At 36.7% G+C, this 72,089-nt stretch overlaps 1 protein-coding gene, 1 long non-coding RNA gene and 1 other non-coding gene across 3 annotated transcripts; all 3 read right to left on the bottom strand.

Moving 5' to 3' along the window:
- Positions 1-17,069: 17,069 nt before the first annotated feature.
- Positions 17,070-46,339, bottom strand: LOC145613869 (uncharacterized). Its single transcript, XM_081668911.1, has 7 exons — positions 45,934-46,339; positions 45,492-45,588; positions 45,269-45,384; positions 43,393-43,437; positions 18,596-18,621; positions 17,632-17,767; positions 17,070-17,510 (listed from the first exon to the last, which is right to left on the bottom strand). Exons 1-7 carry the CDS (start codon positions 46,298-46,300, stop codon positions 17,398-17,400), a joined length of 900 nt encoding a protein of 299 aa, XP_081525037.1. The 5' UTR covers positions 46,301-46,339; the 3' UTR covers positions 17,070-17,397.
- On the bottom strand, positions 30,126-30,231 carry LOC145626009 (small nucleolar RNA R71). The gene has a single exon (XR_014110894.1). It is a non-coding gene; the product is annotated as a small nucleolar RNA R71 (small nucleolar RNA).
- Positions 46,340-47,671: 1,332 nt separating the features above from the next.
- On the bottom strand, positions 47,672-48,667 carry LOC145613865 (uncharacterized). Its single transcript, XR_014107021.1, has 2 exons — positions 48,482-48,667; positions 47,672-48,029 (listed from the first exon to the last, which is right to left on the bottom strand). It is a non-coding gene; the product is annotated as an uncharacterized LOC145613865 (long non-coding RNA).
- Between the last annotated feature and the right edge of the window lie 23,422 nt (positions 48,668-72,089).

Below are 72,089 nucleotides of genomic sequence, written 5' to 3'. Positions count from 1 at the left end.
TTTTTACGCATTTTTAAAATTGCGATAACTTTTGATCAGTAACTCAGAATAAGTCATATAATATATCATTGGTAATATTATCGAGTCTACTTTCCAACCCAATTAAAATCAAGTCATAATTATTTATAGATTTTAAGATATGACTGTTTTAGTAGAAGGGTGTCGGTTTTGGGCCGAGTTTAGTGTTTGGCTCATATCTTCTTCGTTTTAAATTGGAATTGGGCTTATGATATATTTTTGGAAAGCTTATTTCAAGGCCTATCCAACAAAATAATAATTGGATCAAAATTATAAGACCAAAAAATCAGTTTCTCTCGGTTTTGCAATGTGGACACGAAAAGTGGAAAACAAGTTATGGTTTAGGGAAATGAGCTAGGAAATGGATTGGTTTATGAAATGTATTTGATAGAACATGGATTTAAGCACTCCAAGATTAAATACTCAACCCTACCAGTAATGGCAGTGAAAGGTTGTTCATCATCGGGTTTGTTTTAGGGAGACATTTTTAGGTGTCTACAATCATACTATTCAGTTTTTGAAATTAGGCTAAACATGCTTGGAGTCATAGGGATTGCAGTATTCGCTCATAAATTAATAGAGACCAACTTTTCAAGGAGTGACGTACTTTAATTATATCAAACTTTTCTATAGTATTTAGGAAAATTTGTGTGGAAGGACCTTTTAAGTAGACCTTTTTGTGACAAAGGCCCTTTTATATTAAATAAAAAAATTAAAAAAAAAAAAGGTGGCACAAAAGGTTTTTATATCATGTTTAGGTTGTGAGGAGGGTCCTTTGACCATTTTCCGGCGTTGACTTTTTTTTTCCTGCCAAAATAAGTCTCATTTAAGTTCCCTTTTTTCTCCCTTCTCTTTTCCCTCGTTTTTCCCTTTTTCCTCCTATTAAATCCTAATTTATGAAAACAATTAATACTAAAACTTCAATTGTTATCCCATAAATTAAAATTGAAGGCTATTCAAAGTAATTTTAGGCTAATCCTTCCCACAATGAAAGAAAACAGGGAAAAAAGGGAAATTAATAAGTTACGTACTTTACACGTAGCTTTTTTTGGCCGGAAAATAAAAAAGTTAACGCCGGAAAATGGTCGAAGGACCCTCCTCACAACCCAAACATGATATAAGACCTTTTATGCCACCTTTTTTATTTATAGTAGGTTGTACTATTTATAGTCTCACTCTGGGAGTTATAGATGGCTAGAAGTACACGATTTTTAGGGAAGAAACTTCTACATCAAAGATAATACATTCCAGAATTACATTTGCTCTACAATAATTTTTGACTTTTCAAGGAATGAAAATTCTTCCCTCTCTTTTCAGCATCCGCCAATGATTGCCTCTTCAACACCGCTAGGCTTTAACTGAAGGAAATGTGTCCTCGACTCTTGTGCAATTACTAATATAATATGGATCGTATTATTGAGATAATAAATTCGTTTAGTTGGGTCGTCTTTACGTCTTGCTAGAGACCAATATTGATCATTGAGTTAAACCAATGACAACTAAATGGATCCTATGAGGTCACACGTTACAGTGTTAGGTCGAACATGAATACCGAGTCCAAAAGTTGGGCTTATTGAATGACTGGCCATAAGGAGTAAGATAGGAATAAGTCTTGCCCTAATTAGATAATATGATTATATATAATAAAAGGCTTGGGGAAAAATAGAACAGACGTTCAACTCTCAAAAAGAAACAACGTAATATTTTTCCCTTCCTCTCTCTCTCTACAACCGGTTAGAAGTTCTCCATAGAAGAGGAGATTAATCTCTCCCGTCCAACTAGCATTGGTGGAGGTTCGATCTACACTTGTGGACCAATATTAGAGGAGCAACAACTGGGGCTCTAATTTCCGCAAGAACGTAGAAGAAAGCTTGGGAATTCACGCACCAAAGGTTAATTCTAAACTATTATGTGATCCTTTATTTGTATATGCATGAGATCCTGTTTAGGTGCGTATGAATGAGATTCATGAAATTCCGCTAAGAGTACCTAAAACCCTACAGTGGTATCAGTTAGCCTCTTGCATATAATTTACTGGTCACAATAATATGATTATTTTGATGTGTGAATTAGGTTAATTTTAATTTGATTAAGGGGAGGAATTGAATTATGGATTAAAATAACCTTATTAAAATATGATTTTTAATTGATTGGAATAGATTAAATTGTGAATTTAATTGCTCAAATAGCCTCTAACCATATTTTTTTTAAGAACCCTTAAGCCCCAAAATTTCGAATTTGATGGTTATGAACCCTAATTTTCGATTTTAATTGTAATTAGATCACCAAAATTATTTTTGCAAAAGTTGTAAAATTAATTTAACTCAAAAAAAAAATTAAATAGCTTGAAGGGGAGCAGCCACGGCTGGGTGGCAGAACCACCCGTTGATGGTCCACCGTGGCTGCTCCGGTGGTCGTTTGGGGCGGAGGGCAGCAGGAGTCAGTGTGGGCAGGGGCAGAGCTGAACGTGCAACTGTTGCACGGTTCCAGCTCTGCTCGGCTGGTTGGCGTGTTGGTGCGCCAGCCAGCGCTGCTGTGGCTGGGCAGCTGCCTAGCTGCGGCTGCCAGTTGTTGCGGTGGCTGGGCTCCGGCCTGGCTGCTGCTGCGGCTGTGACGTGGCTGGGAAGCAAGCTCAGTCACGGCAGCCCTGTTTTTCAATTTAAAAATTAAATAAAAAATTTTGATAAAAATAAATTAAAAAAAAATTCTGATTTATTTATTTTGGATAATATTGAAAAACTGATTTTAAGGGGATATTGAGCAATTCCAATTAAGGTTGTTTTGAATTGATTATAAGATAATTACATAATTTGATTTTTTAATCTAATTAAAATTAGTTGGTTAGCTTATTTTAGGATAAAATCTTTTAAGTAGTTAGGATTCCAGTTTATCAAATATGATTTATATTCTAGGTTTTCCTAATTAATTTATTTATCCACTTACCATAATTAAGAATATCTGATATTTTGATTATTGGTAAGTATAATATGTGATTATCCATAATTTGATTTTTTAATCAAATTAAATTAGATGGTTAACTAATGATTAGGATGGAATTTTAAATTGGTTAAGATAATCCTGGAATATAAATGTGATTTATTTTCTTAGATTATATATTTATTTGATTTCATCTCATTCCTAATTTAAATATATGATATTTTAATTATGGGAATGAATAATATGGAGATATTATCTAATCGTGTCCTAAAATATGTGATATTTTGAAATATACGTTGCCTTAATTAAGAATATCTGATATTTTAGTTTAGGCAAAGTATGCTATGTGATTTGTTATGTGGCCATTGTATGTTATATATGATATATTATTATTTCTATAAGTGACTAGTATGGCCCAAAGTTTAAATTAGAAAATACGATGTGCGTATCGTTGTGTATTTTTGTAATTTAAATACGATCTGCGTATCGTTAAGTATTTTTGTAATTTATTTTAATTATGAATTAGTTTAATTATTTAAATACTTAATTAATCCAAAGAAGAGCCCAAGATAAGAAGACCCATGATGAAAATGGATGGAGATCCATGAAGAGTTCAAGGAGGTGCCTAATCCAGCTTAGTTCTTAGGATTAGGGGCCATACTAGCTCATATTTAATTTTATTCATTTTATTATTATTCTTAAAATGTTTATAAAGTTATTGAATGTTGTTATCAAATGCGCTAGAGTTCACTGATTTATAACAACATAATAAACTTAAGTCCCACAATATTGAGGCTCGCTTTTCCAAATATAAAGTACTTATTAAACACTTCATTAATAGTAATGGGTCATGCCTCCGCGGGGCATTATTATTAATCTTGGGAGGTAAGGTGAAATTGCGAATTTTGCACACTTAATTTGGTCATCCTCAACAAAATCATCAAAAGCGTTTTGGATTTTGAAGCAAGGGGATAGTTGAACATATGATGTTATCTATCCAACCAAGAATTACAAGAAGTTGTAATTAGTAAAGGAGTTTACTTACCTTGAAAATGTAACCTTAAGGAAGGGACTCCGTCCGCTTAATGCTACATAGGGATAGGATCTTGGAATCACGTTATTCATGAAGGGACACAAAATGAATATAGTGTAAAGTAGCTAAAATGATTTCAAAGGATGTTTGAATCATAAACTACTTCGATAAACATAGTTGAACTTTGTAATTATTTGCAAATATTATGTCTTTATTGATTAATTTCCGTGTTATGAATATCTCCTCGATTGAAAGAAACATTGAGAAACGTTCTAAAAACTAAAAGAGTATCCATAAACCATTATCCATGCTTTGCTAAAAGGGTTTTAAAGGCTAAAAGGAGTGTTAAAACCTATTTAATAATGTCACATGTCTAATGATAGCTTCCAAGAACTCAAAAAGTTTGAATAATTGAATGGATCCACCATTGACTCATTTTGAAAACGTTTCAAGTGATTGGACTCGATGCACTAGTAGAAAAAAAGCATTAGGCACCCCCCATATGGCACCGGTTCAGCCTAAACCGGTGCCAAAAACCGGTCTAGAATTGGGCGGCTTTTTACCAAAAGAGAAAAGGCACCGGTTCAGCCTGAACCGGTGCCAAAAATCAAAAAGGCACCGGTTTGAACCGGTGCCTTTCAAACCGGTGCCATATTCAAAACAAAAAAAACCGCGTCTTTCCTCTTTTCTTCCTCTCTTTCTCTTTCCTTCCCTTCCCTTCCCTTCATTCGTATTCATCCCTTAGCTTCTTTGTCGTGCCTCCACCTTTTCCCTCCACCACAGCCGCCACCTTCACCGGCGCTTTCAGGTGTCGAAAACCACCGTCGTGAATCTCCCTGCCCTCCACAACCTTTCTCTGTGCGAAACAAACAACAGCTGCAGCGCGCACCGCCTCCACCTCCACCAGCGCGCACCGCCTCCACCTCCACCAGCGCGCACCGCCTCCACCTCCACCAGCGCGCACTGCCTCCACCTCCACCAGCGCGCACCGCCTCCTCCACTAGCGAGGGTCTTTTCATAAACAAACAAACAACAACAACTGCAGCACGCACCGCCTCCACCTCCACCAGCGTGCACCGCCTCCGCCTCCACCTTTACCAGCGCGCACCGCCTCTACCTCCACCAGCGCGCACCGCCTCCTCACAGCGAGGGTCTTCTTCCACCTCCAACTAATTTAGGGTAAGTTCATCTTTTCAATTTAATGGGTTCATCTTATTTTATTTAGATTAAAATTGTGCTTAGATTGTATATGAAATGCAAAGAAAATTAATGGGTTCATCTTATTTTAGATTAAAATTGTGCTACATTGTTGGGATTAAAATTGTATGTTTGTGCTACATTGCTGGCTGTGAAATTTGTTTATGATGCCTTGTTTTGGGGAGTTTGGTTTTTGATAATTGAATCAGTTTAAGGATTTATTACTGAATTTTGTTGCTTGGATTCGATTTCAGCTGAATTCTGGCAAAGTTCTTGCTGTTGGACCTGGCCTTCGTGACAAGACGGGGAATCATATTCTTGTTGCTGTCAAAGAAGGGGATACCGTGAATACGGAGGAACTACAGTGAAGCTTGGTGAAAAAGAGTGAGTTTATTTTTCTCCATGCACTTTTCTTTTTGTTCCAGATGGTGATTTCTTAGTCAAATTATTGTGATTGAATGCTTTGACTCTTGATCCTCGATTGAATATATTAGTAATTTTGCATTACCTTGTTCCTTAGTCGAGTTTTTGTATGTTTTAATGTGTATATTAGTGACCTTGCTTCTAATTAGTTGTGATTACATTATAGATTTGTGAATAATTTAGAGAATTGTGATTAAATTAGAGAATTGTGCATAAATTAGAGAAATAGTGATATTGCCACTTAATTAGTTGTGAATAAATTAGAGAATTGTGAATACATTAGAGATTTGTGAATATATTAGAGAATTAGTGACGTTGCTAATTTTTGTTTTTTTAATATATAGATTCATATGTGAATTGAAGCAAGAGTTTAATTAGCTTGAGGACTACGTACATATTGAGCTCAAGTGGGTAGTTGCTATATTGGTATGACTACTAAACTTTACTTAGCTATATTTCTTTCTATTCATCCATTTAATAAAAGTTTATTCATGAAATTGCAACTTGTGTATTGTTTAATTGCAAATAAATACAACAATATATAGAATACTTGAATTGCATCATCATATGCCTAGATACCCGTTCAAGGCTTTCTCATTAGGAGAAAGTCTTGAATAGTCCCCGGTTGGGACTGTTCTTGAATGTGTACTCTCACTTAGGTGGTGAATATATGTTTTCTTTTCGATTTTAAGGAACATCTCGGCTTACCATTTCCTCACTATGTTCTCTGGGTACATATGTGGGTAATTAATTATCTACATCGTGTACTTGGAGAACTAGGGCGAAATGCTGCCGGATTTTCCTTAAAATTGGAAAGTTGACATACATTCACTAGTGAGAGTAGACATTCAAGGATGGGTTAGGTTGGAGTGATAAGGAACCTTTGGAAACATGCATTTTTTCACTATATGAATGGTATATTCACGTTTTGTACTTGAATTTGATTTACATAAAATATGTAGCACTTACACATTATAATTATATGGTGCTATATATATATGTTTAGAGACAATTTACTAAATGGAGAAGGATCGTGGTTGGATGTATGGTAGACGCGATACATTGGAATTTTGGAATGGGGTTCAAGAGTTTTGCGAGAGGGCTTTAGCTTATCAACGCACACTGGGAGGCAAAGGCCTTTATTGTCCTTGTGTTGATTGTAATTGTGTGAATGTGGTCGATAGTGTTGAAATCATTAGAGATCATGTATTATGTCGTGGGTTTAGGCAATTTTACCATGTGTGGATTTGGCACGGAGAAAGTGGAGAGTACAGTGGGGATCTTGATCGGAATGATGTGCGTGTTAGAAGCAATCAAATATAGCCATTTTGACCCGAAATGGCTACTCACTTGCCTATTTTCTTCATTTCTCAACTTATAAACTACTTGCATCTAAAAAAAACTCATAATCACATATTTATAAGTGTTTGTCATTTGAAATTACATAAAAATCGCCAAGTTCTAAGTTTTTGGGTCCAATTCATCAAAAAAAGCCATTTTGACCCGAAATGGCTACTCACTTGCCTATTTTCTTCATTTCTCAACTTATAAACTCCTTGCATCTCAAAACAACTCATAATCACATATTTATAAGTGTTTGTCATTTGAAATTACATAAAAATCGCCAAGTTCTAAGTTTTTGGGTCCAATTCATCAAAAAAAGCCATTTTGACCCGAAATGGCTACTCACTTGGCTATTATAAGTGATTGTGAGTTGAAACTTATTATTTCTCAAACTATTTCAGATTTCCAATGGAATCAAAACTTCAAAGAGAAAGAGGGTGGAGAAGCATAAAAGAATTGATCAACCTAAGAAGAAGCTAAGTGAACAACAGTCCAAGAGTGAACAAGCGTCGAAGTTGCACTCTTCGAAAAGTTCACCCATGCCACCTACTCCACTTGTTGAAGACATTGTTCTTCAATCGCTCTCTACTGACATGACCTTTCTTCACAACCGTGCTTGTCATTTGGTCGATCCCATGGAAGTTGCACTTCCTAAGGCAATGTTCCACTATGATGAGGATGCAATTGTATGGATCAACAAAGAAGATGTGAAGGAATTTCTACGTGGTGCAAAGCTTAACATTTCCCTCATTCAAACATTCATGAGGTACTTCAATGCCCACATAATCTATACTTTTTTCAAGTTATTCAAATTGATGGTGATTATCCTACATCTGATAAATTAATCAATGTTCATGCACGCAGAGCACTACAGGAGCACTTAACTGACATTGATTCTCCTTGTAAAGTTGGGTGGTTATGCCCCGAGCAGTTATCCACTACTAAAATCATAGGCAACCCCCATGATGTGTTGTACTATATTGAACAGAGTATAAGGGAATCAACGCGTGCGGGAGACAAGTTCATATTCGCCCCATGTTATAGAGAGTAAGTCTAACCATGTCAAATTCAATCGATTTGGCCTCATTATATGTTGACTCCTAAATATTAATTACCTTGTCTATTGTGAACTTATGTAGGGAGCATTGGAGCCTCATGGTGATTTGTAATTCCACTAACACAATTTATCACCTTGATTCAGCTCGATCATCGGAGAAGTGGCTCGTGAAGTCTATATTGAAAAAGTAAATATATATAGCAACCTATAGTGATGATTATTGCTAATAATAAATAATTTAGTAATCATACGACTAATCAAATTTGATTGTATTTTTTTATACTACAGTGTTATGAAGAAGCTACATTGTCGTGCTCCAAAGGGTCCAACATGGAAGACACCGTTGGTAATTTACATGATATTATTGTGATTATCTTGAAAATCTATGGTAGTAAATATTTGCTCATTTCCTTTGCATGTTTCACTGATGTGATTTGTTTGTCATATGCTAGTGCGCACAACAAGAGAATGGACTTGATTGTGCTTTGTATGTGATGAGATTCATGCTTGACATTGTGACTCATTGTACGGACACTCAACAGCTTGATGAGGTAAGTTCTAAAACTTCTTGAAATGCTATATTGATGTGATTTCTAGCCTTAGACACCTAATATTATCCAACAATGACATGTTATGAGAAACAAAAAGGCTATTTCACAAGAAAGGTAGAAAATGGGTTGAATAGAAGTCATATGGGCCATATTAGGGCCATTTTGTGTTAATATGCTCTTTTGATGTGATTTCTTTCCTTATACACCTATAACTAGATAATATTGACATGTTATGAGATAAATAAAGTTCATTTAATAAGAAATGTAGGAAATGGGCAAAGTAAGGTCATATAGGCCATATTCGGGCCATTTTGAGTAAAAAGCGTCGTAAACCTTAATAAAATGCTCTCCTATACAATTTTAGGGCTTACACACATACAACTACCCAACAATGACATGTTATGAGAAAGAAATAGTTCATTTGATAAGTAATGTAGAAAATGGGCTACATATAAGTCATATAAGCCCTATTTGGGCCATGTTGAGTAAAATGCGTTGTTAAACTTCTTGAAATTCTATATTGATGTGATTTCTAGCCTTAGACACCTAATATTATCCAACAATGACATGTTATGAGAAACAAAAAGGCTATTTCACAAGAAAGGTAGAAAATGGGTTGAATAGAAGTCATATGGGCCATATTAGGGCCATTTTGTGTTAATATGCTCTTTTGATGTGATTTCTTTCCTTATACACCTATAACTAGATAATATTGACATGTTATGAGATAAATAAAGTTCATTTAATAAGAAATGTAGGAAATGGGCAAAGTAAGGTCATATAGGCCATATTCGGGCCATTTTGGGTAAAAACCGTCATAAACCTTAACAAAATGCTCTCATATACAATTTTAGGGCTTACACACATACAACTATCCAATATTGACATGTTATGAGAAAGAAATAGTTCATTTGATAAGTAATGTAGTAAATGGGCTATATAGAAGTCGTATAGGTAATATTTGATAAAATACATATTTTTTGCCTAATTAATTATTTTTAAAATAATGTTTTTGTATTTCAAGTTTTGCAAGGTCCAAAAGGATGGTCCGTTGACAATAAAGGAGCTTAATGAAGTTCGTGACATGTTGGCGTCTTTCATCACCTTCAACATGTAAATGGCATGCATTGTAATTGTAAATTATTTATGTTAACTTTTGAACTATATATAACTTATTATTCATTATATATGTGTACTTACTATTATTTGTATATGTAAGCAACTTTTTTTTTTTTGTATTGCGTTTGGGAATATTTATATCTATATATATATATATAATTGAATTCTTGTATCTAATATTATTTTTGTATATAATAATTAATAATATTATTATTAGTTATTATAATAATAAAATTATTAATTATTATATTTAATATAATTGCTGGAATTACAGGTTATTATTATTGCAGGTTTTTTTTTAAAAATATTATTGCACGATGGAAAAAAAAACGAAAAAAAAATTATACAAAAGGCACCGGTTAGGCAGGAACCGGTGCCTAAACTATCCACCACCCAAAAAAAAATGGCGGGAGAGCAGTATTAGGCACCGGTTAACCGGTGCCTATTCTACCCTATGGCACCGGTTAACCGGTGCCTATTAAACCCTATGGCACCGGTTTTGAACTGGTGCCAAAAAGTAGGTTTTTGGCACCCCTCAAATAGGCAGCAGTTCAAACCGGTGCCTTAGACCGGGTTTGAACCGCTGCCTAATGCGTTTTTTCTACTAGTGATGGAGATGTACAAGACCTCTAAAGACAACATGAGTGCGACTCACATGAAGAACTCAGTATTTTTCCTTGATCAATATGATTGAACATGGTGAATGACTTGGATTTTCATACTGTCAAATGTTGACTAATTTAAGTTACATCATTCATCACTTATTGCATGCGGTGTTAAATACAAGATTAAACTTCAACATGAATTGTGTTGAATGGTTTTGGCAAAATTATGTAAGATGCTTAAAGTAGTTGAGCATAGTATCATTTTGAGCTTGAAAGAAATGTTCTAGATGGTTCAAATGAGAAAGGGTTAAGAAGGATGGAGACTACAATAAAAGCCAAAGGATAAAGAAAAGACAAATAACTTGTCAATTCTTAATCACAAGGCTACTAAATTGTCAAGTGCTATTATGAATAGCAAATGTTTAAATTGTGGACTAGCTCCAAGAGATTGAAAACTACCCCATAAAGTACAGTTGGAAGGTAAAGAATGGAAATGTTCCACATCAAGTAGTTATAGAAATTGATTTAGCAAAAATCTACTTATTTGACAGGTGATGTCAAGATTAACTCTCTTGTTGAAGAATGAGGTTGAGTTAAAGAGTTGAAACTTTGATAAGGGAAAAGTAAATCTACAATGTGAGAAACAAATGTTGTTTTACATGTATGACTTTACATTTCACTTAACTATATATAATTTAGCATCGACATAAATAATCGTTATTATATTCTTGCTATAATCAAAACATCATTCCATTGCAGTTACCACTGAATGTCAAAGATTCAAAGCATCGAACAAATGTTATTTTATGCTTAGTTAAATCAAGGGATGTTTTGAAATGCTAAATAGGTTAAAGAGTTCTATATGTTAGATATAGATGAACCAATTCTATGTATGAATCACTTCTAGAAATGTCAATTTGATCAAAATACGAATAGAATTGCATACGGAAGCTCCGAAGGGATGGACTTCTAACATCATAAGATTATGAATCCATTTATGCATGCAAATCTTATTGTAGTTTGATGATTGAAAAGTTTATCTTTTGGAGAAAAGGTGACGTGAACCCATGGTTGAATACATAACGATGTAATTAAGAAATCTAAGGTTCACAGGCTAGAGATGAACATGGACACTTCTTTTGAATATGATCACACATGCTTACATGAAGCATGAATCTGAAAATTTTGAAGGAGTTCAATAAGGTTCAAAAGAAGAATAAAATAAGACTTAGCAAAAATTGCGATATGATCGTAACAGTTTACTTTTGAGTCAAATTGTTGACTTGGAAAGAATTCAAAAGCATTTATGATGTGATCGTAGTGATGAGCATTTGAGCCAAGAACTTGATGATCATCCCAAGGATTTTAAAATTAGTTTACAACCTACTCCACTAAAAGAAAATGTTTTTCAAATGGAGGAATTAAACTATATAAGATATAGCATAATTCATGATGAACTGTACCTATCTTCAAAACAATAGTTCTAAGGATACACTTTTAAAATGAGCTTTTTACACTAATTAGGATTGCGTCAAATCACAATGTAGATAAGACATCATATAAGATATAGATAAGAGAAGTTCTTATTTTGTTTTTCTACAAATTTAAGAATTAGAAACTTGTATTAAATTGTTTAATGCAATGTTGAATTCTAAAGCTTAGTACAAGGGTACTACAACCACGAAATGTTTTGAGGACAAATTGTTTGTTGCTCTAAATTGGTGCCTTTTTGAAAAAAAGGTGTCATTTCTAAAAGGCAAGTGGGAGTAATTCTCGAAAAGGTCGAGAAGAGCAACATACCCTATGCTAATTGGCCCTTTTTCATAAGGCAAGTGGGAGTATAAGTCTCGAAGGTGTTCGAGATAAGGCAAGTGGGAGTATAAGTCTCGAAGGTGTTCGAGAGAACTAACAAATGAGCATGATTCACACCATGTTAAAAACAACAACACGTGGTCTCATTAATGAAATAGGATACGTAACCATATGTCAAGGGCCACATTCAATGTATACCCTTCTTATGTTGTTCTTCATTGAAAATAAGTTTTCACTTGTTGCGCATAAACCCACAAAGTCTAGTAAGTCTAAGCCGGATAAATAAGTTTGATGGTTAAGAAATTCTAAAATATTGATTTTTGAATGTAAGATTTGACGAGTCACAAAATAGCTTAATACAATGAAAATCTGAAATGGTTTCCATGTCTGAAAAATTGAGTGTGAGACACTTGGTTGATTTGCATGAATTGGGAGAGAACCATTGAATGCAAATAGTAGACAAGGAAGGAAAAATGTTTTCCAAGCATTGATTAGTCACTAAAGGATTTAACGAATTCATAGTATTGACTATGGTGAAATCTTTCGTTGCTAATATTGCTTATATTTATTCAGACTCTTCTAGTGATTTCAACTCTATGTGATATGGTTGATGGAGTTCAAAACACTTTCCTGAAATTGTTCATGAAAGGGAATGTGTATGTGATACACACATTAACGTTTTGAAGAACCAGGAAGTCCTAGAAATGCATGTAAGTTTCATAAGTCCATTAGTGGATTGAAATAAGCATCATGGAGCAAAATCTTCGATTTAATAAGTTAATCAAATTGGTTGATAGTCTTATAAATGAAGAAGCTTGTACATACAAGAAGTTTAGTGGGAGCTATGTAGTCTTCTTGGTTTTGTATGTAGATGACATACTTCTGACAAGATACGATGTTTCCATACTTGAATAGGTCAAGTAATGGCTAATGAATTGTTATTGTATGAAAGACCTTGAAGGTTTAAATGAGTACATCTTGGGAATCAAGATTTATTGAGATTGGTCTTGGAAGAGGATTGAACTTGATTGAGAAACTTATATAGATGAGGTTCTCTCTACGTTCAAGCATGAAAACTCCAAAGGAGGTTTCACTCCCATGTGGCATAGCACATTTGATATGAATTTTGATGGATATAACCTTCAATCGCAGTTGAAAGGTTTGGAATCTTGAGTCTCGGTCAAGAAACGCTAAAAAATTAACCAATTTGAAAAAAAGAATCACCTCAAAATCTTTAGAAACGAAGGAGAACCAAGTCGATCAATATGACATTCGAAACTGAGTTTTTTGACACAAATTGTCAAACTCGTCCCTCGTCAAACAGTAGCCACACCAATTTGATATGAATTTTGATGGATATAACCTTCAATCGCAGTTGAAAAGGTTTGGAATCTTGAGTCTCGGTCAAGAAACGCTAAGCAACACGAGCTTAAAACCTAAACTAGGTCAAGAATACACAAGCACAAGCTTACGTAAAACTTTATAAATTTCAAATCAATCATACTTTTCGTTAAACACCATCACGTATTTATAAGCTAAATAATTAGCCTAAAAATCGGTAAAACAAATTCTAATCTAACTAGGAAACTAACTCTAACTTGTAAAGATAATATTTTGCAAATATGATCTTTAAAGTTAAGCTTATCTTATACTAACCGAATTAAACTAACAAAAATATCCTAATAAATTCGGTCATCTAATAATAAACTAAAAATAACAATAAAAATAATTATAATAACAATATTGATGCCTTGGAACCGCTTCAACATTGCTTATCAAGACTCAGTGCAAAGCAAAGACTGATGAGATTTAGCGAATGAGTGACATTCCTTGTGCAATTGCAAAGGATTCGTCATAAAGGCTACGCATTATACTCATTAGATGCATGTATGCAATTTTCAAATCGAATTCTGATATGTGATATTGGAAATTATAAAATTAAGAGTTTCCTAAAGTACTTGGAAAAGAACAAAAGGCAACGTCTAAGTATATGGAGATAAACTATCATAAAAGAAAAGGTCGCAAAGTTCATATGGATGAGAATTTCTCAAAATCTGTTAACTAAACTATTTCAGAAGCCTAAATATGAAAGTCGTATTAGGTTCAATAGAAATTGAACATATTAGATAGCTTTGATTGTGTATTGGACACAGTTGCAAAACTATCAATTGTGTTCTCCCTATGTTTATCAGTGTGAAACAAAGTTTCATACTTATTTAATCATGGTTTAGTATTAAATAAAATGTCCAAAATATTTTATGAATTTCAATGGGTTTGTCAAATGCGTGATTTGATGAATGAAACCCCATAAGTGAACTGAATTCATGGAATATTTAAGTTCCTAATCCAAGTCGTTAAACTGGACATAAATGACTTATTGAAGAGGATTGGCATATAAGATTGATTGATAGCGCAGTTTCATGGGCTATGGGAACATAAAGATGTTCAGTCAATTATATGGATTTGTATGGTTGATACAGATTGAACTGACCTACTTAGAAGTTTTGAAAAACTTCGCAAATTATATTAGTGGATTCCTTAGACATGAGTGGAATACTACTCAATACAATGATTAGTGTAACCTTGATGTTGTTAAACGTCATGCCGTAAAAGGGGACTATAAAAGCGACACTCGGGTTGCTCTAAAAGTTGAGTGGGAGTTTTGGTTGCCACAATATTGAATAGGTCCTCCTATGTTAGATACGATGGGTGTCTTGGCCTCTTGAAGAGTAAGGATTGGAAATGCATGGCCGTGCTCAAATGGATTACTAGATAATCATTTGTTTAGCAATTCGAACTCGTATTTCAAGAAATAATTTGAACGCTAGTATGGATGACATAGAGATGTAATCATACTATCAAATTGGACACTAAGAGGCTTAAGGAATTTGAAGATTGCACGCTTGTCTTAGACAAGTGGGAGATTGAAGGAAATGTGTCCTCGACTATCGTGCAATTACTAATATAATATGGATCGTATTATGGAGATAATAAATTCGTTTAGTTGGGTCGTCTTTACGTCTTGCTAGAGACCAATATTGATCATTGGGTTAAACCAATGCCAACTAAATGGATCCTATGAGGTCACACGTTACAGTGTTAGGTCGAACATGAATACCGAGTCCAAAAGTTGGGCTTATTGAATGACTGGCCATAAGGATTAAGATAGGAATAAGTCTTGCCCTAATTAGATAATATGATTATATATAATAAAGGGCTTGGGGAAAAATAGAACAGACGCCCATCTCTCAAAAAGAAACAACGTAATATTTTTCCCTTCCTCTCTCTCTACAACCGGTTAGAAGTTCTCCATAGAAGAGGAGATTAATCTCTCCCGTCCAACTAGCATTGGTGGAGGTTCGATCTACACTTGTGGACCAATATTAGAGGAGCAACAACTGGGGCTCTAATCTCCGCAAGAACGTAGAAGAAAGCTTGGGAATTCACGCACCAAAGGTTAATTCTAAACTATTATGTGATCCTTTATTTGTATATGCATGAGATCTTGTTTAGGTGCGTATGAATGAGATTCATGAAATTCCGCTAAGAGTACCTAAAACCCTACATTAACTTTGTGGCTCTAATCTAAGCTCAGTTTGGGAAGGCAAATCATTTTCTACTCTCAATGTGGTTTAGATTAAATTGGGAAACAAAGCCAGGTTGGGTTAGTGCATGGTCGAAGGAACTTAGGGCACCAAACAAGGTCTCTTAGAGGTTACGACTATAGCTCAGTGACTTCGGTGACCCATGCGTAAGCCTGACATGCTTTCGGTGCCTACAGTGGGCTTTTGGTAGGCCATCTATCCCCAATAGAAGTATTACGCATTAGTCAGTTTGCTACAACTGGAAGGTCATTGAGACATGACCTATGCTGAACACTACAGACAATTTGAGTGGTAACTGGTAAGTAATTGCTTCAAAGTGTGTAATATTCACGATGTTGATAGAGATCAAGTTAGAAGGCACATAACAAGGCTCAATTGGGATTTGTCTATGCACTTTAAGTGTAGATGTTTTTTAATTTCAATTTTTGTCATTTTTGTTTGTCATTTACAAAAATACCGAGGATAAAAATAACCGAATAACACGTAATCTTCACTCTCTATTTTTTTTTCCCCTTAAATAACACATCCTTATCTTAGTTATCCGTACACCTCTACTACATCAAAATCCTAGTAGTACTCTGAAGGATTTGAAGCTAATAGGGGATGAGGGAACTTCAAAGTCCTGCAATTTCATTTTAACGACTCGATAATAGACACATTTAGCAGTTTTTGGTAAATAATCTATAAATTTAGAACATCTAAGCATGATACTCAACCTTCCTAGAACTTTAGGCCTTCACATTGTAGCTTCATGGAAACATGTACTTTTTATAAACTACACTTTTGATTTCACGGTCTCCTAGACAATTTTTTAAGAGGAGAGAGATAGAAAGAAAAATAAGCGGAACTCATGTGAATAGGAGAAGGATAGAGAGAAAGAAATGTCAAAAATAAAGTATAGCAACTAAAAAGAAACGGAGAAAGTATAAAAATCCATTCAAGTATGTTGCCTCTCTTTTTCTTGCATTTCAGTTACACACACACAGAGACTAAGAGTCTGTTCTCATGCGTTTATTTTCAGTTCAGTTCAATTCAGCTCCTAATTTCCCTCTTATAAAATATTCATTTTAGTCCAGTTCAGCTGAGCTGAATTCAGTCTATGAGAACAGACTCTAAGCGTACCAATTGCAAGTCATGGCATTTGGGCATGCTCTATCAACTTTCAATTATCATCGACAATTACTGCCTCCTTAATCGTTTTGTTCTAATCACAATTGCCTCCTTAATAAGCAGTAGTCATTTACGATTGAGCAAGTGTCTTTACGTACCATTCCTGAAACTGCCCTGTAGGTGTCTTTACGTACCATTCCTGACTTCCCGAGGTGCTACTCTAGGTGTAAATCACAAGCCAGCAAAGAGGGAAATGGGTGAACTGAAGGCTAAAACATGTCTAATGACTCGCAAATTAAAAAATTAGTGCAAAGTCCTGGAGGCTCCCTGTTCCTCTTTTATAAGGTACATGTGCACAGTGCACATGCCACTGAAAATGTTATCCGTTGCATGCTAACTGATAGCATCTCAGATCTTTCCATACTTCATTAATTACTAGATTAGCATACATCACTACATCTCTACCATTAAGCACATCAACATATTCATTTCTATATTTTCACCGTCCTGCGGCAAGCAGCATTGAACACCTACAACATGCATAGGCAAGGATAGTGACCAAAAGCCAACCCCAGAAATCCTCAACTCAAGGTTGTTCCTTGCTTCCTTGATCTCCTTTTGAGTCCTCATTATCTATCAAGCCTCGAATCTTAACATCATAAAAGACCTCTTCAACTCTTTTCAAGTCATACTTCATACCTGTGATGCAAATCAAGAGGACAATGCTTATACATGTCAAACTTGATGCAAACAATTACAAACTTTCAACTCTACTAGCAAACTCGAATACAAAATAAACGGAAAATTTAAGTGTACACACCATCAAACTTTTTGCGTAAGAAGTCATTACGAAGGTTTAGCATCCGAAAGGCAGCATGAAGATCAGTCAAGAAGTTCAACACCTTCCTTGGAGAATCATAGTCACCGTAAGTCACTCTATTGATCACATACCTAGGCTGCAGTAAACAGACTGTCAGTGACCACCATCATCATACATAATGCAAACACAAAGAACAGAAGTAGGCACCATCTATACAAGCCAGACCTTGTCAGACCATTGTAACAGCCAAGACTAAAGCAAATTATACTTCATTAATTGTAGAGGTCAGTGTCACATTGAAACGATCAATAAAAATTATCTGATAAGTATATACCAACAGTAAAGAGCACCTCAGAAATCATTAATGCCTATTGAGCAAACTTGACACAAAACAAGTTCCAGGCAATTGTACTACATTGATTTCTTTCGAGCACAGTCATGCAAATGTAAACAAGAACATATTGAATTATGTGATGGATCACCCTATAACCCGACCCATACCCATACAAGTATACACTCGGAGGTCCAAAGGAAGCAAGCCAAGGGTCAATGGTCGGAAAGTCAGCAACAACAACAAATACAAAGGTCAAGAAGTCAGCAACAACAACAAAGAGCAAGAGGACAAAACTAATTAAGAAGCAACTAAGGAAAGCAAGCAACAAGCTCCTACTATGTCTAAATATGATTTTGCCATTTTAGTTAATCTCCCACATGTATTATCTAAGCTTAATTCTATAAGTATGGTAGTAGAACTTAGTAGTAGGCCTCCAGAAATTGAGTGACTTATATGGAGAGTAGTAGCCTCAAGTTGCTTGGTGAGATTAATAGCCTAAAGCTATTGCTATCTTAGTTTCTTAATCAATCAATCAACACTCAAAGCTTCTTTCTAGTAATCTGTTTTCGTATAGTTGCTTGCGATAGGAGTAGTCTATTACAAATTAACAATTTGAAGCATAAATATTACCAGTTCGTTGGACATGAAACAGATTCCTGCAGAAAGAAATTTATATCACATCAGTAAACATAATAACTAATTTAAGATATAACAAGTTATTATTAGCACAAAACTATTGATCATAAGTTAAAACTTTAAAAAGCTTAACATACTTCTTTTAACGAAAAAAGCTCTTTGAAATTTCATTATATTCCCTTTACTAGTACTTGAAGATTTGAATGTTTAAAAGCCAAAAAAATGCATGTCCAGTAACAGTGTTGAAGCAGAATACACAAAGGAAATGGGGTTCTAAAAGTATTCTAGAGAGTAAACTTCCCAAGTGATTATACCTAAAATTGTGAGTCTATTAGCGAATAGGGAAAAGTGCAAAACTGATATCGAACCCTCAGGATTTTCCCACAGCTTAAAGTTAAGTCTATCCAATCTCATGTTGTCAAATGGTCAAAGCATCAATCCCACTTTTGAAATTTCCTTTGCAAGCTACTTTTTAATTTACAGTGAGCATCTGTTCCAATATTTTGCCTTGAAAAAGTATCAGCTTGTATTTTTATAACTTGGCCAAAGTGAGAGCCAGTGAAGTTACTGAAAGACGATATGTAGATGCGACAAGAGCAGAGCATGACAAGGGATTTATCAGTGTGTCAGACGAGGGGAAAGGTTTTAGGCCACAGACGAGTAGGTCCAATGGATGATGCCCCTGAATGAAAGCTAACAAAACTTACAGTAGTGGCAGATATAAGGGATACAGGAACGTTTGAATAAAGAGAGAAAATTTAATTCCTGCTGGTGAGAAGGAACATGCAAATTCTTAAAATGTTATGATGTGGAAGACTAACTCCATACAGCAATTTTAAGAGCGAAAGAGAGAGAGGGGGGGGGGGGGGGGGGGGGCCCTTCAAAAAGTTCTCTTATCCAGAGATGTATGAGTCAGCAGCTTTGCGAGCTTGGGTTAGAAAAAACTCTGTTAAATTTTGATAAGACAAAGAGTGGTTTTGAGAGTAAAAGTGTAGCAAAAGCATTCTTAGTTTCATATTGATATATGGAGAGTTGAAGATTGTAGCAGGTCCAATAGATTGGATTAGGGTGCTAGTGTTTGTTAATGTTACGAGTAATTTCAACTTAATTCCTGAGTTTTATTATTAATTTGAACCAAGAAGGATGACTTTGATAAATTAAACATATGAGGTGTGACAGGGTGTTTGGAGTCTATCAGATTGGAGGTGGAACAGGGTCCAATGGATTTAATTAGGGTGCTAATGTTTGTTATTTATGAGTAATTTCAATGTAAATCCCAGAGAAATATTATTATCTGGAACCAAGAAGAATGACAAGGATATATTATGCACATGAGGTATGAAAGTGTGTTTGGATTCTTGTCAGGTGTTGGAAGATCAGATATCATGCAAGATACTGCTCTCATATAATTAAAAGGCACATTCAAGAGCTGTCAGATTCTCAGATAGACCATATCAACATGGAGTAGGTTTGGTGTATTCTTCTGATGATTAAACACTAAAACCTGTGCTTACCTCAAAGCTTTGTAGGCTAAGAAAAAATTATTCGCAACTGCAAGAGCCATGCTAAGGTTCAACCAAGAACTTTTAGCAAGTGAGGGGCCAGATGTTGAGAAGTAATACAGCAGACATGGGTCAGCAAACCACAATAAAGTTCCCCATCTTCCTTGGACTCCTTCCCCGCCCCCTCCCCCAAAAAAAAAAAAAAAAAAAAAAAAAAACCTTTTCTTCATATTTATCTTTTGTAGACTATTTTTGGGTCATTAATTCAACCTTCAGGGCCAAGCTTCAAAGAACTAGTGTCAACAAGTTGGTTCTAGCCTCCAGAACTAACTCAGACACCACAACCTTTTTTAAGAATAGATATTAGAGATAAAATACAACTCCATATCATATTAACTAAAGCAAACTGTACTCTATTGGTTAATATTTTGGCTTCAAACTATCACACACAGGCAAAATGTGAGACATGCAAAGTGCTCTGAGAAAAAGGCACAACACAGAGATAAGGAATATGACAATGGGAGAATTTAAGCAGACCAAAGTATAAAACTAAACAACAAAATCCTAGCTAAAAAGGGAAAAAGAAAAAAAAAAGTAACATACTTCTTAAGTTATCTCTTTTTGCTTAATATATATCTGGTCACATTTTAATAGCCTGTGTTGTAGTAGCTATTGGACCCCAGATTTATAATAAAAAAAATCTAACCAAGATTAGTATACAAGTTATCTTAAATAGCATAATATACTAGAATGACATTTGCAACTTGGCACCAGATAGAGCATATCAGATATCATATGAATTAAACAGTATACCAGGACTTGATTATAAAAAGAATGTTTATCAATAATAAACTAAGAATGTATTCAGTACTCTGCAATCAACATCCCTTGTAGCATCTGAAGGAAATGTGTCCTTGACTCTCGTGCAATTACTAATATAATATGGATCGTATTATGGAGATAATAAGTTCGTTTAGTTGGGTCGTCTTTACGTCTTGCTAGAGACCAATATTGATCATTGGGTTAAACCAATGCCAACTAAATGGATCCTATGAGGTCACACGTTACAGTGTTAGGTCGAACATGAATATCGAGTCCAAAAGTTAGGCTTAGTGAATGACCGGCCATAAGGAGTAAGATAGGAATAAGTCTTGCCCTAATTAGATAATATGATTATATATAATAAAGGGCTTGGGGAAAAATAGACTGACGTTCATCTCTCATAAAAGAAACAACATAATATTTTTCCCTTCCTCTTTCTCTACAACCGCTTAGAAACTCTCCATAGAAGAGGAGATTAATCTCTCTCGTCCAACTAGCATTGGTGGAGGTTCGATCTACACTTGTGGACCAACATTAGAGGAGCAACAATTGGGGCTCTAATCTCCGCAAGAAGGTAGAAGAAAGCTTGGGAATTCACGCATCAAAGGTTAATTCTAAACTATTATGTAATCCTTATTTGTATATGCATGAGATCCTATTTAGGTGCGTATGAATAAGATTCATGAAATTCCGCTTAGAGTACCTAAAACCCTATAGTGGTATCAGTTAGCCCCTTGCATATAATTTATTGGTCACAATAATATGATTATTTTGATGTATTTTATGTTAATTTTAATTTGATTAAGGGGAGGAATTGAATTATGGATCGAATAACCCAATTAAAATATGATTTTGATTGATTGGAATTGATTAAATGAAGATTTAAATGCTCAAATTTTTTTTTATTAACCCTAGCCGATTTTTTTAGCCCTAAATGCATTAATTAATTTTCTGATTTTTGTTGTGTTATGAACCCTAATTTCGAAAATTAATGTGTTAATTTCATATTATTTGATTTAATTTCTCATACTTAAAAGGTTTTTAGTGTGATTAATTAATTCATGTTAAAGAGTTTTATATGAATTAGAAATCAAATTTTATCAAAAGCCCCATATTAATTAAAATGGAGATTTTAGATTAATTTTCTGAAATTATGCGTAAAGGAGTTTATGTTAAATTTAATTAGATCACCAAATTAATTTTGCAAGAGTTGTGGAATTAATTTAACTCAAAAAAAAATGAAATTGTTAGCTGAGTGGAGGCAGCCACGGCTGGGTGGCTGTGACGTGGCTGGCAGTGTGCTCGGTCACGGCAGCCCCTGTTTTCAGTTTTAAAAATAAAAAAAATAAAAAAATAAAAATTAATTAATTTTGAATTATGAATTTAAATTTAATTAAGGATAATTGTTTAAAAATCTGTTTTTAAGGAGATAAATGAGCAATTCCAATTATGGTTATTTGACTTGGTTTATGTGATTATCCATAATTTGATTTTTGGGAAATTCTCAATGGTACTCACCAATTTTTTATTTTTCTCAATGGTAAACATCAAAAAATCAAATTATCTATGGTAATCATCAATTTGTCTTATTAATTCAGTGGTGAAATTAATGAGATTAATCTACAAACAAAAGCTTAACCATAATTAGTTAAAGGCAAAATGACTAATATATCCTTGATAAATCAGATTTTCCTTTATTTTTTTAACAATTAAATTATTTTTAAAAAAAATTAAAAAAAAAACCAATTAACCACTTTTTCCCCAACCACCACAGCCAGCCAGGCAGCCACCACCCACGCCCAGCGATCCCTAGGCGCCGGTCGCGCCCAAACCTTCTGTCGACGGCGCCGCATGAACCACCAGCCCCCCTCCTTACCCCCACGAAACTTTAAACCCTTAGGGCGCTACCCCAACCCTTGAAAAACCCCAACCAACAATGGTCGATCTCCGACGAACATCCAGAAGTAAATATGCTTCAAAACCACGCTCTCCAACGATCTAACACCGAATTCTGCCGTCGTTGAACCAGAAATCCGTTATCTCTATTCGATCTTCGTCGATACCTCGGGCTATTAATGGTGAAAATGATGATGATGTTGGTGGGTGTTCTTTTAACGGCGAACATGATGATGGTGGGTGTTCTTTAATGGCGAAAATGATGATGATGAAGATGATGATGATGGTGGGCGCCGCAAAAGATAGAGAGGACTGGTGGGGTTAGGGTCGGCGCCGACGCCGGAGTCGTGGGTAGGCGGCTGGGTTAGGGGAGAGGGGAAGAAGTGGGTGGGTTTTTTTTCAAAAAAAGGGTATTTTAGGCATTTTCCTTTTTTCCTCTCTTTTAAAACATTAACCATGGTTAAAATTTCTTTAAAATACTTAACTAATGTTACTACTGAATTAGCTTATCAAATTACAGATTACCAAAGATAATTTGATATTTTAGTGTTTACCATTGAGAAAAATAAAAAATTGGTGAGTACCATTGAGAATTTCCCTTGATTTTTTAATCAAATTAAAATTGGATGCTTAACTAATGATTAGGATGGAATTTTAAATTGGTTAAGATAATCCTAGAATATAAATGTGATTTATTTTCTTAGATTATATATTTCTTTGATTTCATCTCATTCCTAATTTAAATATATGATATTTTAATAATGGGATTGAATAATATGGAGATATTATCTAATCGTGTCCTAAAATATGTGATATTTTGAAATATACGTTGCCTTAATTAAGAATATCTGATATTTTAATTTAGGCAAAGTATGCTATGTGATTTATTATGTGGCAATTGTATGTTATATATGATATATTATTATTGCTATAAATGACTAGTATGGCCCAAAGTTTAAATTAGAAAATACGATGTGCGTATCGTTGTGTATTTTTGTAATTTAAATATAATCTGCGTATCGTTAAGTATTTTTGTAATTTATTTTAATTATGAATTAGTTTAATTATTTAAATACTTGATTAATCCAAAGAAGAGCCCAAGATGAGAAGGCCCATGATGAAGATGGATGGAGATCCATGAAGAATTCAAGGAGGTGCCTAATCAAGCTTAGTTCTTAGGATTAGGGGCCATACTAGCTCATATTTAATTTTATTCATTTTATTATTATTCTTAAAATGTTTATAAGGTTATTGAATGTTGTTATCAAATGCGCTATAGTTCACTGATTTATAACAACATAATAAACTTAAGTCCCACAAATATTGAGGCTCGCTTTTCCAAATATAAAGTACTTATTAAACCCTTGATTAATAGTAATGGGTCATGCCTCCGCAGGGTATTATTATTAATCTTGGGAGGTAAGGTGAAATTGCGAATTTTGCACACTTAATTTGGTCACCCTCAACAAAATCATCAAAAGCGTTTTGGATTTTGAAGCAAGGGGATAGTTGAACATGTGATGTTATCTATCCAACCAAGAATTACAAGAAGTTGTAATTAGTAAAAGAGCTTACTTACCTTGAAAATATAACCTTAAGGGCCTCCGTCCGCTTAATACTACATAGGGATAGGATCTTGGAATCACGTTATTCATAAAGGGACACAAAATGAATATAGTGTAAAGTAGCTAAAATGATTTCAAAGGATGTTTGAATCATAAACTACTTTGATAAACATAGTTGAATTTTGTATTTATTTGCAAATATTGATTAATTTTCGTGTTATATATATATCTCCTCGATTGAAAGAAATATTGAGAAACGTTCTCAAAACTAAAAGAGTATCCATAAACCATTATCTATGCTTTGCTAAAAGGGTTTTAAAGGCTAAAAGGAGTGTTAAAAACCTATTTAATAATGCCACATGTCTAATGATAGCTTCCAAGAACTCAAAAAGTTTGAATAATTGAATGGCTCCACCATTGACTCATTTTGAAAACGTTTCAAGTGATTGGACTCGACGGAGAGGTACAAGACCTCTAAAGACATCATGAGTGCGACTCACATAAAGAACCCAGTATTTTTCTTTGATCAATATGATTGAACATGGTGAATGACTTGGATTTTCATACTGTCAAATGTTGACTAATTTAAGTGACATCATTCTTCACTTATTGCACGCGGTGTTAAATACAAGATTAAACTCCAACATGAATTGTGTTGAATGGTTTTGGCAAAATTATGTAAGATGCTTAAAGTAGTTGAGCATAATATCATTTTGAGCTTGAAAGAAATGTTCTAGATGGTTCAAATGAGAAAGGGTTAAGAAGGATGGGGACTACAATAAAAGCCAAAGAATAAAGAAAAGACAAATAATTTGTCAATTCTTAATCACAAAGCTACTAAAATGTCAAGTGCTATTATGAATAGCAAATGTTTAAATTGAGGACTAGCTCCAAGAAATTGAAAACTACCCCATAAAGTACAGTTGAAAGGTAAAGAATGGAAATGTTCCACATCAAGTAGTTATAGAAATTGATTTAGCAAAAAATCTACTTATTTAACATGTGATGTCAAGATTAACTCTCTTATTGAAGAATGAGGTTGAGCTAAAGAGTTGAAACTTGGATAAGGGAAAAGTAAATCTACAATGTGAGAAACAAACGTTGTTTTACATGTATGACTTTACATTTCACTTAACTATATATAATTTAGCATCGACATAAATAATCGTTATTATATTCTTGCTATAATCAAAACATCATTCCATTGCAGTTACCACTGAATGTCAAAGATTCAAAGCATCGAACAAATGTTATTTTATGCTTAGTTAAATCAAGGGATGTTTTGAAATGCTAAATAGGTTAAAAAGTTCTATATGTTAGATATAGATGAATCAAAATAAAATAGAATTGCATACGGAAGCTCCGAAGGGATGGACTTCTAACATCATAAGATTATGAATCCATTGATGTATGCAAATCTTATTGTAGTTTGATGATTGAAAAGTTTATCTTTTGGAGAAAAGGTGACGTGAACCCATGGTTGAATACATAACGATGTAATTAAGAAATCTAAGGTTCACAGACTAGAGATGAACATGGACACTTCTTTTGAATATGATCACACATGCTTACATGAAGCATGAATCTGAAAATTTTGAAGGAGTTCAATAAGGTTCAAAAGAAGAATAAAATAAGACTTAGCAAAAATTGCGATATGATCGTAACAGTTTACTTTTGAGTCAAATTGTTAACTTGGCAAGAATTCAAAAGCATTTACGATGTGATCGTAGTGATGAGCATTTGAGCCAAGAACTTGATGATCATCCCAAGGATTGTAAAATTAGTTTACAACCTACTCCACTAAAAAAAAAAAAAATAAATAAATAAATAAATAAATAAAAAATTCAAATGGAGGAATTAAAACTATATAAGATATAGCATAATTCATGATGAACTATACCTGTCTTCCAAACAATAGTTCTAAGTATACATTTTTAAAATGAGCTTTTTACAATAATTAGGACTGCGTCAAATCACAATGTAGATAAGACATCATATAAGATATGAATAAGAGAAGTTCTTATTTAGTTTTTCTACAAATTTAAGAATAAGAAACTTGTATTAAACTGTTTAGTGCAATGTTGAATTCTAAAGCATAGTACAAGGGTACTACAACCACAAAATGTTTTGAGGACAAATTGTTTGTTGCTCTAATTGGTGCCTTTTGAAAAAAAAGATGTCATTTCTAAAAGGCAAGTGGGAGTATAAGTCTCGAAGGTGTTCGAGAGAACCAACAAATGAGCATGATTCACACCATGTCAAAAACAACAACACGTGATCTCATTAATGTAATGGGATACGTAATCATGTGTCAAGGGCCACATTCCATGTATACCCTTCTTATGTTGTTCTTCAATGAAAATAAGTTTTCACTTGTTGCGCATTAACCCACAAAGTCTAGTAAATCTAAGCAAGAGAAATAAGTTCGATGGTTAAGAAATTCTAAAATATTGATTTTTGAATGTAAGATTTGACGAGTCACAAAACAGCTTAGTACAATGAAAATCTGAAATGGTTTCCGTGTCTGAAAAATTGAGTGTGAGACACTTGGTTGATTTGCATGAATTGGGAGAGAACCATTGAATGCAAAGAGTAGACAAGGAAGGAAAAATGTTTTCCAAGCATTGATTAGTCACTAAAGGATTCAACGAATTCATAGTATTAACTATGGTGAAATCTTTCGTTACTAATATTGCTTATATCTATTTAGACTCTTCTAGTGATTTCAACTCTATGTGATATGGTTGATGGAGTTCAAAACACTTTCCTGAAATTATTCATGAAAGGGAATGTGTATGTGATACACACATTAACGTTTTGAAGGACCAAAAAGCCCTAGAAATGCATGTAAGTTTCATAAGTCCATTATTGGATTGAAGTAAGCATCATGGAGTAAAATCTTCGATTTACTAAGTTAATCAAATTGGTTGATAGTCTTATAAATGAAGAAGCTTGTACATAAAAGAAGTTTAGTGGGAGCTATGTAGTCTTCTTGATTTTGTATGTAGATGACATATTTCTTACAAGATACGATGTTTCCATACTTTAATAGGTCAAGTAATGGCTAATGAATTGTTATTGTATGTAAGACCTTGAATGGTTAAATGAGTACATCTTGGGAATCAAGATTTATTGAGATTGGTCTTGAAGAGGATTGAACTTGATTGAGAAACTTATATAGATGAAGTTCTCTCTACGTTTAAGCATGAAAACTCCAAAAGAGGTTTCACTCCCATGTGGCATAGCACATTGCTTATCAAGACTCAGTGCAAAGCAAGACTGATGAGATTTAGCGAATGAATGACATTCCTTGTGCATTTGCAAAGGATTCGTCATAAAGGCTACGCATTATACTCATTAGATGCATGTGTGCAATTTTCAATCGAATTCTGATATGTGATATTGGAAATTATAGAATTAAGAGTTTCATGAAGTACTTGGTGATGAGTGTCATTTATGGCACTCATAGGGTAGTCTTTTAGGATGATTTCATCTTCCTTTTTATGCTTTCTTATCTTATTTTTGGTACTTTTTCCTTTAATTCCTTTCTTTCTTTCTTTTCTTGTGTTTTTCGTGTTTTCTTCGTGTTTTCCTTTTATTTGGTTCTTTTTCCCTTTTATTCCTTTTCGTTAGTTTGTTCTTGTAGGCACCTAGGATTTGTCTTTGCAAGGGAATCAAGATGGGCTATATTAACTAAGCAAGGAGGAAATAATCGGCTTGGAGAGGGCTCAGAGAGGGCATGGAGAGAGCATCAAGCCCTTCCAGTCTACCGCGGGCGCGGGTACTGAAGGACGCGGGCGCGGGCGCGGGCTCATATGCACCAAATTGGCAGATTTTGACCAGGAACTCTCCGCGGGCTTGCCGCGGGTAGTTTGGAGAGCCCGCTCGTACCTAATCACTCTTTGGGAGCAGGGGATTCGCCGCGCTTTTGCCGCGGGCGCAGGTGCTTTTGCCGCGGGCTCGGGCTAGAAGACCCGCGGGCGCGGGTGTTGTCCAGAAAGCCCGCGGAGTTTTTAATGGGTTCCGTACCCATTTTTCTGCGGGCGGGGGGTTTATTGGAGAGGGCGCGGGAATCCTGTTTTTCTTCTTTGCCTATAAATACACTTGTAATTCCTTTTTGAAGATAACTTTTAGATAATTTTCATTAGCTTAATTTTAGATAGAGAAGTTAGAGAGAAGTTCTTGGTATTGGATTTGTATTTCAACATTGGATCAATTGTGCTTGGATTTCTCCATTTTCAATCATTAATGTTAGTAAGATTTTCTTCTTCTAGTTCATCTCTTACTTGATTGATTTAGTTTCATCTTTGATTGCTTGTATTGCTTGGATTTGAATTGGATATTGTAGTTGATATTGCTTTCTCTTGATTTTGATTTAGAATGATGATTAATGCTAATTCTAGTGATTTGTTCTTGAGTTACACCATGATTAGTGAGTAGATTAGTTGCTAGGGAGAAGGGGAAGCATGCTTGATTGATAATTTGTGCTAGTTGATGATCTTTGATTGATTGAATTGTTGCAATTAAATTGGTTGACATAGTTTTGCATGTGATTAATTAGATTAGGAATGATCAACCTATAAGATTAATCTAGATTGCATTGCATTTCTTAATGACATGACCATCAATTTGAGAATTGCTTTAATTGATTGAGTTTGATTGTGAATTTCCTTGATTAGCCATTCATAGTGACCCCTAGTTTGGCCTCTAGGAGATAGCTCTTGAATTCTCTTGATTGCTACTATTGTTTGTCCTTTGCAATGCTTGAATCAAACGAAGAAATTGTCGATTAGCACGATTATTGAATTAGCATGTGGAACCAATATCCCTAGCATTTAGCTTATTGAATTACTTGATTAGTCTAATTTTGCTATCATAACACCAACCATTTTCTCACTTCAATCTCCGAAATAGATTGATTTAGGCTAAAGATAACACCAACTAACTCCTTTGGATTCGACCCTATACTTACCTATACTTGTTTTAGGTTGGTTTAGGATTTTATAAGTAGTGTTTGATTTTGGGATAGGCAATTAACGACTAGTTTATTCCTCTATCAAAATGGCGCCATTGCCGAGGAGTGATATTGGTGCTTAGCTTTAGTTGTTGAGTCTATTTCATTTTAATTGAAAAAAAAAAAAAAAAATTAAATACAAAAAGATTTTGTTTCTTAAGGCTACATTTGTAGCCGTGCTACTAATATTTTCATTGAGTTTTGCATGCATAGAGCTCGTGATCGATCCATTGTGCCTTTTGACCCGGAAATCGAAAGGACTCTTTCAGGGAGAAGAATCGCTAGTCGATCCTTTGAATTTAGTTCTTCAAGCGAAGAAGGATTTGGAGAGGAACTAGGCATGGGAGATCAACCAAGAGTTGCTTTGAAAGAATTGGGAATTCCCGGTGCGTACAAGTTTGAGAGTGGAATTGCTCCACCTACAACACCGGCGAATGACTTCGAAATTAGGCCGGCTATGATCGTTTTGATCGAAAGGAGACAATATAGCGGAGCTAAGAATGAGAGTCCGTTGAACCATCTCAAGGAGTTCGAAAAGTATTGCAACACTATCAAAGTGAACGGAGTTTCTCAAGAATTCATCCGGCTAAAGTTGTTTCCATTTTCTCTCATAGGTCGAGCCTTGGAGTGGTGGGATAAGGAGGTAAAGCCAAATTCCCTTCAAACATGGGACGAAGTCACCAAGGAATTCTTGTCCCGATTCTACCCACAAAAGAAAACGGCGGAGGCTAGAGCTTTGATTCAAGGGTTCAAGCAAAGACCTAAAGAAAGCCTCTACGAAGCATGGGAGAGGTATAAAGAGTACCAAAGGGAATGTCCCCACCACGGAATTCCAACCTATCAAGTCATTCAAATTTTCTATGGTGACCTAAGTCCTCAAGGCAAGCCTTGATGGGGGTGCCGGAGGTCCCATAATGAATCGGACGGAAGAGGAAGTGGTGGACATTATAGAGGACGTGGTTAAGTACTATAGAGATTGGCAAGATGGTGAGAGGGATTCAACTAGCAAGAGTGGCTCTTCGGTGTACTCTATACACCATCTAAATGCGATCAACAACTTATCCTCACAAATGACAAACTTGGGGAAAGAAATGACCGCGATCAAGGCCAAGTTAGAAGGCTCCTTTTCTTCTCAAGCTTCGAATTCTCCCTCCCAATTTAAGGGGAGAGGTACCTTTTCTAACTCTCAACCCCCTCCCTCTTCAAATAACATGCCTAGTGGTTGCTTGTTTTGTGATGCATGTGGATCTTATGATCATGACTCTTGTAATTGCCCTCATGCTTCTCCGGAATGTGGTGATGATTTTGATAATAGTGAGAGTGAGCATGTGAATTATGTGTCAAGTAATAATGTGCAAAGGTTTGATAATCAAAGAAGTCAATGGAATAGGAATTACCAAAACCAAGGTAATTTTGACAACTATAACCAAGGTGGTGGTTATAGGAACCAAGGGAACCAAAGTTCTCGTGGCAACTATAACTATCAAGGTTATAGTAGTCAAAATCAAAACCAAAATTATGGTAATCAAAACCAAAGTTATGGAAATCATAACCAAGGTAGTGGAAACCATAATCAAGGTTATGGTCAAAATCAAAATAGGGGTAATTGGAACAATCAAGGTAGGGGCAATTTTCAAAATAATTCTCAAAGAGGTCCCCCACCCGGATTTGTTCCAAAGACTCAAGGTGAAAATTCCTATTCACAATCTTCTTCTTCTAGGACCAATTTGGAGGAAATAATTGAAAATCAAACCAAGTTGTTGAACACATATATGGCCGTTAGTGACAAAAAGTTCAATGAAATGATGACCCACAATAAAATGCTCGAAAACCAAATTTCTCAACTTGCTAGTGCTTTGAAAGACCAAGCAAGCCCTTCTTCTTTACCTTCCCAAGGCCTAGATCCCAAGAAACCCGTGAATGCTATTGTTACAAGGAGTGGTAAGGTTCTTGAGGAGAGATTACCTAGGAGGAGTGATAACAAGGAGGTCCCCAAGGAAGTTTTGGTTGAGAATGAGGGAAGTAGAGCATCTTTAGATGAGGTTGTGGTTGAGACACCAAGAGAGGTGAGAGTAGAGAAAGAGATTGTGAAACCCAAGCTCCCTTATCCCCAAAAATTCATGAGACACAAATTGGATGAGCAATTTGGGAGATTTATTGATATGCTCAAACAACTTCACCTTTCTCTACCTTTCACCGATGTGATCAACCAAATGCCTAATTATGCCAAATTCCTCAAAGACATTTTGAGCGGAAAGAGGACTTGTGATGTTGTGGAGACAATCAATTTGACTGAAAATTGTAGTGCGATCATCATGAACAAAATGCCACCCAAGTTGAAAGACCCTGGAAACTTTTCCATCCCTTGTGCTATTAACAAGATGCAATTTGATAATGCCTTATGTGACTTAGGAGCTAGTGTAAGCTTAATGCCATATTCGGTTTATCAAAGACTTAATCTAGGGGAACTCTTACCTTCTAACATTACCTTGCAACTAGCCGATAGGTCAATCAAGTTTCCAAAAGGTAAAGTGGAAGGCGTTCCATTGAGGGTTGGGAAGTTTGTGTTCCCATGGATTTTGTTGTTTTAGAAATGGATGAAGATGCTACCATTCCAATTATTCTAGGTAGACCCTTTCTTGCTACCTCGGGTGCTATGATAGATGTAAAGTGTGCAAAGATTTCCCTTAAGGTAGGAGATGAGGCCATAGAATTCGATTTGAATGAAAGCATGAAATATCCAAGTTCTTCTCTTGAAAATTGCATGATGATTGACTCTCTTGATCTTGTTGTGTCTTCCATACATGAGAACTTGCTCACCTCTAACGATGCTCTTGAGAATGTTTTGTTGAACAAAGGTGTACCATGCAAGGAGGTAGCATTGTATGAGGAATTGCTTAATGGAAGCATGGAGGAAGTGGATGAACAATTGTGCTTGAAGATCTCAAACCATGAAGCTTTGCAAGCGGCCGCAACAAAAGAAGGTAAAGGTGTGCCTATGGTAGAGCTCAAACCTCTACCATCACACCTTAGGTATGAATTCTTAGGCCCAAATTCCACTTACCCCGTAATTGTTAGTGCATCCTTGAGCGAGAGCCAAGCTCAAGCGTTATGTTGTGTCTTGAGAAAGCACCAAGGTGCTTTGGGCTATACTATCGATGATCTTAAAGGTATAAGCCCCGCTTTGTATACGCACCACATAACGCTTGAGGAAGGCACCCTTCCTTCTATTGAACGACAAAGAAAGCTACACCCTCAAATGGGAGAGGTGGTGAAAAAAGAGATCACCAAGCTCTTGGATGCGGGAATCATATTCCCCATCTCAAGCTCTAGGTGGGTTTCTCCCGTTCATGTCGTTCCTAAGAAGGGGGGTATGACCGTAGTCAAGAATGAGAGTGGTGAGCTCATTCCAACTAGGACGGTCACCGGTTGGAGGATGTGTATAGACTATAGACGTCTAAATACATCCACCAAAAAGGATCACTTTCCCCTTCCATTCATTGATCAAATGTTAGAGAGACTAACAAGGCACAAGTTCTATTGCTTCCTTGATGGCTATTCGGGATTTTTCCAAATTCCAATCCACCCCGAAGATCAAGAGAAGACAACATTTACATGCGCCTATGGGACCTTTGCCTATAGGAGAATGCCCTTTGGCCTTTGTAATGCCCCCGCAACTTTCCAAAGATACATGATGAGCATTTTTGGAGACATGTTGGAGGAAGAAATGGAGGTATTTATGGATGATTTCTCCGTAGGTGGGGTTTCATTTGAAGAGTGCCTAGTTAATCTTGAGAAATGTTTGGCTCGATGTGTAAAGGTTAATCTTGTCTTGAATTGGGAGAAATGTCATTTCATGGTGGAGGAAGAGATAGTGCTTGGGCATAAGATCTCTCATAAAGGAATAGAGGTGGATAAGGCCAAAATTGAGGTTATTGAGAAGCTTCCACCTCCGGTGAATGTCAATGGAGTGAGATCATTTTTGGGTCATGCGGGCTTCTATAGAAGATTCATCAAGGATTTCTCACTCATTGCCAAGCCCCTTAATGATCTTCTTCAAAAAGATGTTGAGTTCGTTTTTGATGATAAATGCTTGGAAGCATTTAATAGATTGAAGAAGGCCCTAATCTCTACCCCCATTGGTTCAAGCCCCAAGATGAGATTTACCCTTTGAATTGATGTGTGATGCTAGTGATTGGGCAATTGGAGGTGTTTTGGGACAACGTGTGGACAAGAAGCTTTATGTGATTTACTATATGTCCAAGACACTAAATGGGGCCCAAAAGAATTACACAACAACGGAAAAAGAATTCTTGGCCATTGTTCACTCTTTCGAGAAATTCCGGTGTTATTTGTTGGGTTCCAAGACCATTGTCTTCACGGATCATGCGGCTCTCAAGTATCTCTTTGCCAAGAAAGAGTCCAAGCCAAGGTTGATTCGTTGGGTGCTTGAATTACAAACTTTTGAAATAGAGATTAGGGATAAGAAGGGTGCGGAAAATGTTGTGGCGGACCATCTTTCTCGCCTTGAGGGTGATCAAATTCATGATGATGGTCTACCAATTGAAGATAGAATGCTTGATGATGTCTTGCATGCCATTAAGGTTAAGGATCTCCCATGGTATGCCAACTTGGTGAACTTTCTAGCATGTGGGGAGTTTCCACCTTCTTTCTTCAAGAACCAAAAGAAGAAGCTCAAGAGGGAGGCAAGGCATTACTTGTGGGATGAACCAATCTTGTATAAACGCGGGGTGGATGGCTTGCTTCGGCGTTGTGTCCCGAATGAAGAGGTGCCAAGTGTTCTAAAGATGTGTCGTTCGGATCCAAGTGGCGGTCATATGGGCGTTTCAAAAACCGCCACTAAGGTTCTTCAATGTGGTTTATGGTGGCCGCATCTCTTCAAAGATTCATGAGGCTTTGTAAAGTCATGCGACCGATGTCAAAGGGTTGGGAATATCTCCAAGAGGAATGAGATGCCTCAATAGCCTATTCTTGAGTTAGAGGTGTTCGATGTTTGGGGGATTGACTTCATGGGACCATTCCCATCTTCATATGGTAATCAATTCATACTTGTGGCTGTGGACTATGTTTCTAAATGGGTTAAGGCCATTGCCTCCCCTACTAATGGCGTGCCTAAGGCTGTGATAAGCGATAACGGATCTCATTTTGTTCACAACGCCTTCCAAAAGATGTTGAGGAAACATGGAGTGCATCAACGGTTCGGCCTTCCATATCATCCTCAATCGAGTGGCCAAGTCGAGGTCTCCAATCGTCAAATAAAGCTCATTCTTGAGAAGACGGTTGCAAGGAATAGAAAGGATTGGTCGGACAAGTTAGATGATGCTCTTTGGGCTTATAGGACGGCTTTCAAGACGCCTATTGGTACCACTCCATATCGCCTTGTCTATGGCAAGTCTTGCCATCTCCCGGTGGAGCTTGAACACCGTGCTTTATGAGCAATCAAAAAGATAAACTTTGATTTAGAAAGTACGGGGGAGAAAAGGTGCTTGGATACTCATGAGCTAGAGGAGCTTAGACTTGATGCTTATGACTGTGCTAGCACCTACAAAGCTCGTTCCAAAGAAGCTCATGATAAGCTTATTGAGAAAAAGGAGTTTTGTGTGGGTGATAAAGTCCTCCTCTACCACTCGAGAATGAAGTTATTTCCCGGAAAGCTCATGTCAAAATGGAAAATGGCACCGTGGAGATTTCTCCTTTGGATTCCTCATCTTCTTTCAAGGTTAACGGTCATCGGCTTAAGAAATATTTTGATGGAGTGTTTGTTGGTCTTATTCATAAAATGATTCTTTTCAAACCACCTTGAGTGGGGTGGTAAACGTCGAGCTAACGACGTTAAACAAAAGCGCTTACGGGAGGCAACCCGGATTCTCACCTTTACTCTCTTTTCCTTCCTTTCTTTTATTTTTGGTTTTTTTTGTTGATTTTTGCTCTTACCCTTCCTTGTGTTTTTGGTTTGTTTTGTAGGGTGCCTTCATTCATCATATATGGACTAAATGTGTTTGTTGAGGGTGATAAGAGGTTTTAGAGTGCAGGGGAGAGGGCACCCCGCGGGCTTGGAGAGGCCTCGGGTGCCCTTGCTTTCAATAAGTGGAAATCGGATCAGTAGCTTTCCGCGGTCTCTCCGCGGGCGCGGGTGCCTTAGAGCGGGCGCGGGCATCTGGGTTTTTAGTAGACCCGGTTCCTCTCTCTTTCTCTCTCCTCTCTTATTTTCCCTTTCACTCTTAATTTTCCCCATTCTCTCTTCCTCCTCTCTTATTTAGATCGTCCCCTATCTATAATAAAATGAAATCCCGGAAATTTAGATCGTCTCGCAACTATTTTCCCGAGGATATGGAAAAATTGGGTGTTGATGCCGATCTTAACATTTTGCTCCGTAATCTTGGTTTAGATGAGTTTGTAAAGTCATCCCCCCGAACTTATTTGGAACCATGCATTGAATTTTTCTCCACCTTTGAGTTTAATATGACGAGGGATACCGACTATATCATCTCTTTTCAACTTTTCAATTCCAAGCATACCATGAACCTTGCGGAATTCAATAAAGCCCTTGGTTTCAACCCAAATACCGACATCTTTGAGCCCTTGGTTGCCCCTCACAAAACCGAATACAATGAGGTTGCTTGGTGGAGAGTCATATCTAGGAAGAAGTCATTTGACTCTAAGGAATCGCTTGCTAGCGAGATTATTCACCCGGCTCTTCGTATTCTCCATCGGATTCTTGGGTATACAGTGTTTAGTAAGCAAGATCTTGGGAGGCTTTCAAGGGAGGAGATCTTGGTGCTTTGGATGGCTACAAGGCCGGATTTGGGGCCAAGGTTGAATTTTGGGTATCTTTTCATGAATTGATGTAAATTGATCACCAATGGGAAGAAGACGGGTGAGATTCATTGTGGTGGTATGATTACTAGATTGGTGCATTATTTCAAGCAAGAGCGTTTCTTGAGGTCTTGCACTCCGATTGGAAAGAGTGAAGACATGTATTTGGATATGAAGCAACTTAACACCTTGCGCTTCATTTCTAAGACTAAGGAAAACGGTGGGTACTCTTGGCTAGTGCGTAATGTGCACCATTGTTTGCTCCCAAACCCGGCTGCCACCTCAATCACTCGAGAGGCTAGGATTGTTTGGAGGATTCCCGAGGATAATGGGAGGGTTGAGAATGTTATGGAGGAGGATGATGGTGATGAGGACGATGATGATGATGGTGATGAGGACGATGATGATGATGGTGATGAGGACGATGATGATGATGATGGGCATGATGGTGAAGGTGGAGAAGGAGAAGGTGAAGGTGAAGAAGAAGAAGATGAAGAAGAGCAGCAACAACAACAATGGCAATTTCAGCATGAACATCAACAACCGCAGCAAAGAGGAAGAAGACAACAACATCACCAACAAGACAACCAAGGAGATGCATATCTCCGTGAGATGGAGGCTATGCGTGAGCATATGAGCGCATGCAATTGAGCATGCAAGGTATGTATTCAAACCATCAAACTTTGTCTTTTCAAACTAGCGCCCTATATGGCGCTAGTGTGCGTAGGGGGGAGGTCACTCCTCCGGTGAACTACCCTTATGTGTCGCCCCAACAAGGGCTGGTGCCATCTCGGGATGGTGACAACCTCCCCACGTACCCATATTGGCCCGGGGTTGCGAACCCCGATGAGCCAAGGCGTGACTTCCCATATGAGTCCGGTCATTATGACTACCGGGTTTCGGGGGGGAGTGATTATCGGGGTGACCCCGACTATTACTATGTTCACCCCACTCACCCCGAGCTCTGTATGCAATCGGAGCCTTTTGACCAATTATCCACATCTCAACTTGACCTTTTTAAGAGTCGCTATGGGTTCCCTCCCGGTTATACCGGAGGTTGGGATGTGGATGATGGTGGTGCCGGCCCTAGTGGCCAATAGTTTCCCCCCTCGGTTGTTTGATTCCCTTTTTGTTTCCTCCCTTTTAGCTTTGCATGTTTTTAAGCATCGCGGTTGATGCCCTTATTTTGTACGGGGGGAATCAAATAGGATGTTTTAGGGTAGGTTTTTGGGGAGGCACCTTGGACTCTTGGGGATGTGTTTGAAAGGGCTTTGATGGATTTCTCTTGCTTCGCTCTTGGTAGTCTCGTTGGTATGTTGTTTATCTTGTTGTCTTGGTTTTTTATGATGATGTTTTGTGGTCCCTTCTATTGATGATGATGATGATGGTTTCTCTGGTTCTTTGTACATAGTTTTCGCATAAGTTTACTTTTGTTTGCTTTTGTTTGGAAGTTACTAACAATTTCATTTTGTATATAGTCCTTTTCTTTTCTTTTTCTCACCTTGCTCATAGCCACTGCTTTGGTCTTCGAAGTTTCTTAGAGGAGGTCGTTCTTGCTCCTTTATTATTGCAGCATAGCTTGGACGCTTGGTGAGGCCTTTCTTGTTTTATCTCCTTACTTTTCTTCCTTTACTTTTCTTGGTTGCTTAGATAAGGATTAGTTTTAGGAGAGTTGAACGGTTCGAGGATGTATGATTATAACACCTAGTGTGTTTGGGGTCTTTGGCGATGTGGCCATTTCACCGCTTGTTTGTCGATTGGGAAATACGTGTTATGATTGCATCTTTGTCCTTTTCTTTGTTCTCCTACTTTTCCTTTATCTTGGTTTTCCATATTTTATTTTCTTTCCTCTTCTTTTCTCTTCTTTTTGTTCTTGGTTTTGTACATAGCTTTTTGAGGCTTTATTTTTCACTCTTTCATTCTTTTTTAACTTGGATTTGTAAACAATGGACTCTTTCTTTTGGATAATAACCTTACTAGGTGGTCATGGTTTGCACGGTTTGAGAATACGTTTGGTTGATTCTAGGATAAAGCATGCTAGGGTAGTTGTCTAGAACTAAGGGGATCATGAAGCCGAATTCTACTTGTTTGTGGCATGTTGGTAGTTGCTCCCTATCTTTGATTTGACAACCTTAGTGAGTTTTTGCTACAACCATGTGAGATTCATACTTTTTCAAGCTTTCAACATTTTCTTGCATGAGTGGCGTAGATCCTTGACTTTCGCAAACCTAATCTAGAATCTAAACGTATGATTCCTAAGACCGAGACCGAACCACCTAGGGAGGACAAAGGCATCTTTTCGGGGTGGTACTTTTTCTTTTCTAGGATAGTTTTCATTTTCTTTGGTTTTTGGGTTTACATTTGCCTACTTGCTAGCCCTTTGAGCCTTTTTTCCCTTCTTTTTAAGCCACATCTCTAGATCTTGAGCCTTTTGTTTCATTATCGTTTCCATTCTTGGTTTTTGTGAAGCAATTGTTCATTATTGTTGGAGTTTGAGGTGGAGGAGTTTGGATATTTGGTTCTCTTGAAAGCAAGTTTGTGTTATGTATATTTTGTGAATAATGGCAAGTGAATAAATAAAAAAAGCCGTCCAAAGTAAAAAAAGGCAAGGACAAAGCAAGTGCAAAGTTGTAAAAGTCGTCCAAAGTTAAAAGAGGCGAGGACAAAGTACTAATAAAGAATTATGAAGAAAAAAAAATGAAAAAATGCAAAAATGCAAAAAATATTTTTATGAGTTTTCTTCCTTTTTGAGCATTGAGGACAACGCTCCATTTAAGCTTGGGGGGAAGCGTTCTCACGCTTTTGGTGTATATGTTTGTGATCTTAGCTTTGAATAAGCTTGGGGGTGTTGGTATTTTTGTTTGGTGATTACTTGGTTATGGTGTAAAGAAATGCGCAATCTTTGCTTCACAATTTAGGTTAACCACCAAATTTTAAATTTAGCCTACCTTAACCCCTTTTTGCCTTACGTTACAACCTTTGGGAAGACCTTTTGACCTAGGGGTTGAGTCATTCATCGGTGGAGGGAATCATGGGTTATAGCCTAAGGAAAGGGGATGCGAAGTCAAGATGTCGAGTAAGCCAAAAATTTGATCTTTTTCCGGTTCCTTCGTGGAATCTATGAGACGCTCACTAAGGGGAGATATGAGATTAGTAAGGGGAACGCGGTAAGACCGTTTGGGATGAAAGTGGAGTGTGATAACTAGTTCCTATGCTTAGCATATTTATGTTTCAATCAACCTTAGGTATCTTGGAGCGTGCACTCCCTTATTTAGAAAGATTTGCATTCATTTGTGCTTGTACATTTTAAAAAGTCCTTTCATGAACATGTGTTTGCTCTTCTTTTCTTTTGATTTCTTTCTTCATGCTTTGCCTTGTTTGTATTATTATGAGAGTTATGGGTTAATCTATTAGGAAACCTTTACGAGAGCATCACTCGTCCTCTAGGGCGATCTAGGGGTTTAAATGGCTTGTCTTTAGTTGCTAAATTGACCTTGATTCCTACGAAAGTGAGTTAGTGTATATTCTCATCCTCTATCTTTCTTGTTTCTTTATTTGCTTGAATAAATTCATCATTTTTCCCTTGGGTTGGATTTTATTTTGCTCGAGGACGAGCAAAAGTTTAGCTTGGGGGAATTTGATCCGTGCCATTTATGGCACCTTTAGGCTATGTTTTCTTTATATTTCTATGCTCGTTTTAAGTCGTTTATGTCGTGTTTTTAGGGAATAATGCTTGATTTGCGTGTTTGTGTGTTACTTTAGAGAAATGTGTGCCTTTAGTGGTTTTCTTATTATTTTATTCATTTCTCGGCTTTTTCCTTCGCTTCTCCGTTTGTTTGACTTGTTTTGTAGGTGTGTCGAGCTTCCCGGGATTTAATCATCAAGGACGGAGCTCAAGTGCATTCAAGGAATTTAACGGAGCCAAGTTAGGGAAGCCAAGCACGCAAGTCAAGCCAATCCAAGAAACAAAGGAAAATGAAGGCTTACAAAGTATCAAAAAGGACCTTTGTGCATTGTTTCGGCCATATCTCGAGTTCTACGGATCGGATTGAGGTTATTCAAGTTGGGTTGGAAACTAGACTTGAAGAGCTTTCCAATGATAGGTCTCACGCCTTCATACGATTCCTAGATCGTGAGTTACAGCCTTCCAAAGTTGGCCCTGCAAATCTGCCGCAATCCATTTCAGCCGATTTTGGCAGTAACTCTCCGCGGGCTCCCCGCAGGCGCGGGCCTTGGCCCCGCCGGCGCGGGCTTTGGCCACGGGCGCGGCTTCCGGGGTGTAGGGCGCGGGCTTCTAGGTCTTTTACGATTTTAAGTTTCTTTTCTCCATTTGTTTATAGATTGTTTTTTTTGGGGGGTTTTATTATCATTCATTCACATAATTCTTAGTTTTTAGAATAGTTTCTCTCTTAGGTTGAGAGCTTCTCTCTCTAGATTAGGCTAGATTAGGAGTAGTTTTAGAGAGAGAAAATGAAGGATTTCAATGGTGATTGAGAGATTGAAGATACAAGGGTGACAATTGTGTTCAAGATCTTCTCTATTATCAATGAGTATTCTTAACTCTATCTCACCTTAATGCTTTGTTTAATTTCATGTTTGTTTGGTTTAATTTTGATGTTTGATGCTTGGTTAGTGTAATTGTTCTTGATTTTTTTGTTGATTCTTGATTTTCATAGTTGTTAGTTGATAGATGATGATTCTTGAATAGTTGTTTGGCTAGGAATTGGGTGAAACTTGTATGATTGATTAATTGTGATTAATTTGGGAATTGTGTTGATTGATTGTTGAGATTAAAGTGATTAGTGAAGGTTTGCATGTGTGTAATTGAATTAGGCCTTGAGAATTATGCTAGATTGCATTGTAATTGCTAATGACATGAACAATTGATTTAGGAATTGCAATTATCGATTGGTTTTGATTGTGATTCTCTTAGTTTGTTATTCATAGTGAACCCTAGCTTAACAATTAGGAGATAGCTCTTTGATTCCTATTGATTGCTCTTATCATTAGTCCTCACAACCTTTGATTGGCATGCTCTTCCCAAGTTGTTGCAATTGACATGATTACTTGTTGATCCCCGTTCCTAGTGTTTTATTTCCTTGGTTACTTGTTTTGTTAGTTGTTAGTATTCTCTCTTACCTTCGTCTTCGACCTAGCTTAGGCGCATAATTGAAAGTGCTTGAACATTACCATTCCTTTGGGTTCGACCCTTGACTTGCCTCTGTACTCGTATTAGGTTTTGTTAAGTGTTTATAAATTTAGTTTGACCGAGGGAAGATTAGATAACGACCTAGTTTTTCCCTCGTCACTTGGAGAAGAACAAAAGGCAACGTCCAAGTATATGGAGATAAACTATCATAAAAGAAAAGGTCACAAAGTTCATATGGATGAGAATGTCTTAAATTTTGTTAACTAAACTATTTCAGAAGCCTAAATATGAAAGTCATATTAGGTTCAATAGAAATTGAACATATTAGATGGCTTTGATTGTGAATTGGACACAGTTGCAAAACTATCAATTGTGTTCTCCCTATGTTTATCAATATGAAACAAAGTTTCATACTTATTTAATCATGGTTTAGTATTAAATAAAATGTCCAAGATATTTTATGAATTTCAATGGGTTTGTCAAATGCATGATTTGATGAATGAAACCCCATAAGTGAACTGAATTCATGGAATATTTTAAGTTCCTAATCCAAGTCGTTAAACTGGACATAAACGACTTATTGAAAAGGATTAGCATATAAGATTGATTGATAGCGCAGTTTCATGGGCTATGGGAACATAGAGATGTTCAGTCAATTATATGGATTTGTATGGTTGATACATGATCGAACTGACCTACTTAGAAGTTTTGAAAACTTCGCAATTATGTTAGTATATTCCTAAGACATGAGTGGAGCACTACTTAGCTCAATGATTAGTGTAACTTTGATGTTATCAAACACCATGCCGTAAAAGGGGGCTATAAAGGCAACATTCAGGTTATACTAAAAGTTGAGTGGAAGTTTTGGTTGCCACAAGATTGAAAAGGTCCTCCTACGTTAGATAGGATGGGTGTCTTGGCCTCTTGAAGAGTAAGGATTGGAAATGCATGGCCGTGCTCAAATGGATTACTAGATAATCATTTGTTTAGCAATTCGAACTCGGATTTCAAGAAACGATTTGTGTACTAGTATGGATGGCATAGAGATGTAATCATACTATCAAATTGGACACTAAGAGACTTAAGGAATTTGAAGATTGCACGCTTGTCTCAGACAAGTGGGAGACAAGTGGGAGATTGAAGGAAATATGTCCTCGACTCTCATGCAATTACTAATATAATATGGATCATATTATGGAGATAATAAGTTCGTTTAGTTGGGTCGTCTTTACGTCTTGCTAGAGACCAATATTTATTATTGGGTTAAACCAATGCCAACTAAATGGATCCTATGAGGTCACACGTTACAGTGTTAGGTCGAACATGAATACCGAGTCCAAAAGTTGGGCTTAATGAATGACTGGCCATAAGGAGTAAGATAGGAATAAGTCTTGCCCTAATTAGATATTATGATTATATATAATAAAGGGCTTGGGGAAAAATAGACTGACGTTCATCTCTCATAAAAGAAACAACGTAATATTTTTCCCTTCCTCTCTCTCTACAACCGCTTAGAAACTCTCCATAGAAGAGGAGATTAATCTCTCTCGTCCAACTAGCATTGGTGGAGTTCGATCTACACTTGTGGACTAACATTAGAGGAGCAACAATTGGGGCTCTAATCTCCGCAAGAAGGTAGAATAAAGCTTGGGAATTCACGCATCAAAGGTTAATTCTAAACTATTATGTGATCCTTATTTGTATATGCATGAGATCCTGTTTAGGTGCCTATGAATGAGATTCATGAAATTCCGCTTAGAGTACCTAAAACCCTACAGCATCTAGACCAAAGTATAAGAGCAAGATAAAACATGTCAGTTCACACCTAAAGCTATAAAATTATGCATAAGAAAACGCACCACACCCCAATTCATTGCCAATGGAAGTTTTGTCCAAAGAACATGAAAAATATAATCATAGAATAAGGTGACACCGTGACAGTAAAAGGCACAAAAAAGAATTAGAAGGGCCTTTTGTGCACACAACGTACAGTTTTTATTACTCACCTACTAAATAATCTTCAACATCCAGACCAAAACCAGGAGAATTCACTGCAAACCAGCAATAAAACAAGTGTTTCAATTAGTATTAGGGGGTCCTATGTATACCAGAAACTTGGCCAACAGTAAGAGAGCATATCATGGTTTTCCAAACAGTTTTGTAAAGACTCCAAACAGCCTCCAACTCTCCAAGAAGATCAAAGTCATCAAACTGTAACTATCTCCAAACTGATCAACAACACTCCAATTCCTAAAGCTAGTTAATTTTCATCTCCATATTTATATGCAAGAAAAATGTGCGGGAAATTCTCTTTGGTAGACCTCTAATAATAAACATTCTCAGTGGTCAAATGCAAAAAAGTTATTATCCTTGGTGAACCATGTTTTAAAAAGTATTATCAATGGTAACATTAAGCAAGGTAATTAGGCATTTTAAGCGTAACTATGGTTAAATAATGATGTAATGACTAATTTGACCCTATGGTTAACCCCTTCTTAGATTTTTTTTAAGGAAAAAAAAAAAAAAAAAAAAAAAAAAAAAAAAAAAACAAACCCCTCACCTAGCCGGCTTGCCTTCCCACCTCCGGTCGGCGACCCTGACCTCTACCACCTCCGGTCGGCGACGCCCCACCTCGGCCCCGTTCCTCCTCCCTTTCCCATTTCCCCCATCAATCACCACCTGCCCCACCTCCTCTCTTTCCCAGTTCCCCCACCACCGTTCGTGGGCCCTTATCGCACCCAAAACCACCACGAAAACCAACACCCCTCCCCGACGAACCCCCTCCCCGACAAAACCACCACAAACCCTTGAAATCTACCCAAAACAACCAAAAAATCGAAACCCATTTCTTGGGTTTGGTTTCGAAACCCTAAACGGGTTTGGGTATTTTCTGGTGTTTTGGGGTTTTTAAGGGTTTTTGGCCGGCGAACAAGGGAGGGGGGGTCGTCGGGGAAGAGCGCCGGTTTTGTGGTGGTTAGAGTGATCGGCGGTGGGCATTGGGTGGGGAAAACAGGAAGGGTCGAAAAAGGGGGAGAGAGAGGAGGTGGGGGCAGGGGAGGCGGGGCGTCACCTGGGGAAGCCGGCACACCAGCGAAGGTAGAGCTGGGCGCCGGTGCCGGCGTCGGTGGGGGTGTAGGAGGGGGAGGGGGAGGGGGAGAGGGAATGGTGGCGAATGGTGGGGAAGGTGGTGGCAAGGTGGTGTTTTTATTTTTTATTTTTTTAATTAATTTTAAAATGGGGGTATTTAAGGCATCACGGCTTTTTTTTACTTAGAATGGTTAATCATAGTTAAGAAATGCCTAATTACCTTGCTTAATGTTACCATTGATAAAACTTTTTAAAACATGGTTCACCAAGGATAATAACTTTTTTTGCATTTGACCACTGAGAATGTTTATTATTAGAGGTCTACCAAAGAGAATTTCCCAAAATGTGTTAATCAACAAAAATTACTATTAAAAGTTAAACGATAAGGGGCCATATTATCCATTGTGACACAGGTGAACAAGACCAAACCTGTAAACAAATATATCATGAATTTTTATATTAAAACCATATTTCCTACTAGCATTTCACCAATACACAGCACATTAATGCTATGCTTTATCCAACTTGGAAAAAACATAATATAGTTGTTCCCAATTTTGTCCATCTTCTAGTCAAATGTATTTAAATTTCCATATAGGAATTACTAATTCAGTAATCCTAACTCAGAACAAATTTCTAATAACCCCAAGCTATATGAGGTACTCTGTTTGAAGTGAAAATCTTTCCAAAATTCCACAGAAAACCTAGATTGGCATCTTAAACAACATCTGGATATGATACATTAATAACAATGCAAATTGATTGCTAACATGAATGGTCGAGTATTAATCTCACATTCAAGCTTCTCTTGTGCTTCAGGATGCAAAAGAAGATTTCCAGTCTCCAACCAGTGCATAAAAGCAAGCAATGAAACTACTGTCTGAGTTTCATTCTTCCAATCATTATGATACCTGAGAATGAAGCAAATGATTAGCACCAGAAACAATCAAAACAACGCCGAACCACAAAATTATGATAGATCATGAAAAGTCCACTTTTAAACTTCAATTTCACTTACCTATAATACTGACCAGGACAGTCTCGAATGATCTCCGTGAGCCGGTTAAAGTGCTCCTTAAGTGGACCAATTTGTGACTTTGATTTCTCTAACACCTCTTTTTTTAAATTGAAAAGAACCCAATTAACAAATATAATCAATTATTGATATAAGAACTAAATGCAGCTTATATGACTCAAATTCATGAACTAGTATCCATTAACACTACAAAATTCTATAGTTCATTCTGAAATTAACTCCTCACATTATCATTGAATTGAAATATTCCAATTCAAATGTGATGCAAAATTAACAATAATTACAGCAATTTAACAATAAAATACACAAAACAAACTCCAAATTTCCATATTTTCGTCAAACTGAAGAATACCCAGAAAATTCAAGGAAAATTTTAAAAAAAAAAAAAAAACGTAATGCAAATATTATGCAATGCAATATATACCAGTAACAGGGCGAGATTGATGAACAAGAAGAAGATTTGCATGCATGATTCTAGTGACAGACTCAATTTCCAGTGCAACATTTCGAATTCTTTCGCGCAAATTGCTAGACTCGTCGAGTTGGGTTCGGAAGCTTTCGAACTGGGTGCCTAAGGTACCATCAAAAGGGGTAAAATTTCCAGTTTCTGCCATTGAAGGTGAAGAAGAAGAGCTTGAAAAACTAGAGCGAAACGTTGAGATTTTTGAGCTTAGAGGAGAGAGAGAGGCTGGAATATGAAGGGGTTTTGGGAAAGAAATTGGGAATATTGGAAAATAGTTAGGGTTTAAGGTCTTTGGCAAAAGTTGGGGTGCGATTCGAAACGCCTTCATTTTGCGCGGTAGTGAGACTAGTGACTATTGACTGAGAGTCTCACTCCCCCTTGTTCATATAATCACATCCAATAGCGATTTTTCATCATATGATCGCTTCAGATTCGGTGAGGGTTAGATTGAGTCATATTAAATTAGGGTCTGTGTTTCTCTGGCTTAATTTTAATTCAGTTCAATTCAGCTTTAATTAGTTCAGTTCTCAATTTCCTTCTCTCATAAAATTTTTATTTCAGCTCTATTCTGTTCAATTTAGTTCAATTCAACTCCAATCAATTCATTTCAGCTTAGTTCTGTAAATCAGAACAGGCTCTCATTGTATTCACGCGAGTCCAATCAGAATCATATATTTTTCGAGTTATTTTCAAATCGGGTCAAGTTGGGTGTGATTTTGACACCTCTAGTGATGAACAACGGCTAGTGCAGTCAAATTTCAAACCGAAACCGTTTAACTGTCCGAATCCAACCGACCCAAATGAAAACCGAACCGATTAAAAACCGTTTTTTTTTTAAACCGAAAACCGACCCGAACTGCATTTTAGTAAACCCGAAACCGAACCAATCCGAGTAATGTTAAACCGTTTAAGAACCGAACATGTTAACGAACCGAACCAAATATAAACCGAACTGAAAGAAAACCGAACCGAAAAAGAACCGAACCGTATTTAACCCAAAACCGGTTCCAACCCAAAACCGTTTAAACTGGCATAAAAACCGCTTACACCGAACCGTTAGCAAACTGCTACCCGTTTGCACCGAACCATTTAAAAACCGAACTGATTGTAAACCGGACTGGTTATAAACCGAACCGTTTATGAACCAAACCGCTTATAAATCGAACCGTTTACAAACTTTTTTATATAATTAAATGGATTAAATATTAGAAATCTTAGAATATATTTAGCATATATTCCAAACTTATCAATTTTTCTTGAGAGCCACATTATCAAGAACTACGAGCAAAAGAAACTAGAACTTGAATAGCCAATGACACATATGATGGCTAGACTTTATATATGACACATGTTATGCTCACATGTTTTACTAGCAGGCCAAATTTCAATATTTCAAGAGGGAATGGGGAGGGATCATTGCCATTGCCCATTGCCATCAATCATTGCCATTGCCCATTGCCCACTGTGATGGATTAAGGATGTTGTTTTCTGTTCATCATTGGTCACACTCTATTGGAATGTCAATTGTCAAAACCCTTAGTTTGCTCTGTTATCCTAGATGGGAAACTCCATAATTATCATGCCAAGCCTTCCATGCTTAAACCAAAAATAAACTAAAATTATATTCAGCCTTGAATATAAAATGAAACAATTTTCTACCCACCTACCCCAAGTCCCCAACTTAATCCCACACACAAGATGATCATAAGAGATAAGAACTATGAAATAACAAAATTCCATAAATACATAAATCAAGTCCACGGATTGAGAATAATACATCATTATTACGGAAGCATTGAATCAACATCCTTAAGCTCAGCAAATTTGCTGAGATAACTAAAACAGTAGAGTGTTAAGTCATTTCTTCAAGCTCAAACAAAAACTATGAATTCATTCTTCAATACACAACACTTCAATATAACAATCCCAAAACCAAGCAAAGTCCATTAGCAAATTTTTTCCACAGGAACATTACAGATGAAATTAAACAAGATGAGATTATATGATATTAGCATCAGAAAACACCAAATAGGTGTATAAACACTACTCTTACTTTGCTATGTCCAAAAAGATGACACAACAGTTAGCAGACACAGCAGAATGGCAGAACAACAGACATGGCAGAACAACAGACATGGCAGAACAACAGCAGCAGAACAGAAGAGCAGCAGAATAGAAGAGCAGCAGCAATCAGGAGCAGAATAGAAGAGCAACAGTCAGCAGACATCAGAATAGCAAAGAACAGTCAGTATAATGGAAGAGCACCAGTCAGCGGACATCAGAACATTACAGATGAAATTAATGTTTGATTGCTAAGAATTGGAGTGCTTGCATGTGAATTATACAATTCTTCAATTTAATTTGTTATATATATTTTGTATACTTCCTCCATTAAAAATTGGTTAAATCATGTTACTAAGAATTTCAGGTATCAGCAAACAATTCTACATCCTAGCTTAGATTCTACACTACAACATCGCAAGAAGTACGAGAAAGAGAGAGTTCATACCTGAATTTGGAGATTTAGGGCAGCAACAACACCGATGAGAGAGAGAGAGAGAGAGATCAGGACAACTTCAAGGTTTGGTATTCTGGCAGCTTCAAAGTCCGCCGTGAATAAATGTATGAAGGAGACGGAGAGGGAGATCTGAGAGGCGCCGTGAGCCCGAGAGAATAGAGTGAAAGTGGTAAAGTGAGAGTGAGAGTGAAAGGGTTTCATGTAAATCTAACCATTGATTTTTTAATCTATGGTTCAGAATGGTGATCTGTGTGTGTTGTGGGAGAAAGAATCTAACCATTGATTTTTTAATCTATGGTTGAGAGTGGTGATCCTTGTGTGTTGTGGGAGAAAGAATCTGACCATTGATTTTTTAATCTATGGTTGAGAGTGGTGATCCGTGTGTGTTTATGTGTTGTATATTCATCTACAAAAATATTATTCCCTCAATTCTTAAGTATTTTTTTGCCCCATTTGATCGGGATCAGTGCCTAAGACACGTATTAAAACATCTACTAGTATATCTTTATTTTCATACACGTTAAAAATTATAAAAACGTTATATTAATAAAATGTATAAATAGATAAATTTAAAAAGATCACTCATGAGTCTATAACTTTGTACTAATACATACGAATAACGATGATACGAATATTTAACTATGAGATGGTTAGATGCCATGTGTTAATAAATGTGTACATATGATCGATTGAACTAATCAATATTACCTTGTTAATTAGTCATTACTGTTTTCTTTCATTATACAAATCAAAGTACTTTGTAATATCTTCATAATTTCATGAAAATATATAATGATAAACGAGTCATAATTATCAGTCTTGTTGACTAATCAAGTATCGAATTACCAAATTGCAAATTTCCATTTCACAAGAACTCATCAAATCATGACTATGATACTACGCGTAGTATATAAATGATTAAATAAGTAGCATATAATAACCTAATTGTAAAACAATAATACATTAATAGACTAACTCTTATAATCTACTTCGTAATAAACTAGTAAGATCAGTATGACTAAACTTGAAACAGAACATAATATGTATTTATAAAATCAATGAGCATTTGTTTATAATATGATGCCTAAATATGAAATGATTCGCGACTTTATATATAACTTGTGAACGTAAAAGGTTAGCAAGTACTATCAAATTTCAAACCAAAACCATTTAACTGCCCAAATCCAAACAACTCGATAAACAATTTATTTTTTGAAACCGAAAACCGACCCGAATCGTAATTTAGTAAACTTGAAATGGAACCGATCTGAATAACGTTAAACCATAGAAGAACCGAACCAGTTATAAACTGAACCGAAAAAGAACTGAACCAATTATAAACTTAGCCGAAAAAGAACCGAACCAGTTATAAACTGAACCAAAAAAGAACCGAACTGTTTCTAACCCGAAACCGTTTCCAACCCGAAACTGTTTGAACCGGAATAAAAACTGTTTACACCGCACCGTTAACAAACCGCAACCCGTCTGCACCGAACCGTTTACTACCTGGACTATTTACAACCCGAAACCGAATTAAAACCGCTCAAGAATAAACCGAAACCGAATCAAACCAATAACTATTTAAACCGAACCAAAACCGACCCGTGAGACAATTCAACCGATTCCAAACTAACCCGATTTAATAACGAACCGATTTCAAACCGAACCAAAACCGAACTGTCAAACCGTTTTGACAGTGCTAACAACGGCTAATTAACCACATTGGTATCAAATTTTGTATGGACGACCTAAACGTATGCAAATATTTAGGTAGGCCATGGTCCATCTAATTCTACCTTGTCCAAATCTAAAAGGACACTATTATTATACAAATAATTCTATGTATATTTGTTTGCCAGTTATTTATCCAACAAAATGTTCTTAAAAATTTCAAGCAGATGCTAGCAAAATAAGCGATGAAATCTTTCTCAATTTCTCAATTTAAAGTTTCCTAAATTAGTAAGTGTAGGGAATATTTCAAGCATTAATCCCTTAGCTTGAACCCCACTGTGATCATACACTAAAGTACGGTGGCATCCAAAGGGAAAGAAGATAAAGCAAAAGAGTCGCCAACAAGTTTTTTTAGGAACTTGTAAACCGTTCACGAGGTGAAGGTTACACTCCTTAACGATCCAAGAGATCGTCAACTCCATAAGGTCTTGAACCAAATAAGGTTCGGGGATGAAGGTACAAATCAAACTTAAAAGAGATTGAACCTGCCCTAATAATAGGCCTCTACTTTGTTCTGATCGTATTCATGTGCGCTTTCTGACTAACATGCAATCAATAGGATTACCCCTAAACCTGTTTATCTATGTTGGTTGAATATTAATGCACAAATAAACTATTATTGGCGATCACTTGAATTATAATCAAATTAACCCTAAACAAGATTATTAATATCTTATTAAGCGTGATTACAAGTACCAATTCCCTTTAAACATGCATAAAAGGCGTGATCAAGCAATAATAATAACCATTATAACAATTATAAAAATAATAATAACAAATTATAATTAAAATAATCGTGTTAAAGCATAATAAAAAATAGCAAGATCCTAGGCATGATACTAACAAGATTAAATATTTAACCCTAACATGATACTAACTAGGGCTGGCAAACGGATCAGGTCGGGTCGGGTTTGTGTTCGGGTCACCTGATTTCGGGTCAGCTACCCCCCAACCCGAACCTGACCCATTTAACTTTTCGGGTTGAAAACCCCAACCTGAACCTGGTATTTTCAGGTTCGGGTTAACCCGAAATTGACCTTATTTGACCTGATTTTTTATTTGGGTTAAAATCAGGTTTCTTTGACCTGAAATTGACCCGACCCAAACCTGATATATTTAGGCTCGGGTTTACCCAAAATTGACCTTAATAACTTTTTTTTCATTTAAAACACTAGTTTTTCAGAGGTTAAGCGTTTTAATTCAAACCAAAATTAAATAGCGTAGTTTAACAAAGTAACAATCCTAATTAACGATTACAAACAAGTTTTTTTATAACACAAATTACAGTTCTCAAACAATAATAGAAGATGCAATAAGATTTTCATTTGGATTAAGATCGAGCGATGTTGTGCCTGACATCCTTGTTCACCACGGACACCACCTCAAGCTTCAAGATTAATCACACAGCATTTCCAATTGAATATGGGTGGCTACTTCTTGCTGCCAAACCTATAAAGCAAACCAACATTAATATAATTAAAAGTTTAAAACATGCATATGATCTAAATCAGACTAGATCTAACTAGTAAGCCAAGATACATATTAAAACATGCATGCTCATGAAAAACAAAAATCAACAACAAATGTTAGCAAGAATTACCATAACATAAACAACATTTAACAATAAAAATTGGCATTAACATTCGAAAATTAGCAAAAACAATCGTATATTAACATAAACAACAACATTTAACATAAAAAATTAGTAATAACATTTGAAAATTAGCATGTAAAAACCAAAATAAACGAAATCAGGTAAATATAAAATTTATGAAGCAAAATACCTTGATTGATGAAGGAGAGGAATTGAGGAATGCGTCTCGCGGAGGAGTGAAGGAGTCACACCGTGAAGGAGATGATGAAATCTCGAATTCTACAATGGTAAAGTACTCGGATTCAACAATGGCGAATGGATATAGGGATTTTGAGGATAGAGAAAATTAAAGAGAGAGAAGCAAGGGGAAAACGGCTGAAGAAATGAGGGGAAAAAAGATGGTTTTAGGGTTTTGAATAAGGAAACCTGGCCTCTTTATGAATTTGGGCTGGGCTAATAGGCTTTTTACGTTTTTGTTTTAATACTTAAATAGTTCAGGTTTTCAGGTCGGGTTCGGGTTGACCCGACCTGATTTTGACCTGATTTTTTTTCGGGTTAAGTGGGTCATTTTCGGGTTGAGATTTTCAACCTTAACCTAACCCATTTAATATCGGGTTCGGGTTCGTGTCGACCCATTTAAGTTTTCGGGTCGAAAATCTCAACCCTAACCCGCTTTTTTCAGGTCGGGTTCGGGTCGTGTTTTCGGGTCGGGTCAATTTTCGCCAGCTCTAATACTAACAATCATAAATATTAGAAAAAACATAAAAGGCATCATAACAATCATACTTGATATTAAATTTACCCTAGACATGATACTAGGAATCACATAACAGCCTAAGCATGAACTCTATATCATAACATCAATAAAAAAAAACCATTAAAATACTTACTTTGAGGCCTCATACCTCTTTCTAATAACAAAATACACGCGTTAGTAACTTCAAGGAAAATAATAAACAATTAAATTAAATAATTGAAAGAGAGATTTGGGATCAAACCCTCAAAAATATTAAACCTTTCACGTCTAGGGCGAAGGCAACTTCGAATATGGCTAGGTGTATCTAAATCTAATGAATGCGGAATTTTTATATTTGTGAAAAGGCTAGTTTAGAAGAGAGAGAGAGAGAGTAATCAAAAAAATCTGATGAGAGTTGGTGAAAACTGATGAAAATTGATGATTGTTGATGATTCTGGGTGATTCTAAAACGGAGTTTTTACGACGTTATTTATAGAAAATCAGCCAAAAAGATAAAATATCAAAAACAGAGTTCTGACGCGTAAAACAGGAATTAGCGCCAAACGCTGACCTTGGCGCCAGACGCCAAGCGCTAAGCGTAGCGTCAGGCGCTACAGCTGGCGTTTGGCGCTGACTTAGAAATTCTCGCGTTTTCTTAAAATCAGATAGAAATTGCCGTACAGGAGGATAAAATCGTATTTTTCCTAAAAAAAGGCTCTTTGATTTTAATTAAAACTCTGAAAAGTCAACAAAAGTCAATTTATCAATGCTAATTGAATTAGGAATGAAAAGAACCTTCTAGAAGAATTTAGAAGACTAAAACCATTCCTAATTGCATTAGGAATGATAAATCCATATTAGGCCCTCCTCTAGATCATTGGGCCGCACATAAGGCTCAAACAGGGCCCAGTTCAGTAATTTGGCCATAACTTCCTCAATATTCATCGGAATTGGGCTTTATAATATATCGTTGGAAAGGTCATTTCAAGCCCCATCCAACTACACTACTATTGGACCCATATCATGGACCAACCAAACTAGATTGGCTATTTTCTTAAAATAGGTTTTCAAAAACAGAGAGAAGATAAAAGAAATTAAAACTTTCCGCAACACTAAACTTTCCACACTTTCACTTCATTCGATTATGATTCGACGTGAAAGGTACTCATCACTGGGTTTGGTTTTGGGGAGACAAAAATGGGTGTCTACAGAAGCCCCCACTTTGACTGAGTTTGGAGAAACGCAAGTTTCGAAAACAAAAGTCAAAGTATCGATAGGGACGGAGAATGATTCAGAACGTTCTGCGATCCTAAATCACTCTTGTAACGCCGATACCTGCAAACTAGCGTTAGTTAAACAGATAAAAGAGTTAAGAAACGCGTATCTTGCACCGTCGAGCACACGTCTCTGAAAGTAACCGATTTGCTGCCGCTTTCTTGATTTGATGACCTCCTGCTAAGAGAATGCCATCCCGCTTGAAAACCGCTACGCTTGTAACTGCTTCCAATATTGAAGATTGCTTCGCTTGAAACGATCCTCCTCCGCTTTGATAGTATTCCACGTCCAAGGGAATACCATCGAAGATTGCTTTGCTTGAAACAATCCTCTCCCGCTTTGATAATATTCCACGTCCAAGGGAATACTACCGAAGACAACTTCGCTTGAAATCACCTTCAGTTGTTTGTGACAACTCTCCACAATCTAGGGAATGCCATCCTGCTGTTTTGATGTTCACTCGTCTTTGAACAAAGAGCTTCTTGTTTTTGGATATGTTCACGCACCTCTGAACAATAGAGCTTGAAATACATGTCCACGCGTCTCTGAACAAAGAGCTTATTTTTTCCAATATGAACTTCTGAATGATGTGTCCACGCGTCTCTGAACAAAGAGCTTGATAATAGGATGCCCACGCGTCTCTGAAGCAAAAGAGCTTGATGATATGTCCACGCGTCTCTGAACAATAGAGCTTGAATGGATTGTCCACGCGTCTCTGGAGCAAAAGAGCTTGATGATATGTCCACGCGTCTCTGAACAATAGAGCTTTTGATTCTTGATTGTTTGTTGCGATAATATTCCGATGAAAAAATTCCGAAGACTAACGCTTGTTGATCTCTAAAGCTTGCTTGAACTTTGCTTCCACTATGCCAGTACGTCGGCGGTTTGCTGCTTGTGAACCATTATGTCCGTGATAATCCAACGCTTAGGCGCTTTAAGCTAAGTGAGACGATCTTTCATCAGGTCGATCACTTATTGTGACTGTAATCAAACCGACTACTTAATCATGTCAAATTGCTTATAGGGGCTAACTGGCGTACCAAGGAACCCGAAATTGTTGTATGAGGTCAAAATCACCTTTAGGAGAGGCTTCGAGCTCTGTCGCTGCTGAAATATCTCTAGCGCCAAGAATTGACTCTGTCGCCAGACACTGGGATTTAGCGCCAGGCGCTAAAAGCTATTGCCAGACGCTAAAAGCTATTGCTAGACGCTAGATGTTTCCGTCTGGCGCTGGAGTAGGGTTTTCCCTATTCTGCTGCACCTGTATTTATTTTTTACTATAGAACTTTTCTAATTTCTTTAATTATCTTAGGGTTGACCTAAGGTTTAACATTGCTTGACTCATTGACTTGACACGACTCAAGGTATAAACTTGACTCGCTGTGATTGACTCGAGGTTGACTCGACTCGAAGTGTTTGACACATGTGTTAGACTCAAATCAAGGTGATATCATGACATGACTCAACGTGTACATGACTCGTGTGTGCATTGTATTGTGATCGTGGGACTCAAAAATGCAAAAAAGCAAAAATTTTCTGTCATTTTTGTGGAGGGTACCGACTTTCTCCCGAAAAAGAAAGACGTGAAAAAAGAATCGAAGTTTTTGAAGGTGCATGTTGAATGAGCTTAGTCAAATGTCATTTAATACTATCTCTCAAGGTGCAAGGATTAATCCATCCTAGGCTATCTCAATTGTTGTCTAAATTATGAAAGTATTTGGGTAACTTAGGCACGGAGGCTAAGCACTTCATACTTCATGATGCAATGACAATTATGATTGATGAGTGATGTTGATATGACAAGGCATGCTTCAACGTTGTGTTAAGATTTCATGACAAAGGGTTCCTAATGGAAGGTATATTTGGTCATGTATGTGTGATGTGTGTGAAAGTGACACTAAAGTTAGGCCGCAAAGGCTAAGTGTGTGGAGAAAATATTATTGAAAAGAGTCAAATGGTGGTGAATCTTAGGCTAGGTAAGCTAATGATGTAGGGATCAAGCCCCCAAGTCTAGCTCTAAGTAGATAGGGATGAGCATAGGAGATCCTTTTATATGATCATGATGTGTGAATGTGAATGCATTTTTATTACGGCCGCACCTCGATGTGAGGTTGCCTACGTATCCGTTAGGAATCAGGCCGAACGTAGCTCTAGCCGAACCTCACACAAGTGTGTGTATACCTCAAAAAGGTCTTTTTAAGGGTTGTAACGTGGTTAGGCTAAAGGTTATAGAAGAAGGGGATAAAGGCTCAAGACCCTCGATAAGCCCCCAAGGTGTGCAACCTTACTTTTGAATCTTTATATTTTTATGCTTGAGGCTTGCTTCTCTTTTTTAAGCTCTCTTTTCTCCTTTTTTTTTTTTTGCTTTAGAATTTATTTCATTTTTATAAGTGTGGGAAATCCCGATCATGCGGTCTATCACTCACTTGGCATTCATGTTTCTCAGGCACGGTACCGAGCACTCGATAAGAGACGCAATCTGGGACGTGTTCATATCAAAGACATGTTCATATCAAAGACATTGGAACACTTGCCCTTTTGTACACTTTTATTTATTTATTTTGCTTATTTATTCTTTTGAATCACTCAAGTTTTTTAAAATTGCATAAGTTGCACACTGTCCCATCCCAAGGTTAGTTAGATGTAGGTTGAAAAAATGAAAGGTCTATCATTAGACGAGGCTCAAAGTGGTTTATGAAGAAAGGATTGTATATTTGAAGGGTGAAATGTGATATGATGTGGCTACAAGGGGTGCCTCAAATCATTGGTATACGTTGTGCTTAATTCGACATGGATTTTTTTTTTTTTTTTTGCAATGCAATGCAATGATCATATGCAAGGAAATAAATACTCATTTTATTAAAAGGGAAAAAGAATTAATCTACAAAATTAAACTAAGGGAAAAGAAAGGTGCCTATGCTAGACTTATTGGGGAGACGGTAAAAAAGAAAAAGAAGAAAAAAGTCACGAAATCTTGTCGTTGAAGCTCGCCTCTTGTCTTGTGTTGTTTGCTTTATCATCACTCGCTCTTCTTGTTAACTGGAGGTATGGGAAGCTTGTTATTATCAATCAAATGTTGGATAGCCTCCTTTAGCTTCCAACAGCTCTCAGTAGCATGACCCCTACCTTGATGGTACTTGCAGCGCACATTTGGATTCCAACTAGGCACTATCTTCTCAAGCGGGGGATCTTGAAGAGGTCCAATAGGAGTAATGATTCCCTTGGCATGGAGTCGATCGAAAGCACCATCGTAGCTAATTCCAATAGGGGTAAAATCCTTTTTTTGTTGCTTTCTAAATCCTCGATTATCCATGGCTAAGATCTCATTAAGGTCGAAAGTACCAACACTGTTACTAGAGTAGGTGTTTTCGGAAAAAGAAGGATAGTCGTTATTCTTCCTTTTACGGCCACTGTTATTATCGTTACTAATCTTGGCCTTCTTGTCGCGTGGAGGAACATGAAGGAGATTTGAATCAATGAAGTCTCGAACACGATCCTTGAGAGCGAGACATTTTTTGGTAGTGTGACCGCGACCTCTACGGTATCGACAATAAGAATTTGTATCCCAGTTGGGAAAACGTTTTTCAGGTGGAGGGTCTTGACCTTGATCGTGAAGACAGTCAAAAGCTTCATTGTAAGTCATTCCAATTGGTGTGTACTCTTCAATGGTCCGTTTTGCCCGTGGCTTAGGAGCATTGAGTTCTTCATTAAACCCTTGGCGAGAATTTTGTTCGATGATCATCACCCTATTTGCTAATCCTTCTACCACGTTCAAGAGCATGGCAACGACATCTTGCAGTTTTCGAACGTCCTCTTTTAGACTTGACGAGTCTTCCCTGGTATTATCTAAGAAAATACTTTCATCCTCCCCAATCATGGCCACTTCGTCGAGAGAGGTTATATAAGCTGTCTCGATCATGGGCTCTCCTACAGGTGTGCTAAGAAGTGATGGATTGAAGGATGTTTGATCTTCTTCGATGGCTAGAATCTCGGAAGTTTCATTGTTATCGATCAGATCTTGGATAGCTTCTTTGAGTTTCCAACACTCCTCAGTGTCGTGACAATTTCCTTGGTGATATTTGCAGTGCTTATTAGGGTCCCACTTGGGTGGCCTGGCTTCTGGAACTGGATCTTTGATGGGCCCTATGGGCATGATTAGTCCTTTGTGGTGTAGCTTTTCGAAAGCCGTTTCATAACTCATGCCAAGTGGGTGAACACTCTTTTTGACCTTTGGATTCGCGATTTAGAGGTGTTCGTGGCATGTACCTCATTGATGGGAGAGGAAGAAGAAGGATGGTCGTTCTTATTTCCTCTCGCACTATTGTCTTTTAGAAGGTCATCTTCAATGTCAATGCCTATGTTATACACAACTTTGAAAGTATTCAAGTTGTGTTGGTACTTTAAGTGCTTTGAATACTTTCCTTGGAGATTCTTGATAAACATCCTCACAGATTCCTTTTCAGTGGGATTTTTGACCATATTAGCAGAAGTTTCCCTCCATTTGTTGAAGAAAGAAGTGAACCCTTCGTTTTCTTTTTGTTTTAACATCTCAAGTTGTCTATGGTCCGTTTCGTCTTGGATGTTGCACTTATATCTATCTATGAAAGCGTTTGCTATGGACTCCCAGGTGGAGGTTTTTTCTTTCTTGAGAGAAAAGAACCATTGCTGGCAAACGGTCTCAAGAGATAGTGAGAACAGAGAGGGGAAAACCTTCTTATCGATACCCTTAATGTTCATTATAGTTTCAAAAGCTCTTAGATGGAAGTAAGGGTTATATGTTGCCTTGAATTTAGGGATGTCAGTGGCGTTGAACTTATGCGGAAGAAGTTCTTTGTCCAGCAAGACCCCTTGTGAACTAATGCCCTGAAATTTATAGTCACTAGATAGCTTGCTCAAACTTTCTTGCATAAGGTTCATTTGTTGTTGCTTCACAGGGTCATCAATTTTGAGGGTTAAAGCCTTTAACACCTCAGTCACGTCATTCAATTGATTCCTAAGTTCATTGACCTCTTCTTGACTTGCCATTATCTTTTTAGCCTTCCTCTTTTGACGAATTGGTTTATCAAAAAGTGAGACTTGAATAAAGAGGTTATCTTTGATTAATCGCCCTTCTCTCCTCGACCAAGTATTGTGGAAAAGGAATTTGGGGATATTTATTGTTAATTATTTGACTCAAACTTTATTCAACATGCAATGGATGGAGGAAGTGAAGAAAGATTAGAATAGAATGTGAAGAAAAATGATGTCGATGGAGGGATATGGAAAATTAGAAATAGAATGTGCCCCCAACTCAAATGACGGAAAAAAACCGACTCATGCATGAACCTTAGACATGGTCATGGTGACATATACACAAAGTGTGTGCTAAGACTAGTGAGTGTAGGTGATACGTTAAGACTCGTGTTATGACCATGTGGCTAGACTATGTGACTAGACTCAATTAATGACTTAACAAGGTATTATTGACAGTAAAAATTAACCGAATTATTTAGCAAACTGGTTAATTAGACACAAGGTGATGACTCGAGCAATAAACCGAACTGTCGCCAAAATGACAGGACTGGCGCCGCACTGTGTAGTGTAGCGCCAGACGACAGAGCTGTCGCCAGGCGCCACACTCCACAGAGTGGCGCTACAGTTCAGACTTTGGCGCCAATGCTGGAGCTTCAATCTGGAACTGTTTTCGGTGTTATTAATCAACCGGGGATGCCTAAAGTCGTACTAAGTCAATTCTGGTTAAAATATTAGCTTTTATTTACTCAAATTAATTAATTAATTAATTAATTAGGCAAAGTTCTTTAGTCATTAATTTATTTAATCTTAACACAAGTCAAACAAACGGTTAAGAAAACATAGTATATGCACAACAAATAATGCACAATTAGTCAAGTAGGCACAATATGATGCAATGAGTTTGCAACCTAACCATGGCTCTAGTTCTCTAAAGTTCGGGATATGGTTTAGTCAATAGAGGGTCCATGGTTAATTGTCCGGATGCACCGCGCGGAAGCCTAACCGTGAAGGGTTGGCGCGAGTGGATGGGACACCGCGAGTTTAGAAAAACTCGCTTCCATGGTTTGGTGAATTCAACAATCTCGGATGTACCTTTTGTTGCTCAGAGCGTTCAATTAGGTAGATGGAGCATGAATTCCCAGAGGGTTATGTCCATATGTAGAACACATATGGGTTTCAAAAAAGTGAGAAAAACTCAATCAGGAAGTAGGATCGAGCAAACAATGCGAAAAACTGGTCGAAATTAGAACACATATTTCTGGCTCGGTATTGGAAGAATTTGGCGCCAGCAAACAGAGATTGGCGCCAGGTTTTAGCTGTAGCGCCTGGCGACAGAACTGTCGTCTGGCGCTACAGTTAAAAGTCTGGCGCTAATACTCTGGTCGCTGACGCTAATTCCTACATGCCTCAGCAGCTTTCTGTGCTCGATAAAATTTTCCAGTTTCGCGCAGTGTTATTTCGGTCCTAGTTGTGAAAGATATTCCTCAAATTTCCTACGTGTAAAATCCTATGTTTTAACTCATTACGGATGTTCTTTCCAATGAGATATTTTTTATGCATATGACAATAATGTTAATCAAAATTACGCACATGACTACTTAGAACGTTCGAGTCTCATCCACTCATTCTAAATCATTGCCAAAATAAATTTTAGGAATTAAAATAGAAATCCTCCCTAGTGGAGTCGCCAAAAACTGTAGGGAATATTTCAAGAATTAATCCCTTAGCTTGATCCCCACTGTGATCATACACTAAAGTACGGTGACGTCCAAAGGGAAAGAAGATAAAGCAAAAGAGTCGCCAACAAGTTTTTTTAGGAGCTTGTAAACCGTTCACGAGGTGAAGGTTACACCCCTTAACGATCCAAGAGATCGTCAACTCCATAAGGTCTTGAACCAAATAGGGTTCGGGGATGAAGGTACAAATCCAACCTAAAAGAGATTGAACCTGCCCTAATAATAGGCCTCTACTTTGTTCTGATCGTATTCATGTGCGCTTTCTGACTAACATGCAATCAATAGGATTAACCCTAAACCTGTTTATCTATGTTGGTTGAATATTAATGCACAAATAAACTATTATTGGCGATCACTTGAATTATAATCAAAGTAACCCTAAACAAGATTATTAATATCTTATTAAGCGTGATTACAAGTACCAATTCCCTTTAAACATGCATAAAAGGTGTGATCAAGCAATAATAATAACCATTATAACAATTATAAAAATAATAATAACAAATTATAATTAAAATAATCATGTTAAAGCATAATAAAAATAGCAAGATCCTAGGCATGATACTAACAAGATTAAATATTTAACCCTAACATGATACTAGCAATCAGAAATATTAGAAAAAACATAAAAGGCATCATAACAATCATACTTGATATTAAATTTACCCTAGACATGATACTAGGAATCATAATAACAGCCTAACCATGAACTCTATATCATAACATCAAAAAACCATTAAAATACTTACTTTGATTCTTCGTACCTCTTTCTAATAACAAAATACACGCATTAGTAACTTCAAGGAAAATAATAAACAATTAAATTAAATAATTGAAAGAGAGATTTGGAACCAAACCCTCAAAAATATTAAACCTTTCACGTCTACGGCGAAAGCAACTTCGAATATGGCTAGGTGTATCTAAATCTAATGAATGCGAAATTTTTATATTTGTGAAAAGGCTAGTTTAGAAAAGAGAGAGAGAGAGTAATCAAGAAAATCTGATGAGAGTTGGTGAAAACTGATGAAAATTGATGATTCTGGGTGATTCCAAAACGGAGTTTTTACGACGTTATTTATAGAAAATCAGCCAAAAAGATAAAATATCAAAAACAGAGTTCTGACGCGTAAAACAGGAATTAGCGCCAAACGCTGACCTTGGCGCCAGACGCCAAGCGCTAAGCGTAGCGTCAGGCGCTACAGCTGGCGTTTGGCGCTGACTTAGAAATTCTCGCGTTTTCTTAAACTCAGATAGAAATTGCCGTACAGGAGGATAAAATCGTATTTTTCCTAAAAAAAGGCTCTTTGATTTTAATTAAAACTCTGAAAAGTCAACAAAAGTTAATTTATCAATGCTAATTGAATTAGGAATGAAAAGAACCTTCTAGAAGAATTTAGAAGACTAAAACCATTCCTAATTGCATTAGGAATGATAAATCCATATTAGGCCCTCCTCTAGATCATTGGGCCGCACATAAGGCTCAAACAGGGCCCAGTTCAGTAAATTGGCCATAACTTCCTCAATATTCATCGGAATTGGGCTTTATAATATATCGTTGGAAAGGTCTTTTCAAGCCCCATCCAAATACACTACTATTGGACCCATATCATGGACCAAACAAAATGGATTGACTGTTTTCTTAAAATAGGTTTTCAAAAACAGAGAGAAGAGAAAAGAAATTAAAACTTTCCGCAACACTAAACTTTCCACACTTTCACTTCATTCGATTTTGATTCGACGTGAAAGGTACTCATCAATGGGTTTGGTTTTAGGGAGACACAAATGGGTGTCTACAGTAAGGGAAGAGAGGGACATACATGGTTCAACACTAGCGGCGGCTGATCAATTTTGATGCTGATTTATCTTTATAAAAGATTTAATTTGAGGAGTTGATGGGCAATGTTTTCGATTTACGCCATTGAAGCACTCTTTCATGGTGAATTTAGATTCAGATTAAATATATTCTTAGTTTTATGAATTTGTAGGGTGATTGTAATCCCCCGTATTTTTAAATATGTTATAAATGAAATTTAATTTTATTTATAATATTGTTTTGCATTTTTCCATAATTTAATTTCAAAATATTCAAATTATTAATTAGGGTCAAAAATTATTTTGGTACAAAGCATTATATGAACCTTCATTCTATAATTTATTTCAATACAAGTAAAGCTTAGTCCATTTCAATCATTTGGCCCATTAATTTTATGAGGCCCAATCTTTCTATTTACCTTACAACATTCTCCCCTATAAATACCCCATTAATTCCCAAAATTTTCCCACACAAAATGGTTAGTCTTATTTTCTCCTTTGTTTTATTAATTTGTATAATTATAATTATTGATTTATGGGTTTTGATTTTATTGTTTGAAATTAATTTAATTAGTATCAAATTGTATTTTGATGATTAAACTTTATAATTTCAGATTTTATAAATGTTATAATTTTTAGATTTTGTAAATAATATAACCTAGGGTTTTTAATTATTGAAAATCATGATTTTAGGGTTTTTATGAACAATTGATTTAGGGCTTTTATAGTAATGATATTTTGAAATTTTGGTTTTTATAACTAATGATTAGTTTAACTTAATTCCAGATTATTTTGAACATGTAAATTCGTGTTTTAATTTTTAGATTTCCGTTCGTTAATATTAATCCCGTTTGAATCCCGGTCAGGTTATGAACTCATCCGATTTTGATAAAAAAAAAAGTACAATTTTCCATGTAGAAACAACGTTTTAAGAAAGACTCACTACCTTTGGTAATGAGAACCACCCTTTCGTGGCAAAATTCAGCCTTTAAATATGATTTTCGGACAGTTTTTTATTTTAACGAAGTTATTTTATACTTAAAATATTATCCTTGAGTTTGATTAATAAATTAATTATGTTTAAAATTAATTATGCATAAATATATGTTTTTATTGAAGTTTTAAGTGCTGGAAATAGTTTCTAAGTACTACTTTTGATGTTTTATAAAGAGGGTTTAATCACCCATTAAAAATGGAGATTATTAGGGCTTTTTAAATAATTTTAAGATTTTTTATTAAACTTTAAACTTGCTATAATTTCATGTATAGAGTGTATTTTAAGGTTTTTATGAAGAAAATTTAAAGAACTATATATAAACCTTTAATTTTAACTAAAGGGAAGGTTTTAAAGTATTGTTTGATTTGGATTTTAAAGGTTTTAAAAGTAAGTTAGTATTGCTGTAAATTTGATTGATTGGGTATTGATTGAGATGTTATTGTTTGGTTTAGGAGAGGAGTTTATTGAAGGTGATTTCTAGATAGTAAAGTGACATACCAATTCGTTTATTCAAGGTACGTACAAGTTACGAAACCTTGCTTGTAGGTGCATGTTTAAGGACGGATCGAGAACTTAGTATCATGTATAGGGATGACTGGGCTAAATTGTTTGGTTATACATTGTGATTTCCGTATGATGTGCACTATTATATATTGCAAATATTGTTTATGCTCTAATTATGCAAGGTGCGCTAAAAGGCAAAGGTATGTGATTGGTGAAATGATTTATTTATTACTCATTCGTGATTATGAAAACATGATGAGTAAAGGAAAAATTCAAGTCTTATAAGACGAGGTTAAGGTTTTGGGGTGCCTTATGCACTCAAGGTGTTTATACACCGAGGTAGTAAAGGAATAAATAATAAATGTTGTTTGTCACTGATAAATCAAGAATTGAAATTGAAAACTTGCCTTGTTTGATTGAATTGTGTTTGGAATGTTTGTATTGTTATGCATATGAGTCATCACCAAGTCTAAACTTGTAAATCATGTAAAGTGAAAGATGGATGAGCAATAAAACTCTGGATTGGTGCACATCTGGAGTAATGACAATCAGGGGTTGGGGTACACGGGGTATTAGCCGTGCAATTTTCTCAAGGTCGTCTGATCTACGAGTCTCTTATTTCAAATACTTTTCGAAAATAGGAGTTAGATGAGATCTCATACTAACTACGGTCACGGAGTCACGCCCGTGGTCGTTGGATGTTTATTGATGTTTCCGAAAGGAGACATGGGGTTTTTATTTTATTAATGTTCCAAATGGAGTATGGGTTGGACAACCTTGTCTATTGCGTAATCCAATGAATAAAAATAATGATTTACATATTATTAATTAATGGAGTCTTAGTAATATAAATAGTTGAGTCATGTGTCGAGTCTATAAACTAATGATGTGTTATGATTGACTATTAGTAGCATGTTAGGGATTTCTTTTATGTTTTGCAGCTCGTATGTACTCAGCTTTTCTGATTGTGTGCTTTTGTGTGTGTCTTTCTTTGGTCATGGCCTTCGCCTTTCAATGACCCTGTGACGATCCAATTTTTACAATTGTAATATTGAGGAGCAGTTTAACCACAGGTTCTTACACATGCAGCATTTGCATCAGGGTTGTGGGATTTTGAGTGGAGAATTGGTTATTGTTCGCAGTTTATTTCTTTTCATAAGTTTGAATTTATTTAAACTCTGATTTTATTTATTTACTACTTTTGTGGGGTTTTGAATAAGGGCCTTAATGGTTCCAGCTTGTATCACTTAATTTGGTTTTATTTGTTGGTTTTGAAACTTATTTATAACTGATTTAGTTTTTTCGCTGCTAATATTTGATATAGCCTTAACGTTTTAACACGTGGCGGTAACATGCCAATGGTTCTCCTGTATTTTTATTTAAAGTAAGTGGTTTGGAAAAGGGAGAATTATTGGGGTGTTACAGTGATATCCTTGATGAGCAAGGTTTTTCTATTTTCTCTTTGTTAAATGTTGAGAGTCTTTATTCAAAGGAGACCTTCATGGTTAATGGTGGTGTAATGGAGGAATATAACAATAGAGCTGCTACCCTTGATTCCTAAGCTATTTTACTCTAAAAAAATTATTACTAGTATAAGAAAACACAAACTATTGGGTCAGTCAAGCCTGACCCGTAATTTCGTCAGTCCACCCATAGTTTTGTGCGACATGCTTCTCCATTATACGCTATTTTCATTTTCTCCTCCTTGAAAATAAAAAAAATTGCAGAACTTTTCTCCCTCTTCTTTCTTCTACCTTAAAAACTCCATATTCATTGCAATTTTGTAATTGAATCAAAGGTTGCTATAGGTTAAGTTCATATGATACAATTGCCAACATGGAAGCTTAGCTGGAAGGTAGCAGCATAAAAGAAGATGAAGTGGCAAGTCCAAAGCTGAAGAATGCAGAAGAAAAGGCAGCAGAGAATGAAAGAATGACAGTTGGAAGAGGAAGCTTCACAGAAAGAGAGGGGAAGAATAATGTAGAGAATATTAGCTAGGATGGAAAGCTATAATTTGTCATCTAGCTAGTTGTTATTTTGTAATCGTTATGCTATTTTGTCTCTAGTAAGCTGAGTTAGTCAGCAGCTATTTTCAAGGCTATTTTAGCTAGCCATTGTAATGAATTATGTTAAGCTTTTATTAATGAAATTCCCCTATTCTCTGCATTCTATCTCAATTATTTTCTCTATTGTTACTCATACAATTAATTCCAACGAGCTGCCCTGCTTTCTCTTTGGCTAGCTTCCTGGATTAATTGATTCAGACCTCCATTTTGCTAAGCAGAATCAGGTTTGACCTTTGGTTCTTATCATTGGTATCAGAGCAGAACGTTCCTTGGCCCCCCTTCACTATGCCTATTCTCAGATCTTCATCATATTCCTCTTATCTTAGGAACACTGAGATGAGAAAGTTGGAGCACACCATGAAAACCTTACTACAGGATCATGGCAAAAAGCTTGATAATGCCTGCAAGAACAACAGTTTAAACATTGATAAAAATTGTAAGTCAATTTCTGAGCTTAATGATCTTCTGTTAGGGTTATCTGTGCAAATAACTAAGCTAGTATCTGATTCTGCTAATAAACTTGGACTTGAGACAGTAGTTATCAGGGATCAAGAATGTGAACCCCCCTAAACGCACTCACTACTCAACTAGATTAACTAAGGTGGAGTTTCCTAAGTTAAATGGCACTGATTTAAAGTCTTGGATCTTTAAATGTAATCAATATTTTTATCTTGATGATGTGAAAGACCCTGATAGACTTAAGCTAGCTGCTATTCACCTGGAGGATAAGGCTTTGCTATGGCATCAGACTTATATGCACAGAAGAAATCAGGTTATGCCCAAATGGGATGATTACATTAAAAAAATCACTACAGATTTGGGGATTTATATGATGATCCTATGGCAGACCTTAAGGCCCTTAAACAGACTGGGAGTGTACAAGAGTACCATGAATCTTTAGGTGCTTTATCTAGTAGATTAGAACTCTCTGAGGCACATTTATTGAGCTACTATTTAGCAGGTCTGGAAGATGACATCTAGTTGAATGTGAGGATGTTTAACCCTACAACCTTGCAGCAGGCCCTATGTCTTGCTAAGTTGCAGGAGGCAGAAACTAAGGCAAGAAAACTTAAACCACCACCCAAATAGCCACCCTTACTACCCACCCCAACCAGCTTCAAACCTCTACCCAACATTCCACCTTACAAATCAAACAAACCACCCCAAAACACTCACCAAATTACCCACACAACAAGCAACAATAGAAGAACCCTTACCCCTGCTGAGTTTAATGAAAAAAGATAAAAAAACCAATGTTTTTGGTGTGATGAGAAATATGAGCCTGGACACAAATGCAAGGGCAAGAAACCTCAACTGTACCACATTGAGGTGGAAGAAATTGAGGATGAAGACGAAGAAAAGGAGGTGGAGCGGGAAGACTCTGAGTGTGCCCATATTTCTATGCATGCTATAGATGGTATGGTTTCATTTCAAACATGAGAGTGGAAGGACATCATGGAAAGAAGAAATTACAGTTGCTTCTTGATAGTGGAAACACTCATAACTTGATTGATGCTGGAAGGGCTCTGAAATTGGATTGCAAGGTGGAAACCATTACACCCTTGTGGGTCAAGATGGCTGATGGCAATCAGGTTAAGTGTGAGCATGTCATCAAGGGATTCAAATGGAAGATGCAGGGCACAGAGTTCACTGCAGATGTATTCTTGCTACCCTTACATGGCAGTAATCTAGTCTTGGGAATCCAATGGTTCAGTCAACTGGGTCCTTTTTTTTGGGATTTTAGTTCCTTGACTATGGAATTCAAGCAGGGAGGCAAAAGGGTCAAACTCATAGGATCTCATCCCAGGAAATGGAAACAGATTCAAGCTGATAAATTGCAGAAGCTTATGACCCAGGAGGGAACATTCTCAATGATGCAGCTCTTACATGCAGACCATGATTACTCACCAGTAAGTAATGACAACACTAATAATCATCCTTCCTTATTGTCCATGTTGGAGCAATTTCATATGGTCTTTGAACCCATTCAAGGCTTACCCCAGCTAGGGAGGGCTTTGATCATGTCATACCTTTGAAGGAAGACACCGGTGCTGTTAATCTGAGATCTTACAGGTACCCTGTTCTCCAGAAAAAATATCATTAAAGAAATGGTGCAAGAGCTCTTAGATCAGGGTGTAATTAGACACAGTAACAACCCTTTTGCTGCCCCAATTGTACTGGTCAAGAAAAAGGATGGGGGATGGAGAATGTGTGTGGACTATAGGTGCTTAAATCAAGCAACTGTCACGGACATGTTTCCAATTCCTCTCATTGAAGAGTTACTTGATGAATTACAAGGCACCAAATTCTTCTCCAAAATTGATCTCAAGTCTAGATACCATCAGATTAGGATGCATACAGATGATATACACAAAATAACCTTTAAAACTCACTCAGGCCATTTTGAATATCTAGTCATGCCCTTTGGCTTGACTAATGCACCTTCCACATTCCAAGATCTCATGAATTCTCTCTTTAAACCCTTCCTAAGAAAGTGTGTCCTAGTTTTCTTTAATGATATCCTAGTCTACAGTCCTACTTGGGAGGAACACCTCAAGGATTTGAGTGCTGTTTTAGAAGTGATGAAAGACAATCAATTACATGCCAACCTCAAAAAATGCTCCTTTGGATTGACGAAAATTCATTATCTAGGGCATATAATTTCCCAGAATGGGGTAGCTACAGATCCTGAGAAGTAGGGGTGAGCAAACCGGGTACCCGGTCAAAATTATAGGACCCGGACTTGGAATTGGTTTGAACCGGGTCTTAAATTTGGATCCGGAATTGGAATTGGTTCAACCGGGTCCTAAAATTTAGGAATTGGTATTGGAACCACCGGATACCGGTTTCGGTTTCGGGTACCCACTTATGTATGTAATTTTTAAAATATAATACAAATTATAATTCTTATTTTAGTTAGGTTCATTTTATCGTTTAATACTTATATTTATATATGCATTAAGCTATTTTTATTTATGTTAGGTATTAATAATACTTTTTTAATTTACAAATTAGATACATTCAATATATTTTTATTATTTAAAATTTATTTAGTTTAGCATATATTAGGTAACCGGGTACCCAATCGGATTCAGTTCCAAAAAGTTGAGAATTGGAATTGAAATTGGTTATAACCGGGTCCTTAATTTATTACCCGGAATTGGAACCGCCACATCCAATTCTGGTTCCGGACCCGCCGGTTCCTAACTGGTTCCTGTTCCAATTTTGGGTACCCGGAATTTTTTCTCACCCCTATTGAGAAGGTTCAAGCAATGCTCACTGGGCCAAGACCTAAGACTCTAAAGCAACTGAGAGGATTCCTTGGTCTTACTGGTTACTACAGAAAGTTCATTAAGGACTATGGAAAAATCTGCAAACCTCTCACTGAGCTTTTAAAAAAGGATAATTTTTAGTGGAATGAAGAAGCAGAAGAGTCATTTGTGCAGCTAAAAAGGGCTATCACCTCTCCACCAGTTTTAGCTATGCCTGGCTTCTCTAAACCTTTCATTATTGAGACTGATGCATCAAGGAAGGGCATAGGTGCAGTTCTATTACAGCAAGGGCACCCAATAAGCTTTCTAAGTAAGGTTATGAGTGATAGGAATATGCAGCTCTCTGCATATGAGAGAGAGCTATTAGCTGTTGTAATGGCAGTAAGGAAATGGCAGCACTACTTAGTGTCACAATCATTCATTTTAAGGACTGACCAGCAAAGTCTCAAGTACCTGCTTGAGCATAAGCTAGCCACACCATTTCAGCAGAAATGGGTTTCTAAGATAGCGGGTTTCACTTAGACTAAGGAATACAAATCTAGGGTGGAGAATAAAGCGGCTGATGCTTTATCTAGGTTACCAGGATACCAGCTGAATACTATAATTGCTTTTAGCATCCATTCTGATCTGTTGGAGCAAATTAAGCAAGCTTGGGAAGGATATGATAATCTACAGAAGATAATAACAAATCTGCATCAGAATGCAAGTTCACATGCTCATTTCACTTGGGATAACCAGTATCTCAAAAGAAAAGGGAAGTAAATGATTGTGAATTCATCAACCCTAAGGGAAAATTTGTTTAAGTGGTTACATGACTCTCCCCAAGGAGGGCACTCAGGAATAAAAGCCTCATATTAGAGAATGAAAAGCTTATTTTACAGGAAGGGGATGAAAAAAGATATCAAATCCTATGTGAAGCAATGTGAAGTGTGTCAGAAATGCAAATATGATCCCCAAGCATATCCAGGGTTGTTGCAACCTCTCCCTGTTCCATAGTCTAGTTGGGAAGAAGTCACTATGGACTTTATTGAAGGCTTACCCAAATCATTTGGGAAGGAAGTCATAATGGTGGTCATAGATAGGCTCAGCAAATATGCACATTTCATTGCTTTGTCACATCCCTTTTCTGCCATGACAGTAGCACAAGCCTATTTGGACAACATCTTCAAGCTCCATGGCTTTCCCAAGTCTATTGTCTCTGATAGAGACAAGGTCTTTATCAGCCAGTTCTGGACTGAGTTTATGAAGTTGCAAGGTGTTCAGCACAAGTTGTCAACTGCCTATCACCCCCAGACAGATGGGCAATCTAAGGTCTTAAACAGGTGTTTAGAGACCTATTTAAGGCGTATGAGTTTTGAGAGGCCTTAAGAATGGTCAAAATGGCTATCTCTGGCAAAATTCTGGTACAATACTAACTATCACACAACAAGTAAACATATTCTTTTGAAATCTTATACAACACCCCACCTCCACTCCATAGGCCTTACCTAGATGGTTCTTGTGTAATTGATACTGTTGATCGAAGTTTACAGCAGAGAGATGCTACAATCAAGATGCTGAAAGATAACTTGCATAGAGCTCAGAACAGGATGAAACAATTAGCAGACAGGCACAGGACATAAAGATCATTTGATGTTGGAGATTGGGTGTATCTGAAACTGCAACCCTACAAACAAGTTTCAGTCTAGGCCAGGGGAAATGAGAAGCTCTCTCCAAGGTATTATGGTCCTTACATGATACTCAAGAAAATAGGACAGGTTGCTTACACTCTGGAGTTACCAGCAGGTTCAAGAATACACCCTACTTTTCATGTGTCATTACTCAAGAAACACCATGGTCCTGTTCTAAATGTCTCTTATTCGAATCAAATCCCACCCTACCCACCAGAGCAATCTGAAACCAGAATTCCCATAGCCGTGCTTGACAAAAGGAGTGTGAAAAAGAGGAATCATGCTGTAGTGCAGTGGCTTGTTCAATGGAATCAACTGCCTGCAGAAGAAGCAACATGGGAAGATGCTGCAAAGATTGAAGAGCTTTATCCTAATTTTGATCCTTGGGGTCAAGGATCCTCTAATGGGGGAGGTATTGATACAATTGCCAGCATGGAAGCTGAGCTAGAAGGTAGCAGCACAAAAGAAGATGAAGTGGCAAGTCCAGAGCCGAAGAATGCAGAAGAAAAGGCAGCATAGAATGAAAGAATGGCAGTTGGAAGAGGAAGCTTCACAGAAAGAGAGGGGAAGAATAATGCAAAGAATATTAGCTAGGATGGAAAGCTGTAATTTGTCATCTAGCTAGTTGTTATTTTGTAACTGTTATGCTATTTTGTCTCTAGTAAGCCAGCCATTGTAATGAATTATGTTAAGCTTTGATTAATGAAATTCCCATATTCTCTGCATTCTATCTCTATCATCTTCTCTATTGTTACTCATACAATTAATTCCAACGAGCTTCCCTGATTTCTCTTTGGCTAGCTTCCTGGATTAATTGATTCAGACCTCCATTTTGCTTAGCAGAATCAGGTTTGACCTTTGGTTCTTATCATCATACTTTTATTTTCGATTGGTGGTGTGATTTGGTGCGCTGGTGGTGCGATTATGTGGGGGCAAATTGGTGGTGACGATTTGGGTGTGAGTTGGGTTTGATTTGGGTGCGAGTTGGTGGCTAATTGTCGCGATTTGGTGTGTCGATTTGGTGGTAGCGATTTAGGCTGGTGGTGCAATTATGTGGGGGTGAATTGGGGGCGAATCGGTGGCGAGGATTTGGGTGCAATTTGGGTTTGATTTGGTTGTGATTAGTGGTGGCGATGTTGTGACGAATTGTTGCAAATCTGATGTTTGGGGTATGACTTGGAGCAGGGGAGCAG

The sequence above is a fragment of the Chenopodium album genome, chromosome 3, assembly GCF_948465745.1.
Source record: "Chenopodium album chromosome 3, dcCheAlbu1.1, whole genome shotgun sequence".
NCBI classification, from domain to species: Eukaryota; Viridiplantae; Streptophyta; class Magnoliopsida; order Caryophyllales; family Amaranthaceae; genus Chenopodium; species Chenopodium album.
This window is presented reverse-complemented; position numbering and strand designations above follow the sequence as displayed.

What these genes read in the sequence shown, in the direction of transcription:
- LOC145613869 (XM_081668911.1), bottom strand. Translation starts at nt 46,300, where the DNA reads ATGAAGGCGTTTCGAATCGCACCCCAACTTTTGCCAAAGACCTTAAAC. An exon ending in TGTTGAAGATTATTTAGTAG is followed by an intron (nt 18,622 to 43,392) that starts GTGAGTAATAAA and finishes TTCTTTCTGCAG; the next exon opens with GAATCTGTTTCATGTCCAAC. An exon ending in CTTACGCAAAAAGTTTGATG is followed by an intron (nt 17,511 to 17,631) that starts GTGTGTACACTT and finishes TTTGCATCACAG; the next exon opens with GTATGAAGTATGACTTGAAA.